Genomic DNA, 60948 nt, shown 5'->3' with positions numbered 1-60948 from the left:
TTTTTTTTTCTCCCCAGCCAGATTTCACAACATCAAGACTGTGACTTTTTTGTACTGTTAACAGAGTATAGAGGAAAAATAACATTTGGGAGCTATTCAGATAGTATGGTGATAAAGCTCATTGCACAGAGTATAAAAAGCTGAAATGTATTCCAATGAACATGTTAATTCACACATACAACTAATCTTAAACTCTTGTGTAACAAGAGAATTAAAATAGAAGACTTTATGCAAGCGTGTGTGTTTATACATATGTGGAAAACTGAAATACCCTTCTCCAGTATGTCTGTGCCTCTAAATAGAGAGCTAAAAATGAAACAGGAGGAAATAATTACTTTGCAAAATGAAACAAACTGCCTCCATGTGCATAGGGATGAATTTAGCCTGAAGTTCCATGAGGACCACGGAGGCTGCCTCCTTCCCTGCCATGGGCTTAGTATGAACCTATCCTCATGGTTTCTCCTCACAGCCATAATCACATACTCAGCACGAGTGGAGGAAATGATGGGCTGTGAAGCAGTTGTGGATGACATCTCAAAGAATTCCAGTTTCAAACAGGAACAGTGATCAAAACAGGCTGATGCACCATCTCTTTTCTACAAAGAGGTATAACAAGGGTGGTTTTTTTTGTGCAGAGAGAAGAGGACAGGAAGGAACAGAGCTGCAAAGGGACTTTTTTTTTTTTTTTTTTCCCCAAATGCGTATTTTCAGTTTCTCATTTCAATCACTTATCGAGTCAGTCACTCGGGTTCAATTTTTCCTTAAGCACTTCTGTGTTCCACCTCTGGTGACTCATAACAAAGTGTATAGCACAAGAAGAAGGGGGCCCTGTGAATCTAATCAAAGAACAAGAGCCTACAGACCAGACATCCAACCTCAAGGCCTGAACAAAGGAAGCATATTCATTAAAAGTGTGTGTCCCATTCCAGGTAGTCAGCACTTAAGTATTCCTCCCTCACAGGAAGCCACAAAGGCTGTCTGCACCTCTAGCATAATGCGATCTGATGTATCAACTTTTCAATTGGCTATTTCAACCCCCAAATTAATGCAACTTTCTGTCCACCATAAATGCCCTGACACTGAAATCTATTAACACAGGTTAACTGACAGAGGAGACCCAGAGAAGGCCACATGAAACCTATCAGTTACTTCAGCCTGTTTATCAAGGTGAATATAAACACAACAGATACCATTTTTAAAATGAACAGAAAGAGGTGACCATCTCTTCCTTTGAGGGACACATGGGAGATGGGAAGGGGAGGACAGATTGAGAGAGAACTGTTGTCATACATCTCCTTGAAGAAGTGTGTTTAACACTCCCAGCAGTAACGCGTGGTGGCAAAAGAGGGAGGATGGCATTCTCACTAAAACAGCAAAATAAAGGGCTGCTGTCAGCCACCTAACTGGAACCACTTAAGAACTCGTGGAATCTTCTGCCCTTCAGTGCCACTGGCCTACATTAGATTTCCAGGGGAATTTTCAAGTTGACTGTTTGGGCACTTCTCATTGTGTCTCTAGTCTACCAAACGAAAAACTGGGACACTTCTCAATTTCACATAAGACATTCACCTATGACTCAGAATCAGGCAGAATATGAAGGAGGAAAGGAGGAAAGTACTTGCAAAAGCTAACCGTGGTATAATGAAGCTATTCCCTCTGGGCTCTATACCCAAGAGAGGCTTTTTCAGTTCCTTGTATGCTGCAGAGGTTTCCTTCACTTATGACCCATAAAGCAGCCACGGTAGGTTAGACTTACAGGGTTCAAGCCAGCCATTGTGAAAACCTGCGGTGCACGTGAACAGCTGACCAGAGCTACTGTTCACCTTGCTTGAAACATTACTGGGGCAATCATCACCAGAATGGACATCAACATAATCACACCCAGCTCTGAACTTGTGTGCTGAGGGACAACAGGGAGGGGACAGTAAGATGCATCTCTCTCCAAATAGCCTTGCCCAGGCATAGGTGATGGATAAACTGGCTGAGCAGTGCACACCTCCCCCCATGACCCTCTGCATGAGCCTTTGTGGCCGAAAGACTCCGGCTGATTACATAGTCTTTCAGTAAGAAGATAGCAACTCTTAGTATTCCCTACAGGCACACAGAGGCCTATGGGATCCAATGTTGACTCCCCTTCACTTTTTCTGCTGTTACTAGTATTCCTGCAGCTCCTCTGAGGGCATGTTGGCGTACATAAGACACTGCAACCACCTCTTCACCTAAATTCAGAAACCTGTAAAACTCCACCAATGGTTCTTCCTAGCAAAGGTGGTGCAAAATAAATGCAATCAGAAATAAATGTTTACAAATGTAAGACTGATCAAAACTAACCAAACTTGCAACTGTCCTCACTATTCTGAAGTAAGGAGAAAACAAGAAGCATGCTGCACGCTTGTTCTTTATGGTAGGTATGTGCATACACTGTTCCTTCAGCCAAGCTATCCTTTAAAGTTCATTTTTTGATGCATTACGCAAGTGAGATACAGTAAGTTTTTGATGTGTATTTTTGGCATTATACTTTCTTAAATGGCTAATACTGCATGTGATAACGAACAAAGTTCAGGAGGGCTACGAAAATAAAAAAGGAGAAACTGTAACTAGAGCAGGAGAAAACGAGGAAAAGCCTAATGAGAGTAAGAATACTGAGCAACACAAATACAGGCGATGCAGGAGCAACATCTGTAACTGACTAGATGAAAGATCTTACTCCTCTCCTTTTCAAAAACCAATGGCCATCTCTCCAATTAGCCTAAGTGTCACTCCAGGGCAAAAAAAGGATGCTGAAAAAGGATGTCTCTATGGAATGGAGAGGGCTTATCCATGGGGACTTAAAAATACAAGGAATCTTCTTCAATTTACACAAATTTTAGGGAAGGTATTAACAACGGAATTTTTACACAGATTATATAATAAGCTTATAATCTGAAATTTCACAAGAGATCTCTCAACTGTGACTTAGGCATAAAGTACCTCTGAAAGCAGTAGGTAAGCAACTGAAACAAAGCCAAGGGACCAGCAATTTTAAAGGGAGAACACGTATTTTAATTAAGTAATTAAGGAGCAGTACCAGTCACCCAGCTAAAACCAATTAGCATTGCACCTACACACCTGTGTCAGTGGCTCCCCACTGTGAGAACAGCTTTGAGCTCATCTCCTTACCTGCCATGAGCACCCCGACATGGAAGACAAATTCTCCTGTTTCTTGGAACTTTACATCTTCTTCCACACCCTTGCTCTTTCCCCCATCACCCTCTTTTAAGAAATGTTGCAGCTTATTTTCTCCCTCAAGAAAAAATTTAGTCCACACTTCATTTTACAAAATAATGGAAAAAGATAACTCAGAACAGATATAGCTTAACCAGAGACAAAATGTGACAATTTTCTTAATGCGCTTGTCTGTTTTATGGGTTAACAAACCATTTTCCCAACACTAAGGTTTCAAATTGCACACACCGCCTTTTTTGAAGTTAGAAGAAAATGCTTGATGATAGTTATGAGTAGACAAGAAAAGAAAATCCTTAGTCTCAGCCAAATTATAGACTTGCTTAAGGAAAACATAAAAAGCAAAACATCTCTGAAGTGACCTCAAGTTTTTCTAGCATATAAAGTAACATTTTCCTCATGCCACTTTTAACCTACTAACACCTTTAGTGCAGAGTTATAATTAAACTACTCCTATACTCTACATTTTTGGCTTCGCCATTTCTTAAAAAAAAAAAAAACACAACCAAAAAAATCTTTAAAACAATATACTAACTTAACCTAATTGAAAATAGATTGAAAGATAAGCTTCCCTACTCCCTGACTGTTATTAGAGTCACTGGTCAATTGTCTCTGCTTTTTCAGATTCTCCAAGAAAATTAGCTTTATGCTTTCCTCAAGAGTGAAAGATAATTCAAAGTAGTTTAAGAACGGTGAATGAAGATGAGCTAGTGTCTTCTTTTATATTCATAAACCTACAAATTTAATGACAGGAAGGCACTTAAATTGCTACTGGAGCTTGGAGTGTCCACCCTAGCTCATCCATTCTTTCGGTGGCTGACATGTGCCAAGCTATTTTAGAGTACACTCAGCATTCAAAAGTTAAGAATTACGGTACTGGAGCCTTAAGTAAATTAGAGAACACCATGCTCCTGGGTCAAAGTAATACACCACCTAAACCTAATTAGTACTACTAATAATTTTCAGAATTGAATTTGATTTTCAATATGTACATGACCCATCTGCAAAATTCATTTTACATGAACAATGCAGACAAAGAGGTTTTTGTAGCCATATTTCCATTCCCATGCAGAACTGTGGAGATGAACTATCTACAATTTGAAGACTGCAATATTGCTTAAACAGTAATTAAAACTGCTTTAGAAAGCATGATGTGAATGAAAATTTTAAAGTATTTTTAACTAAAAGGAGTTATAGTTTTATCCCAAAATTTATCTATGTGCTTTCATACTATGATGTCATATTTTGATAATTTATGTAACAAGATGACCTCAACAGTGGTAGTCATTGCCCCAAAAAAACATTCTTCAGACTTGAGTAGATGAATAGTCAAGCTTCACAGTCCTTGCTCCAAATAAAATTACAGTTACAGAACAGAATTACAGTTCTTACAAATACCACAAACACATCGGTCAAGACTTAATCGTTCATGAACAGTGAATTCACTGGGCAAGTCAGCAGCTCCTCTCTGCAACACCCAACGCCACCACCGTGAGGAAACTCAGAAACTCAGCCAGGGCGCCCTCGCACAAGGGATAGTCTTACTGTACCTATGGACTTGGATATTAGAACCACTTTTGAAAGATTAATTAATTCCTTCCCAAAGAGCACAGCAGCTCTGGACCCTGCCAAGCCGAGCCTGGAAGTCTCCTCTAGCAGCTGTCCCCTTTGACAGGCGACGGCGGTTCATACATCCAGCCCCCGCAACAGTTACTCGTACCTGAACAGCGACCAGCACAAGGAACTGTGTGAAACAACCCAAGAAGCTGATGACAGTTCTATGTTCAAACACACCACAAAGACCAAGGCCCAGATGCCCAACACCGCATCACTACAAAGACCCCCATGCATAACACTTTGAAGGCCAACAGTATAGGTTGCTAGCTATAGGGGGAATAAACAGCACGTTTCTCTGACGTAACATTTACATTCTTCCAAGTCAAGAGCGCTTGTGACTGAAACCTGCAGTTCAGCAAGACCAAAGCAGCTTAGTAATTCATCTTGAGAGGCAGCCAAGCCACGACCTGAACACAGCCCAGAGGTACCTTCACTAGGAGACAGCTGACAGCAGAGGCCTACTCAACAATGTCATCACCAGCCCCAGCTGCAGAAGGCTGAGGCTGGGCTGTTTCAGTCATGTTTTTACATAACAAGGATTAACCGACTAAAATAGCCCACATGCCATAGAACCTCCACATGGTGCAGTCTTTCAGTCAGAACCACTATTTGAAACACAGCCTAGAGCTCCGGTATGAACTACAGACTAGATGCACAAGTCACTTTGTTAGTGTGCACGGTCCACAATGAGCTATTACCGCTGAGGACAGAAAGCCCAGGATCGCTGTGGATCGCTCAGCTCGACAGCAACTGAGAGGATGGGCAGCAAACAAACCAGCCCCCAAAGCTCATGTCGCTGTGCAACTCCAGGAACACCCTCATTTTGAATACCACATGCTGCTTTGATGTCCTTTCCCTTACAAATAGTACAGTCAAATAAATAAAGGGCAGGAGGACTGATCAGGGCTACGGAGCAGTCCTGCACAAGGAGAGATGACTGGTGAATTTTAGCTTCTGCAAAAGAAAGAGTAAAAGAATATACGGGTTAGGTTATAAAAATCCCACACAAGACAGCAAGCAGGAACTGCACACTGTTATTCAGAGAACACACTGGAAAATAGTAAAAGTGATCAGGCAGAAGCTATAAAGGAAACACTTTTACATGTACCGTACAGTAAAATATTGGAACTGCTGGCACAGGATGCTGCAAAATCCCCCCCAAATGAGTTAAAAAATTAGGCCACCCAATGGGCAAGGCCTTATTCAGATGCACAGTGCCTCTGGCTCAGGAACCTCTTAAGCAATAGTCTGCTAAGAACTGGGAAGAACACGCGACCACTGCCTCTCTCATTGTCTTACTCCTTTTAGTGAACACTAACCTGCCCACAGTAGTAACGGTAAAAATAACAGCTAGGTATTAAATATCTATTACTTTTTTCTGGAAATAAAGAAACAAATCAAGAAATTGTAAATGCAGCTAAGACCCGACCTCAATGCCTAACCTCACCTTTGTCAAAGACCACCATATTTTTATTAGCCCATATGAAATAACACAAAGAATTGGAGATGTTTAAGTTGGCATTTCCTGATTCATTTTCAAGGATCAAATGCTTTATTTTTTAATAAATGTTTTAATGTTTTCACATTTATTATTTTAATGTAGTCCCATTTATTATAGATGTAATTAACATGCTTGTTAACTTGAACAGAATATCTCAAAAGTTATGGGTTAATAAAATTTATGCTATTAAACCCATAACATAGTAAATGAAGTATTACTCTAGATAAATTAAGTTTGTACAAATAAACCATTATGAGTACAAATAATTTTCAATAATGTTCATAGAGAGCTATCAAAGCAGCTCTACATTATCAGCAGAATTCTTTTTAGAAAGCATTCTTTCAAATTGTTTTCCTGGAATTAACACATACTGCCAAAATGCACAAATCATTTTGAAAATGAGAAGTGCGTTGGACAAAAAACCACCACAGTTTAAACAACATATACCTTGTGATACCGCTACAGCATTTTTAGCTGTGTGGTATATAAGATAGAAAACTTTTTTTTTCTCCGAATTTATTTTCCATGCAAATATTTTTGACTCAAAATGTTTTATTACATGAAAGCTTACAGAACTAAGTTCTGATAAATACAGGAAAAAAATTCTGAATATGACATTTTTCTTAGAAAAATGTTGACAAGATTTAGGCAAAACTGATCTATTTCCTTAGGAATTGTTCTATTTTCTGTTATAAAACAGCTCAAATATTTTCTATGCTTTATACAAGATGAAATATGATGTACACATGAAATATGTTTCACAAAGTAAAAAAAAAAGTAGTGACAGCCTCAACAATTACATAATATACAACCATTACCTCTGTCCTTCCTACTGTCCACACTATTTCCTACTTATGCCAAAAGACTTAAAAAATTCTCCTTTGTTATTAGTGAGATTTTAAGTCTTAACCAGATGATTTTGATTCATTACTCATACAAAGAATTCTGAGCTAGTTGCTTCAAATGACTCCAGGTAGAACCATTATATATTATAAACTGCTGCAGCAACTGAATTCTACCACCAGCCCCCAAAACTTTACTTCCAATAAACTTGAGCACTTCACGATGTGTAGTTCAAAAAGTGTAAAAAAGTTTTTTGGGAAAAATAAAAAAAAAGTGTATTTAAATTTTATTACTATTATTATACACTGTGAAAGATGTTCCTTAAACACTTCCTTTGCAGGGCTAGTTGAAATGTATGACTTTAAGAATCAAATTTTTATTTAGAAAGGAAAAAAAAACCCCTCAAAAAAAAAAGCACCACCCCACGACATTTCTTCCCCTATCTCTAAAATCACAAGTGTGACTAGCTCAGGATGTTACAGTATTAAAAAACATTGTGAAAAGTAACAGAAAAAGTTGACACACATTCAAATGTGAAATTTAAAACAGTAATATTGCTTTTCCAATTTTTAACTCTTGAAGAAGAGGAAAAAAAGTCACCTGAAGTATTTCCTGAAAATATTGGTCAAACTTGCTTTTATGTCTGTGCAGCTGAAAAAATATACAGCTACAGAATGCCTGAAACACTTGCGATGTTTGAAAATTTTCATAAACCCTTCTCATGTAGCATTTGCATCATAATCTGCAACACTTAGATTTATCACCCTACCTTCAGTATCTTTCAATTAACAAAGTTAAAAACCAATGCTTTTCAGACCATAAAGGTACAAACCCCTGAAACTGACAAAAACACCCGTTTTGCTAAGATCTTAACAGTTTTATTCACAAAATAAACAGCTTTGCCTTTCCAAAGTAAGAATTTAAAAGAAAGCCTCATAACAATACTTAGAAAAAAAGTGGTACTGAAAATTTGAAAAAGTCTGAGAAAACTTACAAATGCAAACTATCACTTTGTACAAAATCTTTTTTTTAAGGAAAGTTCAGTAATAGATTTTAAAATACAGTTTTAATAGCTCAGAAATGCACATTGATTTCAAACTCTGGTTAGGTATTATTTTCGTCTGTGTGGAGAACTATCCCTTCGTCTGTCCTCATTCTTTCTGGGTTCTCTGTACTGGTCAGAGTAACGGCTGTGCTTCTCACGGTATTTCTCGGAACCATTTCCGTATCTGTCTTCTTGTTCCTCCTCTCTTGGACTTGAATTGTTATGGCCTCTCTCTCTAGATTTTGATCTTTCTCTTTTTCTGCTGCGATGTCCATTATCTTTGCTCCAGTGTCTGTAATTCTCATCATCAGACAAAGAAGCTCTTCTCTCTGCTTTCTTCAGTTTTGAATTACTGTGTTTATTTTCTAGATCCTTACTTCTTTCATGGTTCCTATCCTTTCCACTATGGTAACCATCTCTGCCATTGGACTCATCTCTGTGATGGTATTTTGATACGTCATCTCTCCTGTGTGATTCTCTCAAGTTCCGGTGATTTCTTTCTGATTTGCTCTCAGTATCACTTCTTTCCTCTTGCTGACGCCTCCTCATTTTCTTTTCAAGTGATTTCCTTTTCTGTTCTTGTTTTTTCCTGGAAACTTTTTCAGATTCTCTATTCTTCTTTTGCATTCTCTTTCTTTTGGCCTTAGGAACATCTGAAATTATAACGAATTATGGGAATAAGGTTGTATTTTAATTTACTATGCTTAACTTATTAAACTATGTAGAAAGTTCTAGAGAGTTTTGCCAGAGAACATTTTTGTGTACATATCTGAACAAAGGTTCCAAAATAATGAGCTTAGATGCTATTGCCCCCTCTCCAGCCCCCAACTGAGCGTCTCATGCAACGGGGGAAAATTCAGCCATTCTTTAATTGAGCAGGGACTGATTATTTTTAAGTGTCTGCCCGCATTACAGTCCTTTTATTTTACATAAGGAGAAATTCTCCATAAAAGTGTGAACTGACTATCAAGCCCAGGACTACGATCCATTTTTCCTCTAAGCTTCAACAATTCTCAGTAACTCCACTGTTCGCAACACAAGAACCTCATGTCATCAAAGATGTTCTGGGGTGATGTGTTGTGACCTTAAGAGCATACAAGTAAATTAGGGAATAGCCTTCTGCATTTATCCCATTTACTACGCCTACACAGGTACCAAGATGTGATGCAGCTCAAACAAAAAAGAAATTTCTTCCTCAGTTTATAAAAAACACCCAACAAACCTGCACTTGAACGCAAAACACTACTAAGCAGTCAGTGTTAAAATAGAGTAACTCACTAAATGGGAATCTGACAAGATCTGCAAACCTGTTAACCAAAAAATTCTTGAATTATGTGAGATGTTTTCATATTTGAAAAGATTTGAAATTCTATGTACTGATGAAATTCCAACAATCTTGCTTCCACCCCTCCCCGCCCAGTTAACTGCTTAAGAGGGAACCGCTCAAATTTGTACAGATACGGCTGCCACTCACAAGTACCCATCAGCAGGGCTTTTATCTCTTGGCTATCTGCAAGTGATGCCTGACTTTTGAGAACCTCTACCCATCATCATCTCCTTGTAGACTTGATGGAAAAGGACCAGGCATAGGCTGTAAAGTCATACATCAAAGCACTCCCACAAATAATTTTTTTTTTAGAAAGATCACCTTTCCCAGACCATCCAGTCTCTAGAAAATTTACTTTTCCAATTACTTCCTGGAAAAGCTTATCAGTCAGCGGAGATTAAAAACAGCAGATGGGGAAAAAAAATCTCCAACATTATCCTATGAGGAAACAGTGGCATGATGAAACTGCTTCAGATAGTGGTACCACAGCAACATAACAATGGCCCTCTGGCTCATTTTCAGGAGAAACAGTGACAGCTTTGTCAACAATTAATTAAAACTATTTCTAAATACACAGTTGTCCTCATCTCAGTGGAAGAGGCCCTACTCTTCCTATTTGTTCTTTATAAGGAATCTCTAGATTTCACTTGACGGTACTTATCAGTAACAGCCACTTAAAACAGTCATCAATTCACCTTATCGTATGAAGTACAGTACTATTAGCTAGCTGTTATATAATCACCTTTTGAAAATACCAGAGCCATAAACGGATTTAATAGTACGTCACCTGCATTCTACAGCAGCTGGCTAGCCTCACATCTGAACTAAAGCTTCCAGGCATTCTGAGAAAATGTGATGATGGATCAGTTCAGATAGATTAAATACATAAAAGTTTTTTTGAAGTGTTTTCCCAGAATCAGAAAAAGACCTGAGCAAGTAAGTACAAAGGAACAAGATGCTTGATTACAGGCAAATTTTGTGTTCTCCTGGACCTGTTTTGGTTGGACTAACTTCTTCAGAGCAATGCTGAGCTATGTGGTAACATTCCACAGATTAACTGTCAGTAAAACAGTAATCTCCAATTTAGCGGTATGCTCAATTTCTAACCTGTAGGTTTTCTACTTTCACTTATACACAGCACTGTTAAAACACCGTAATAAAACGCCTTTCAACTCTACCAAGTTGTTAGTTATAACCAGTAACAGACCTCAACCAAGTTTAACATTAAAGAATAGTTATCTCTAATTAGCATTCTGACCACTGTATCTAAGTACACAAGAACCAGGGCAAAAAAGTGAAACCAGGCTGCAAAGATATAAAAATGGAAGTTTTAATGAATGTGTTCCTGAATGAAAAAAGGCCAAAGAGTAAAAATGAAGGTCCTAAATTTACAAAAATAAAGTGTTTGTACTAGCAGACTGCAGACTCAGTTGGTTTGTCACTGAGGACTTACCCCTCTGGTTCTTATCAAACAGCTCAGCAGAGCCGCAGCTGTCTATGCAGGAGCCATCTGGCTCTGCTGAACCAACGCCTTCTCTGACCCTGTTTAACTGTGCCCTCCTCTAATGCTTTGCCGTCATTAATGCGGTTAATGCGATGACACACAAATCAGACTCTGTACAGTAAGACTGCAATGGAGAACAGGGCATTTCCAAAGCACGAGCAGTTTACATTGCTTTTATATTATTAATCAACATTTTCATTTCAAAGGCACGTAATAAATCAAATTAACTTTGAATCAGCAAGGTTCTGTACTATAGAAAGTCATGCTGTGTTATCATCTGCTCACGTTACATACAGTGGGGGACACTGCACACCTTAACCCACACTAGCATGTACTTTGTAGATTGAACAGTATTTATGACACTTCATGTCAAATAGAAGGTTCTATTTGCAGGATAGTATAAGGTGCTGAACACTAAGTATAATGCATAAAACTACAAAATACTCAGTTGTCAGCAAAAACATTCTTCCTTGGAGATCTCTCTACAGACAAGAGCCTTCACTGTATCACCACATAAACTCTTCCTGAGGAAGAGGAATTAGAAATGGAGATCTGGAAGGCAAATAAAATTTAAACACACAACTAGAACTGAACAATGTCATTTCTGACCCATGAATTAGTACGTATTTATAGGGAAGGACACAAGTAGTATTTCAGCTCACTCAATCAAGCCATGCAAACAGAAAAAAAAAAAAAAAAGAAAAAAAAAAAAAGAGTTGTAGACAGGAGTCTCTACAGCTCAGCAATAAACATCCCACAGAGATACTGATAGGGAATGACTCTAATCCCTCCATCCTCCACTACACTGAAGTGATAGTACTGTGCAAAAGGTATCAACTGTGTAATCTACGGAACAATGCTCCTCACATATTTAAGTCTCTAAAAATGGAATTCAGTTTTTCTGAATCTAAAATACGTTTCCATGAGCAAATTTAGTATTATAAAACTTTCAAGTTGTTTTTTTTTAATTATTAGTTCTTAAAGCAGAGAAACTAATACTCTAGCTAGTTTTTCCTCAAAACAAGCACACATATAGAAACAAATAGGTACACAGAAGTAACTAGAAGTAAATGGTTGTAAAACTACTGTTTAAGTACCTGAGTCACTACTGTTGTCGCTGCTCGATGAGGAGTCACTGCTGCTGGATGACTCTGAGCTACTACTGCTGCTGTCAGAATCAGAATCTGAGGAAGAGTCTGTCTCTGAAGATGAAGATGAATCTGATGACTCAACATCTTGTTTCTGTGTCATTATCAGTTTTGGTGCATTTTTAAGATGCTCCCGTAATTCATCCCTAATTAACAAAATTTTTTTATTATTATTATTTTTCTTTAGCAGAGGGAAAGGAGAGAAGGAAAGTAAATATCAAATCAAAAAGTGTTCCTCACGTTAGTCCTCCAAGGCCAATAGAAGTGAAGAAATTGATTGCAAAGCGAGTGTTCCTTGGGTTATCCCGAGGCAATAATCCCTCAAAGAAAGGCTGCAATGTTCTGATGGAAAAAAAACATCTAAATTAAACACCATGCAAGCTTATCACTAATTCTCATTTACACTGATAAACTGAAAAAGAAACTGCATGTATCTCCATAGAACAAAAGTTTTATCTTCATGCATTTTTCAATACCTTCATTGTTTCTATCTGATGTATCTAATCAAAACGCTATTTAAAAACTTGCCATTTTATGAAAACAAATTTCTTCACACATACAAGAATTACGTACATACTGTCAGATTATGATAACAGAAAGCCTGATTTTACGAAGCCCTGAAGAGACCTGTGAAATCACAGTAGCCTGTGATAGCAAAGGGTAATACTTGGTGACCGAGAAGTTCAAAGATCTAAGTACCTATCCTGAAATCCCACCAAACAGGGCCCTAAGTACAGTTTCAAGTTTAATTTTACATAAACTAAAGCATCTACTAAATTCTCCATCATACAGAGAAGAAATCCCAGTTTACAGGAAATAGCTCAAGCAACTGAAAGGAATACTGCCAGAATGCAACGCATTAAATCACATACAGGCCTAAAAGGATATATTACTTACACTACACTTAAGGATAAGCAACCAATCCTAAAAAAAAAAGTTTTGTTAGAAAAAAAGTCACAGTAACAGTGCCAGGTCCTGCACTTGGGTCACAATAACCTCATGCAGTGCTACAGGCTTGGGGATGAGCAGCTGGAAAGCTGCCTGGTGGAAAAGGGCCTGGCGGTGCTGGCTGACGGCTGGCTAAATGTGAGCCAGCAGTGTGCCCAGGTGGCCAGGAAGGTCAACAGCATCCTGGCTTGTATCCACAGTAAGTGTGGCCAGCAGGACCAGGGAAGTGACTGTCCCCCTGTACTCAGCACTGGTGAGGCTGCACCTCGAATCCTGTGTTCAGTTTTGGGCCCCTGATGGCAAGAGGGACATGGAGGTGTTGGAGCGTGTCCAGAGACGGGCAACGGAGCTGGTGAAGGGTCTGGAGCACCAGTGTTATCAGGAGTGGTTGAGGGAACTGGGGTGGTTTAGTCTGGAGAAGAGGAGGCTCAGGGGGGATCTTATTTCTCTCTACAACTGCCTGACAGGGGGTTGTAGGCAGGTGGGGTCAGTCTGCAACAGGACAAGAGGAAATGGCCTCAAAGTTATGCCACAGGAGGTTCAGACTGGATATTAGGAAAAATTTCTTCACTGAAGGGGTGGTCAAGCATTGGAACAGGCTGTTCAAGGAAGTGGTTGTGTCACCATCCCTGGAGGTATTTAAAAGGTGTGCAAATGTGTCACTTAGGGACATGGTTTAGTGGTGGACTTGGCACCGCTAGGTTAATGGTTGCACTCTACAATCTCAAAGGTCTTTTCCAATCTAAACAATTCTTATGATTTATTTTACAGCTGTATAGCTGACAATACATAGAAAGACTTGCACTTCAAAAATTCTTACACAAGCTGAGTATCATTGGGAAAACAATAAATAAAAGATACATCTCCTAAATAGCCATGCACATACATAAACCCAAATTGATGGTAGCACACTCAGCTAATGGGACTCTTTGCAATGACTAAATCTGTACATTAATATTCTTGAAGTGCTGTAGCTACAGAACTGCAGTCTTAGTTAAACTTGAAAACAGAGTTCTTATCTGCTCTTTTTCAGATAAAGAAACTAATCAAATTTACAGTTTTGAAAATAAATTTTCAACTTACTCATCTTTTAATCTTGCATTTAGATTAGGTAGTCCCATATATTCACTGAGCTCCTGAAAGAATATTTTTACAAAAATTCTACTGGAGGATGTGGTAGTTTCTTCACTCAGTATTATACATTCAAGGACCTGAAAGTATTTAGAAAAATATTTAGAATCCCCCCCTTAAGTATAAACACATGTTCTTTTATTTACCTAAAACCTTTGTTCTTACGGAATAACCAATTTAGACTGATTTTGAATACACACAAACACACTCCCAATAACATAAGCCCTGTAAATTCCTAGTCAAGACTTTCTTCCTCAAAAATTCTTTTATACCACCTGGGAGCAGCTTCTGATCAATTTATGCTAGTAATTCTTTAAGGTTTTATTTTATTCAGGAAAGCTCCACAAGAGAAAGTCAGATGTGTGAACGTCTCACAATTAAAGATTAGGGACTGCAGTTCTAAAGGGGTGAAATATCTGGACTGACTTGTGCATGCCTGAAGAATGACAATTAGGCTAGGCTACGAACCAAGAATAAAACAGTATGAAAAGAGAAGTTACCTTGACACTTATTTCTTCATTTTTAATGTCACATCATTATATCTCAGTATGAAAGACTATTTTTAGTTATTTGGCACTTAAATGATAAAATGGCAGTATTTTTTAATTTCTTATAGTTCTGCTATTTACATTGCTGATTAAAAGTTCAAAATTCTAAAAAAAAAAGTACATTTTAATCAACCAATTCCAGCTGAGCTCCATAAAATAACAGCTTAAATCAACTCCTTAAGAAGTGGGGGGAGGGAGGATCATGATGCACTGGAGGCAGAAAGAGGAGATGGAGCAAAAGAATTGTTCAACAGTGTCTGAGAAGATACTTAAAATAATCCAGTTTGCTAAAAATACAAGTAGTTTCAAATTGTAGAATAAATACTAAAACTAATGTATTATGCATTATTTCTGAATACTGGAGATTAATTATTGAAAAAGAAATCTAGGACAATAGCCTTTTTCACTTACACTCCAGGGAATTGAATCGGTGTACAGGAGATGAGCAAACATCTTGGCAACGTTCCTCAGTTTGTTCGTTTCCAAACGATGAATAGTATCATATTGTTCTTTGAAAATAGCTTCAAAGGATTCCATATATTCTTTTTTTAACATGCAGAAACGCTGCGACAACATTGCACAATTCAAACAACCAGATTAAACAAAATATTAAACATGCAAATAACCTACATCTAAGTGACCTAATGGTGCAAATATTTACTGAACTATTTTCCTTTTAAATAACCATTTGAGGAGAAGAACACACCTTCAAATGAATACATTTTATTGTTTTAGCAGTTTGTCAAAACAAAAAGCTTATCTGCATTGCAAAGTAGTAATTATCAGTTTTGAACTACAGCAAATTATCCAGCAATTTCCTTTACTTCTGTACATCCACTATTTTCACCTGATGTAACCCCATTAAATGTAACTTTTTTCATTACATCATTGAATGACTATTTAAAATTAGAGAGAGGCAGCAGGGAACACAGAGGCAAGATACTCTGGATGTAAACATTCCAAAGAACATGGAAATTAACGTTCATATTCTACCAAATGTGTAGATTTGTATGGTTAGTGCTTTGTAACCAACTGTCAGCAGAAGTACCACCTCAAATACTGGATAAAATAAAATACAAATGGAAAAAAACCTTCCTTTCAGCATAATTACTCCCTTGAGAAGTAGTTTATCTTAACTAGTCAGATCTGATAATATCATAGATAAGGAAAATTTAACTAAGCGATAACTGCAACTAAATTAGCAATTAGTTACAGAAAAAGAAAGAGCTAGCTGTTTACTGAAAAACAAACAAAACCCACACACACCCACAACCTCAGGACAGTAAATATTCAGTCTTGTACTCTAAATAAAACCTACTAAGAAGAGTCTCCAAACTTCATCCTCAGCACTGTAAAAAGGGTATTTTATGGTACCTCATAATACTTTTACCCCTCTTTAGTACCATTGCTTTGCCACTGATTTATCGCTCTATCGCAATGAGAAAAGAGGGAGGCAAAAAAGCAACAATATGAAATGAGTTCTCTCATTCTGAACTCACTATGTTTACCATAATCAAAATGTTAATTCAATCCACTAAACACAACCAATCAACTAATATAACCATTTTCAGAATGATAAAAAACCTGTTAGTTTCATTTATCCATTAAAGCTTGTTTGACACACAAAAATTAGAGTAAACTAATGAAAAATGAAATTAACTACTATGAAGTGTAAAATCTAAAACCACAACTCACCCCTGCCAGTAACCCGAAGAATTTCTCATACGTTCTTTGCTGGGCACAGCAATCAAGTATCATATTGCAGAGTTCTTTCTGGTTTAAGAAAAAAAACAGTAAAATATTTCTCTAGGTAAATTCACTCTAGCAGCAGAAAAACCCCATCATTACTAAGCACCAAAATACCAGAGAAAGCCTTACCATGGTTGTGAGCTCTGAAATAAGAGCATTTACATAAAACTTCATTGGTAACTTAATTTCTAGAAATTGAGAAATTCAGAAAGCTACTTATCTGGGACATGCATATGAACTTTTGCCATTCAAACTCCCTGTTCTGCTTAAGCTAAAATCTATGAGTTAACACACTGTACATCTAACCAAAAAAGATCAAAACTAATTCACAAACTGACTATACCACAGTACAAAAAGGAGTTATAAAATAGAAAGGTAAGGCTTTGAGGGCTTTTTTTGGTGGTTTTGGTTTTGTGTGTTTTTTGGGTTTTTGTTTGTTTTTAAATAGTACCAATCCCTGCATTTATAGAAAATGAAGATTCTTTGCAACTTCCAAACATCACAATGGCTTCAAGACAAGCCATTTGGAAACTCAGATACAATGTGATGCTTAGCAGCCTATTTCTAAAATCAGACATTATCTGTAGATTTTGTATGTACTAGTATCTTTATTTAGCCATAATTTGCACAACAAGCTCTGCTTACCATAAGCAAGCAGAAGGCAGTGTTTCACTGCAATTGCTTCACCAGAGAGGCCTGAGGGTGATGTTCAGAAAGACTAAACTCAACCTTGCAAGGCCAATATGCCTAGACTTCCTCTATAACCAAGAGAGCAACAGAAACTTTTCTAAAGAAACTGGTTTAGGCTCATGTTCTGAATCAGCCCCTACAAGAGCAACTCTCCTTCTTGGCCAGGAAGGAGCAGAGGAAGCCTAGCTAGATTAGCCTCCCAAGGCTTTTGTGCATCCCCCCCACTGAGAGCCTGCCTTCCATTTTTTCCCGGTCTCTGTGGTGGACACAGATGTAAAGCACCAGCTGTGGCAGTCCTGCAGAAGATGTTCCTCTTCCATCGATACCAACTATCCAGAACAGTCTTTTTGGAGTACATGTTGTCTGGCTCCCTTTCTCCTTGTTCTCCAGTACCATCACCCCAAGATCATTATCAAATCAACCTCTGGCAGCTACCTCCTCCTATTCTTCATGCACACCAAAGCAGAACCAGAGGGAAGCACACACAGGTGGATTCTGATTTGCATCTTGCCTCTAGGAACAGAGCCCTTCAGTGGCTAAGAGCAGGGATCTGGGCAAGTAAGCATACACGAGGTTAAAACAAAGTTACAGACTGTAATATACCTACCAACCGGTTAGGGCACATTTTGAAACATTAAGACAAGTGAAGCAGACATTTTAGTATCAATTAAGAGCCATGAAATACACGGTACTTAAACAAGACTGGAGTTTTTCACCATCATTTTTTTTAATTACTTTTTTCTCGTAAAACAAACTCCATAGCATAAACCAATTCATGACATTCCCAAATAGGTCCTTGGCCGTCAGTCATATACTTTTATGATTAGCTTAACTTCTTCAAACTAATAATAATGCTCACCTAGAAAAATACCTGATAATTTAAAGCATTTTGTCCTCTTTATATCTTACGCCAGTTTATGGTAACATACACCAGATTTCATATTCTCCCACTTGTGCCGTTTTTCCAAGCATGTATTCTGAAAAGAAACATTTTGCCCATCCCAAATTCTCAAAACAAATAAAAAGCCAACCATGCTGAACAAGAAAAAAATACCCCCTCCAACTAACAAGGCAGCAATGTATCAGACTTACAGATGTGTTTAAAGGCATTCCTTTCAACACTCTCACACTGCATTAGTGTGATGTATTAAAATGCATATTAACTTTTTATATTATCGTGGTTTACAGTAATGCTGAAGTTAATCAGTTTTTAAACAATAAAAAGGGTAAAGTGCTGATGCCACTGCTAATAATGTCAGCAAGACTTGAAAAACAAATTACTTTTTCTTCCTCATCTTAAATGCAATTACAACATTGGTATCCCCTGTGGTTTACAGTAATTAAGTATTTTAACATTTTAATTAAATATTACAATGATTTCTAGGAGGGTATTTTGAATAACCACAAGCATGAAAACAGTTTTGCCCACAGACATTCTTGCCAGCATTATCTAAACAACTCGAGGTTAGGACTAGAGTAACAGTCTTCCAGATTAAAAATTAACAAACTTTAAAATGATTTAATTATTTTTTGAGAGATGGGACAAGTTCACATGACAATCCTAGCTTCCTTTATAGCTTTTAAAGGTTAACTCATCTCTGTACTCCCAATGATAATACTTCTAGTGATGTTTATGGAAGGAAGAGCCCAAGTTTTTTGGTCCATCACTTGCTTTGAAGATTGCAATGAATTTGTTTCTCAATTTTACAATTTATATACTATGTTATTCAACAGTTTTCATACAATGCTCAATAAGTAACTATGCAGCTTCATTAAGAAAATATGTATAACTATCTGATCTGTAAGTAGAACACTTGGAAAATATCTGACATCCCATACAGATGGTGAATGATCTTTTGCAAAGACCCTTAATTCATTATTGTGTCATGGAAAAAAAGGCACTTCCCCAAACTGCTAAGACAGAAGATAAGGAGAAAGCTCCCTCTAATACACTGTATTTCTTACAGATCTCCCTAAATATTTCTTACCAACTCTTACCCAAACAGAATAATGGTTCAACCTAACATGGGAAGTAACATCGTACATTTAAAGGGTAAACTAGCAAGAGAGAAAGAAAAAAAAAACCAAAACCCAAACAAACAAAAAACCTGGATTCACTTTTTCCCCCCAGCTTTACCATTTTAAAAAGCAAACACACCCTGCCCACTCTATATTGTCCCAGCTTCACACAAAGGCTATGTTCACTGCAGATAGAACAGCTAAAGCAACTCAGCTTTCTCACTCCCTTCTCATCATGCGTTTCTTCTTACACTTAGTACTTCCCCCCCGCCCCCATTCGCTTGTTTTTTGACATGTATTTTAAGATTTGCACATTCAGCCAGCCAAGACTGCAATCTTGGAGCTGCCCCACAGGCTGCCTCCAAAAGGTCTCCTTCTCCACTCCCTAGTTGGAAACTAGTTGTTATTTCCACCCCCCGCTCCCTTGCCAGCCACACAGCTCTGTTCCATGCATTGCATACGTAAGCTGAAGCAATCATGAGACATCCCCACCCTGTAAGCTAATGTAGCTTCTTAAAATATAAAACTATCAATGCCAGCACTTGGTTTCTACAAGTTTCTTCACGGAACTAAAGGAACTGATTTGCTGGAAGCAAGCCTAGTAAAGGACACAGGCTGGTTTAAATCAATATGAAATTGGAATTACATGAAATTACTGCCTTGCATTTCATACATTTGCACTGCTTTTACAGATGCTACATTTTTCCTTTTTCCTCTTATTTCAGTTGAAGTGTATTTTAGTTTCACTTACTACCTTAAAAGCTTTCCCTACTGCTGCATATTTTAATGTAACTGTCACATGTGCCTATTTTTTTCCAGCATCTCTCCTCTTTTTCTTCTTTATTCATTGAGTTGCCACTTAAAGACAAGGCTGGCAAAGCCACAGAAGATGCTTCAGCAGCAAGTGGTCTCTTGGCAAACTACAGGCAGTGCTTTTGGCAGCTTACTATACTGTCTTCAGGTTTGTCCTATGTTTGGTCAGCTAATGGTCTTTCACAATTTTTATTGTCCCTTTCTTTATTACTTTTAACCTCAGCTTGTTTTATATTTAGAGCAAAGTATGCTTAAAGCTGAATATGGTTATCAAAAATCTTGCAAAAATAAGACTTAAAACATTTGACACAGGAATCATTAACTGGACATAAGGACAGACATATTTTTAATCATGCTGCTACAGGCCTGCAACACACACACACACACCCACCACACACAAGTCTGGCAACATCAAACATTAAAAGCTACTCTGCTACTGTTCCACCTGAAGGCTACACATGCAAAACTTAAAATTAAGTGATGCCGTTGAGGTAATCTGAGCAATTCCATCTCTTTAGGTGAAATGAATACATATGTCTTAGGAAGGTCAAAGTCTAGGCAGAATTCTAGCTAACGCCTGCTATCAGTAACACACAAATATAGCATAATTCTGTAATGTCTTCTGTACCCTCATTTTTGCAGACATCAACATATACCACAACATACACAGAAAAGGCAATGAGGTTCCCAACTATATAATGAAACTGGCTATTTTTGCCTCATTAGTATCTTTAATGTCAAAGATATGCAATTTTAGAAAACTTTTTTTTATGCTTATTAGAAATATTTTAACATAAGTATCACCTGCCACATTTATAAAGCACAGGCAGCCTACTTTCCAAAAAATACAATTAAGCTTTAAGAACTCATGTTGGTTAAAAATTAGTTTTAGCTTTTTTTAGAAAAAGTATTTTCTGGTAAAGAAATCAGTAAGAGCTGAAAAATGTAAACTCATTAAAAGTTATGCGCATATGCTCAAATTAATCTTATCTAATGGATATCATGTATTTAAGGAAGTTGCATCCCATATCAGTATGGTTTAAAAGACCTCATTTAATCCATTACTAATTATTTGAAGTGATATTTTGACTAATCCCTCTACATGCTTAAATGATTCCTCCCGTCAAATTTCTCCTATTCTTGTGTGATCCACAAGCCTATGAAAAATAACCCCTATTCCATCCTTCTGGTCATTCAAGATATCTCAGGTCAGCCAAAGCAACTAATTCATTCCCACCTACTGAACTATTTAGAAACTGTTTTCAATATTAAGTATGTAACCTACATTATTAACTGATGAGAATAAAAGAGGGTAAACTGGTTCCACCAATGGGTCTTTCCAAATTTTAACCTAATACCCAGATTCTGTACCTGTATGTGCATTTCCTGATGTTCTAACTCTTCAGGGATTACACTGATGCCAATGGCACTGCATGTTACGCAAATTAAAGCCACTGAAGAAGCAGTATCTTGCCTATCAAAATTTCATATCCCAACTATAGAGTGTTCAGAAGCAGGGATTATTTTTTTTTTTGATGTTGTAGTCTTTTGAGGCTCCTACAAGTGTGAAAACCAGGTCCAAATTACTATGTAATTTGTAAAAACCTTGATCAGTGTAAAATGGCCAAACAGTAACATAATATAAACAAGTATACAAATCAACATTTTTACCTGAAAAATGTAAAATTTCTAGTGGGAGTGTGGACCCACCTCAAACTCAAGGCTACTAATAGCACTAACAATTCCTTTCATTCTTCAACACCTTTTGAAGACTCCTGAGGAATAGACCTCAGATTGCTTTTCAACTTGTGATCTAAACATCTCTAGCATCAAGTAAATTATCTCAATTTTAAAATATAATTCAGAAGCCATATAAGCTAACCTATGTATCTTATGTACTGAATAAACACTGTAAACTGATGGACTGTCTAAAATATTCTTAGGATCAAACAGATCATAAAGAGATAGCCAAAAAGTTTAGGGAACTATGTCCCGTAAGTAGGGATTAGTTACTGCACCCCGAACTAAGAAACTGCTGCAAACGCACACAAGTCCTTTCCAACATAAAGGAGACTGGGCTGAGGGCCAGCTTCTTTCAGAAGTTTTGAAATATACTACAAACATTCAGCTATCAGGAATTAAGAACCTAAAAAATATATTCATTACATATTATATTTCATATAATATAATGATTATTTTACTGTTATTTATCATACTAAACCATCTGGAAACAAAGAAAACTAATGCTTCAAGCCAGGCTGATGTTCAGATAAGCTGTTAAAGAGTAAGATCACTTTGATTTTGATAGAAGTGGCAGAGTTAAGGCAATCTATTTTAAAAGAAGTACAGCTATATTTAATGATAAATCTGAACTAAATGCTATGATAGTCCAAGTTAAAATAGTAGATTGTTCAGGACACCAGGTGTATCCATGCCATTAGACTTACAGTTCCAGACAGTAACACCAAAAGAAGCAGGGAAATAAAGGAAGTTTATGCATTAACAGAACTCCAATTAAACATATTTTTAACCACAATGTCAGAGTTAGTGCTATGTACTACTTTTTAATTGATAAATTATGAAAATTCAGATTGATTCAGCATCTTAGGCCCACAAAAAGGCCTGCTTCAAAAGATGGGAAATCTACTGGAGTATGATCATCACCATTTACAGGCAGCAGCAAACCTGTGAACTAATCACGGTGCAGCTGCCAAACCTACCAGTTACAATGCCCTGTAACAAAGGAAACTGATCAATCGAAGAAATCATCAGCTTGATCAGAACATAATTACCAGCTTTAGACAATCCCACTCTATACCAGTTTCCTGGACTACATTCTCACTGAATGTCAGGTCAAAACAAGTACTTCTGCTATATTCAAGACTCAATGCATAAATAGCACAAGAGAGACACTGACACCCCCACCTCTTCAACTATGACTGTTTTGAGCAAGTGTGACACCATCCTGTAAAAATGAAAATGTGTCAAACATGCATAATTTCTTTCAAGAAGGCTATGCCTACAATAACTTTTTTCTCTTCTATTAAATAAATAAACAAAAAATCCTATGACCACTACTTTTGTCTGGGCTAACTGCATTGAAGGGCAGATATTCCTACAGAAGAGCCTCTAATTTAATTTAGCAAAGTTCCAAGCATTGCTGTATACAAGTTTAGTTCACATTACAACCAAAAAAACCCACCAACCAACCAAAAGTCTAAAAGCCAATCTGTTTTACACACATTTTCAAAGATCAAGAACATATGTTAGGTTGTCCCCAGCTCCACCCCTTGAGGGAGACTGGGCAACAAGGCAAGACATTTATTTCCCTTTCTGCTCTCAGCTTGAATGACGCTAAGCAAATTTTAAAATTAAATATTCTGCAGACAGTCAATTTAAAAAAAGGAAAAAAAGAAAAAATATCTATATTCCTCATATGTTTTCCTAAAGATGGATCAATTCTCTAGCTAAGTAGTTGTCACTTCAGTCTAGATTCGTATTACTGTGAGGATCCTTAATTCCTTTCAATAAAAATATCAGAAACTGGAATGTACTCCTCCAAGAAGAGAGGCAACAAAAATCTCTTAAGGGAAAGCATTAAGTAAAAAGCCTATTTCTGACATTTTAGTCAGGCTTGCTTGTTTGCTTTCCTCATAGTTCAGAAGCCAGAACAACTGGTAATACCATACTCCTCTAACTACAGTTTTAATTTATTTAAATTTTCGTCTCTGGTAACGCATGTGATTAATGCAGCTTTAACACAGATGATAAGAGTACTTTTTAAAAAAAGAGAAGTAGTGTTCTCTGTGAGACTGAACATATGGCTAAAAAGCAACCATAAAGTTTGTTTAGAACAGCAGGGAGTACAACAAAGTGTTTCAACTTCTGATCTGCAGGCTTCAGTTGGATCTAATAACACCAAGAAAAGCAAGCCTCCTCCTGTTAAACCTACTGTGAAAAGGAAGAAATTCAACTACTTGAATTTGTTTTTTTCCTTAAAAAAAAAAATCAGCAATCAACACATGAGAATTAATGCAGAAGAGCAGAACTAAGATACTACAGTGTGTCGATCAACAACAACAATAACAAAGCAATAAACTCCTTTGTTAAAGCCTAAGAATCTGTATGGAAGAGTATGAGGGAACAAGAGAGTCCCAATGCACAGGAGACGCATACAGTTGTCTTCATACCTGAGTTACAGTAACAGCATTCACAGATCTGAAATAAAGGAAGCAGAGGCATGCTAGGTTAGTAAGAGTCCACTTGGAACCTAATCCTCAAGTGGGGATGGATGTCAGCACAAGAGATAAAGTAGTAAAATGTAGAGGGTTCTTACACCTGGGCAACAATTCAGGAAAGAGGTCAGAAACAAAGAGGTGGGGGTGAAAATAAAACAATCAGAAGCAGGAAGACTGTGATACCATTTAATCTGCTGAAGTTGTAAGTAAGAGTAACAGGAAAAACAAAATTAATTTGAACATGCTTTTAGTAATCTATTTAGGAAAAATTCTCAGAACTGAGAAAACCTACAAATTTTTTATTTTTTTTTTAAGAAACAGTGGTAGAATAAGAGAGGATCTACAAAGCAGCACACACATGGGGATCCTGAAAAAACCTGTAATATGAAAGAGACAGTGTGAAAAAGTATCAGGAAGAAGACATGTGACAAAAAAAATTAATATAAATGTCCAGAAGCCATTTTGAAACAGGCAATGTAAAACCACAGAGAAGCAACACTTTTGCTCACGTAAGGTAACTACAACATGCCAAAATAGAATACAGACTGAGGAAACCTGAAAGGTTACAAAAAGACAGAGAACCAGGAAAGCACATTGCTTTTATCTATCAAAGACTAATAAAATACAGAAGAAACTAATACATTTTTGGAGATTTAATTTTAATAACGAAAGAAGGGCCCCTTTGACACAGAAGACAACACCGAACATGCTGGAGTCATCTGAAAAAGGATTAAAAAGGGCGAGAAACTCATCAAGCATAATCAGGAGGGCAGTTTAAAGACAGATCCAGATACAAGAAGCAGATATTATATTTCCAGAATCCTGGAGCAAAAATAAATGAAGGGGGAGGGGAAGTGTCAAGGAAAAAAGAAAAACTGGAAAGCTGGAAATGAAAACTGAGCTTGTGAACCTGGAAAAGAAAACGTGGTTTCTTGAGAAAGAAAAATAGGACACTGCAGTAGGCAAACTTTTCACCCAAAAAAGGGGTACAGGAAAAAATAAAAGGACAAGGAGAAGGAAATGAATAGGTATTTTGAAGGAGAATATACAGTTAAGACTAAAAATTAAATGCATGCAAATCAGATGGGAAGCAGAAGATGAATGTTTCTGTTTAACAGCATCATTCACTTCAGAAAAAGCAGCATTTCAGTTCATGGCAAAATGAAAAATGTGTTCATCTCAAGTCAGAATACAATAGTTTTAGGCTAACAAATAAAAAAGACTGCCGACATTCCCCTGAGCACTCAGTACTGAACTGCAATGCCAAAAAGCAGTATTTTGTACTATTCCCAAGATTATCCATTTGAACCTTAACCCTCTTTCTGTCAGTCAGATCTGCGCGACAGATCCATTACTGATATTAAGCATAAAACCCATTTGTGTTGAACAGCAGTTAATGTGACACAATAATCTGATAATTCAACCACTGATAAAAACAGCTAAATATTCTGAATTCAGCCCTGCTACATCATGCCAAAAATCTCTGTACATAAATATTTCTGGAACGATTAACATGCAAGAAAATCATTACGACTGTATTAGTCTCAAATGTCTGTCTTCAGGTTTTGAATATTCTTATCAGTTTTCAGATTGTATTTAATTGACAATTAACTACTCAAAACCTGTGGAAACCAATCTTGATAATGAAATAAAAGATGACTTTATTAAGTAAAGCTTTCCAGAAGAAAAACACAAAGTTACTGTAAAATCAGACAACGTGAACAAAAATTTTGCAACAGGAATTTTAAGTTTCACCTGCTTCTTAAGCGACATAAAGTGCTTTAAACAATACTTCAGTCCCTGCTTCTCATCATAACTGCCATCCATAGCAGGAGTTGGCACAGAGAACGAGCTCTAAGCTACAGGGTCTTCACTGTAAGAAACAGCCAACCATGACATTATCACAGCTCCTACACTCAATCTAAATTGCAGTTTTCTTACACCAGCTTTGAAGATTCACCGAAGAATTCGGTAAACATTTCAGGAATTTCTCAAGACAGGTTAAAGCTCTGACTTGTAAAGTGCAAAGAAATCACAAAGACACAACCATACTGCAATACAGGTTGCTGAAGGTTTCAGTAAAACAGAACAACCCCCCCCTGCTTTACAGCTGAAAATATAATCCTGTGGTTTGTTTTGATAACGAAGGCAGTGGGAATCAATTCAATAAAGGCTTAAATCAGAAATTTTTCTTGTTTAGAAATTTGCAGTTAATTCTACCAGAAGCTTCCTGCTGAGTGCATTCAAGTTTTTTATGCACATGGACAGACTCAAGCCCCATAAATCCTTGAATAATTTTATTGTCTGTATCTGGTTGTTCTTTCTGCTCTCACATTGATCAGAAAACCTCAGGCTTTTTTCTCTTTACCCCATAAACATTCCTTAGGACCTCTAAGTCTATACAACGAGCAAGTCAAAGCTCTCACATCTTTGATTATGGTGAGGTGAAAAGTAATGATTTTTAAGGGGAAAAAAAGAAGAAGAGGCCCTGTGATAAGAAGATGCAGCTTTACAGCCTTTTTGAACCTTGAACTGTAGTAATTCCTACAACTAGTATGAAATCATAGGTTAATACTGATTTATTTTGCTCTCTTTAGATACATATACTTGCACACATACAAAATGCCAAAAATACACTTCTGCATTTATTTTAAAAGCATTTCATTCATAGCAATTACAGCTGAATCATAACTACATCACTTCAGATTCCTCTTTTTTTAATAGGGTGGTGTGCTAACCAAAATAAATTATCTAAGCATCACAAACTAATATTCAAATATATAAATTCTTACTTATCCAAATGTAATAGTTTTCAAAGAATGCTATAGATTTTAATATTAAAACTGTGATGTTCAGTGAGTTTCATACATCTTCCAAAGCACAAAGTCATAGGAAAGTATCTGTTGGAATGAGATGTTAAGAGAACAACATAATATTGTCTAGAGACTTGACTAGACAGCTAGTGGGATATGTTTTGCCTCCTCCAATCATCTGTCTCTAAAGAGACCTGAAAGTAAGTGAAAACATTTCAGAGATTATAGTGCTGCTGGTCACAAAGCTACTGCGCTCTAAATTAGTTAGCATTGTATTTAATTGATTCCCAACAGTTCCACATATATTCAGTTTACTCATAATTCCTTGAGTCTCAAAACTAGACCCTGGAGTTGCTGAGAGCTTTCCTACAAAATCAGGAGTAACAATTTTTGTGTTTGCAGTGCAGCAGGAAAAAAGAAACCCACACGTTTGCACATTTAAATTTTGCATACAGAAACATTCATGTATTTTTAATTTGTGATTGATAGGGGAAATATAAAGTTTCTCAAAGCTGAGACAGAAATAAATCCCTTCACAGGATTATGTAATATAAAAAGATTCATAGTCACTAAATTAGCACCCCATAAAATATATGAAAATTAACCCCTTAAATTCATCTGTGTTTGTCTAGTTATTTTTATTTGCAGCATGCAAAGGCTTCACAGAAAGCAAAAGGAAATAAACTGGCAGCAAATATTAAGTCAAATCTCAAAAATACAGAATAAACTGGTGAGAGAAAGTCTACTTGTTTTTACGCACCTAAGATTCTGACTAATAGGTTAGGGTTTTTTTCTTCCCCCAGTAAATTTATTTTTTCTGAATAGATCTTGTCCATGGAATAGTTAGTAGTTGACAGAGACTGCAATGATATTGAATACCAAGAATTAAGCAGTTCTCCAAGCAGTTACCTAACGAGCACAGTTACACAAGTTGTTATCTCCATTGTATGATACAGCACATATGTTCTAGATTGTTCTATGCTTTATAGCTGAATCATCTGCTGGAAAACAGGATCTTTTTTCCTCCTAAGAGTTCTTCAGGTTATGCTGCACTGAGAATTATAATCCTGTGCATGTTTAGTATCGCATTTCATGCACAGAATTATAGAATTAGGTAAGAAAATGCAGAACAATCATCTGAATTCTTAGTTTACTTCCATGTAAACTGCTTAATAACAAAATAGTACAAGAACTGGAAAAAAATAGGCAAACCAATTTCTGATTACTAGATTAAACCAAATTTCCAAAGAACACCTAACCACAGCTCAGATCTCCACTTACTAGTTATTATTATACTAATAAAATTACTTCTACACACATTGTTTCAAGTAAAACGGAATAGTGATAATTAAAGTCACAAGAAAATTAAAAGCTCTCTCAAGCGCAACTCTCATGCTGATGGCTTACAGATGACTGAAAAGCTGTTTATAGAATTAGATGGGTATTTACATTCTACCAGGATCTAATATAAGTACTAGCTGAAGGACAGTTTCCTTTACTCGAAAACATACCAGTTGTATTGATCTTGCAGTGTTTGAAGACAAAACACATTTCGCCTGATTGTCTCCAAGATCACAACAAAGCAATCGTACTTACAACTGCTTTAATTCAATACACTATTATTCAAAGAGGACTGTAAAAGAAAAAAAACCCACATTCTTTTACCACTATGCTACATTTCAAGTCCCACAGAGAAAAGTCTACAGCAGCCTGCAAGTATGACCTTCAACTCAGTTGCTTCAGAGACACAGCTCTGAGAATCACTGCCATGTTACAGTACTTTTGTCATAGGATAAATGTTTCAACAGTCCAGCCAACAAACATCTTCAAAACAGACTATGAGCAAACATTTGAACTGCTTGGCAGAAAGGAGCAATTGCCCAAGACAAATGTCTTACGAAATACACGTTAGCCTATTTGCTCTTAAGATTGTAAGACCCATTTTGAGGAACAACAGCTGTAAGGAGTCATTCTCATTCACCTGCTTACTATACAAACTAGGTCCCAGGACAAGAGCAAGGATTCTAGACACTCCCATAATACTATTTCTTAATAATGTTAACAAAAAACAAATAAGCAGCAAGGCTTACGGTCTGACTTTCAGGAAAGTCCATCTTCAGTAATTTGTGAGCACATTCTTCAAAGTCTAAGCTGCAATAACAGAAAAAATACTTCTCAGTATCTGTGCAATATACAGTACACTAGACACTTTTCAGAATTCTATTAAGATTGATTGTTGGTGCTGAAACTTCAACTGTTTTGAAGTATCTCATTAACATTTTAAAATCTGTTTGTTTTGTTAGGGTTTTCTGTTGTTTTTTTAAAATAAATATTTTGTATTTCATAGTTTATGCATGAAAATTAATCCAAGTCATTACATTTGCAGACAATTTGAAAACAAGATGATTTGAGCCCTTATTACTATTATATCATCTTACAAAACTTAGCAAAACACAAACATGAGCTCATTTTACACATCCTGAAAAACAGTGAAATGCAAGCACTGTACATAAGCTCCGAAGTAAGTATATACCACACACACCACTCTCCCATTCTTGCATATTGCAAGCCTTTAGCTACCAGTAAGCACCTTCCCCCACCCAAGTAAAAGACAAACAAACTTGGGTATGGCAAGAAAGTATTGAACAGTAACTTTCAGAAACATAAGAGCCTTTCATACATCTCAGTATGGTATTAATTGATATGTGTAATGATCAATACCACAACTACATTATCTCATGTATCATGCAGGTTCAGACCTGCAGAATATTGAGGGTCATACCTACTTTTGGAATTGAGTGGTATCCAACAGATTCATCTCTCCTTTTACCCAGGTAACACCAGAGTTATACCACCCCGTTTTGTTTATTTGGACTTTGTACTGCAAGGGGATTTCATTTTCAAGTTGCGTACAAATAGAGTATACTTCAGGGTTGGTATATGTATACTTAGTTTCCAAACAATGCAGATGGAAACAGGCCTAAATAGTACCACACTACAGAACTACTTAGTCTCTGAAGTGGAGGAAATCTACAGCATCTCTATTTTAAGTGTGTTGCAGGTTTTTTTCAGAAATTCTTCAGATGCTGCATGATCTGAAGATCACCAACTTGTTCACTCAGAACATTCTGATTATGGCAATCCTCAAAGAAAAGTCCCACTCAAACATTTTGAAACATACGATTTATCTTAGAATGAGAATTCGGGTATTTAATTTGTCAGAACAGTCTGCTTTATACAATCAGGTCCGGCTCCCTAAAGAACACCTCCCTGTTCATTTTTGTTTGGTTGGGTTTTTTTAAATTGCACATTAAAAAAGAATTTTAAAAGAAAGAGAATTCCAGTTCACCCATTTCAAATTAACTACACTCATACATGTACAAATTATATTAGATTTACCTTGACTGAATAGCAAGATAAATTGTACGACGGAAGGAGACCAGGTTAATTTCTGTTTTGTCATGGACAGTAACTTTCTGACCTGGGAAAGAAAAACATGGGTTTTAAAGAGCAAAACATTAAGGCAGATAGTAAATAGTAAATAGAGCTGTTCTAAGAGATTACACCTAAGTCTGTAGCGCACTGTGCAACACTTTTTCTAGAAATATTTAGGACTATTTGGCATGTTTATGTTTTTATTTTTACAGAGAAGGAGAGAAAAAAAAAAACCATTTGCCTCATTTATAACTATCAAGTGAATATTCAGAGGTTATTTTGTATCTCTATATATCTGTAGAGATTTTAAGAGGATAACTCTCCTTTTAAAGACCTTTCAAATGACTTAACCACTGCATCCTCTCAGTTTAACATTTCTTGTCCACATTATTAGCAAGGTATTTTCTGCATAATTTAACTATACAATGTTCTATGTAGTCTCCCTGATTTTAACAGGAAATTATTTGTTTCAGTTATGCGTAGGATCTAGTTACAGCATTCTGAAGTTCTGTTTTGTCCTGGAGCAAGTATAGAAACATCCATTCCGAACCAAAATCATTCGGGTAACACCTTCATTCATAAGGTATTCCCTATTCCTTCATTATTTTAAAGTTTGGTAACAGTATAAATCATGAAGGAAGCTCTGCTCGCTCATTTGTGAAATATGCCAGCAAACTGGTGAGGAAATCCATTCTTGGTATTCAAAAACAGGACTTAGCTGGCTTTTCAATAACTCAGTCCGCACAAACACTTCAGTTATATTCATCCATCAACCTTTTTCCTAGGAATCAAATACATCCTTTGAAAATGTGTAAACACTGACTGCTTCCACTTAAGATCAAGAAAAGGGGCTGAACTGAACTAAGAGCTTACAGAATGTAAATACAGTTGTAAGAAAACTCATTCTGATTTTGAAAGTGAGCTAAAAATATGATAGAGCACTAGCAGGCATCCAGGAAGGTTGTCTTTGCTAGTTTTTAAGACAGTGTTTTCATGTTAATTGTTTTTAATATCTTATATTTGCAAGGCTTTTCTCACATGAAACTGATATGGTCAAGAACAATCAGGCAAAGTTGCTTTTCATTTTCTGCCTGTGCTGAATGCTTCCTTTTAGACTTTTACACTTTTTGCTAGTAAACACTAGCAAATCTGAGAATAATTTAGGATGAAAACATCCCTTAACTTTTGAACATTCTTAGTGTCACAAAATGTGTAACAAGTTAAGCTTTTCTTTCCCGTTTCATCTACAACCAATCATGAGTAAGGTGTCAGTCATATGCTTACCATCTTCATCCTCCTCCTCCTCCTCCTCTTCATCTTCCTCACTACTTCCACCCTCTTGATCTGCTTCAGATTCACTGTCACCTTCATCAAGAATTTCTGGAAGAGATGTATCCCAGATTAAAGGAATATAGTCCACAGTAGTTTCATTACCAAAAAAATCTTGATCCAACATCTAAGAGTGAAAGAGTGTCTCAGGTGGAGAATGTGGGAGAGCCAATAACATAGGTCATAACAGAATGAAGATGTAGCTGGAGGAACGACGCTGAAGAAAATAGCAGGATTACATTGGAAAGTCTATGATGAGCTGAAAGACAGTTACCTGGGACACAAATACCACCCACTGTTAAATAATAAACATTAGTAATAATAGTCAGATAAGTAAATGCCAAATTAAGTGTGCAAATATATCAATATTACATATAAAACTCATATACACACACAACCCCCCTACCTTTCTTCAGCGTTTTGTATTTCTCTTCATTTTCCATAAAGTTTGGATCCATCTTGAAAACATCTTTAAAATAAAAGAAAATCTTCATTTAAAATACAAAATGAAGAAACCCATAAATATTTATTTATAATTTTGTTTTCACAGAGAATGCAGTCATGGAATTATCTTCCATTCTAACTTACTAAGAACATCCTCTGGGTTGTAGTCATCTTCTAATGGCAACATATGAGTAAACTGATCCTCCTCCTCCACTAGATCTAATCCCTCTGGAATGATTGGATGATCCTTGAAGCCATCCTTCCGTACAGCAAACATGACTTCTATCATATACTGAACACGCATATCAATTTTAGATTCATGCAGAATGTGTCGAAGACGGTCAAAGATTGCTTGGGAAAGACAGAAACGTAAATATGAAAAGAAATTACCAATACAAACACCAAAATACAAACGTTGGCTAATTATACTTACCATTAATACCTCTAGGAGAAACTTCTGTTAATTTGAGCCCACTCTCTTTAATAAATCCAATTGCTACTTCAATACTGTCATCAGTAGGCCTTTCAAGAAGCAAAGTGAGCATTTCCAAACATAAAACCTCATGAGCCTATGGAAAGTATATCAGTAAAGAATTAGAATATACAACGTTACACAATTGTTACAGAGCAGGTTTACTTAACAGAACAGCCCAGCTTTTGAGGATGCTTCTTTACTTGTTTACTCACACACACAAGGCAACAGTAGTGGGACAAAGCTAATCCAGAGGAAGTCAAAACTCCAAATAAAATTTTACCACTTGTATTTACACCAACTTTGTGGTGAACGTGACTATGTTATTGAAATGAACAAGCAAACAACGGTAAACCTTTTGCCACTAAGAAAAAATTAGAATGCATTTCCAAGAAGCAGAGAAACCAGCTGTAAGTGTGTTGTGTCTATTATTAAATCAGGTCTTCCACGATCAGGCACACAAGCAAATGGCACATCTCAGATTAGTTTACTCTATACCAAAATGCTGCACATGGCCAATGCATTCCTGAAACACTGTTTCTTGCCATTTAAATTTGAGTATCTGGATTTCTAACACAAAGAAAGTGGCATAGGGCTGGATGCAAATCCATTTTAGATGCAACTGACTCTAGCTCTGCCTACACAGATGTTTAAGTCAGATGACAGTGCTGCAAGAAAACTCTGTTCTAGATTTGTGGGACAGAGCCTCGGATGACACTTGCTTTGCATCAAGATTTGTCTCAATACCAGCCCAAACATATTTATGAAGTCTGGGGAAGCTCTGGAGCCTAAGTACAATAGTAAGTGATGATAACTCCATAGACAATTACCAATGTCTTTTCTAGACAGGTCATACCAATCTAAAATTGGCATTAAAAGGAAATTTCAACTCAGATTTTCAGTAACCTTTAGAAAAGGGAGAGCATCCTCACCTAGGCTACTGCTGCCTTGAAACTAAATAAACAGCATATAGGGGGGTTTGCATTGAGTAGAAACATAAATTAACATACCACATTCTGATTCATCAAATGTGCCACAAACTTTGAAGATGTTAGACAGAGTTGCTGCAAAACAAATAAACCGGGAAATTTTAACACATAGTGTATGGAAGGAAAAATTTGTAAATCAGACTTACTACAAATTTGTGCATCTCACGATCAGATTAAATTATCCCAAAGTAACTATTTTGGGATACTGGTAATTGTTCACAATTAAGACAGTACACTTTAAAATAAGAACCAAACCAAACAAAACCCTTCCTGCCCACCTCAAAACTTGTTCACAATTAGGACAGTACACTTTAAAAACAGAAACCAACCCAAGCCCTCCCTGCCCCCCTCAAAACTATCACAGAACCAACCCAGAATAAGTTGTCAAGCTTTCATGATACTCTAAAACTACTAAAATGTACTAGCAACAGGCCCCAACCCATTCACCTTGACTGTGTTCCTTTGAAGTACCTAATTTTAACACACTCAATATAAGGTTAACACAGCAGAATTACAAGTTTCAGCATTTTGCTGAATGCAAAAATGTGAACATTTTACATACCTTATCATTTCTGCGATATCCTTTGCGAAAATTTAGTATCAACCTCTTGAGAATCAATTCACCAATATTTGGAAACTTTGAATTGATAATGGCCACAAGAGCAGCATAAACATGGGTAAAAATTGGAGAGGCACTCTGAGCTTGCAGAATGGATCTAGATAGCAATCCCCTGTAAAAATATGTAAGTTTAAGATTTTTCTGGGTAATAAAACATTTAATGTTTTATGTGATATGTACCGAAGAAAAATAGTATTGTACAGCTGGAATAGTTAGTAGATACCAAATAGTCATTTTCAAACAGTTATCATGCCACAAATGGAGTTTTACAAAATGTGTTGCCCAAATGTACCTGAGCTGAGAAATTCTTAAAACTGACACTTTATCTTTCATTAAGTATTGTTCCTATTAGAACTACATTTGGAAATGATAAGAAAGTAAAGTCTTCATCTTGTATCCTGCAATCATCCTATTTTAACCCCAACACAGGCTCTTCCTAGCTTTGAAATTTGCATGATTGATCTGTTTCTTTTCCCCAGCTGAAAAAACAAACCCCTGTTTATGACAGAAGAGATACCTGCACTGCAACTATTTATGAAAAATACAGAAGTGCGTTCTAGTACAATGATAACTTAAACACACAAACAAACTTCTAAGAAATAAAAATCATATTTCCATAAAAGGTCCCTAAGAAAAAACATCTACCTAGAAGTAAAAAAAACAACGTTCAGTAAAACCAGAATGAGCAAAGTATAATGCTTTTCACTGTTTTTTCTCAAAAGAAACTACATATTTTCAACATAATTTTAATGTTTGGAACTAAGAACTGATTATAAAAGACTACTAATTAAAGTCTACATGAATGTAAACACAGGACTCATGAGATAATAGCCCTTTTATTATACTATGGGTGTCTAACAGTTTTATCAAGACTGAAGTCTGAAAATAATCAAAGACTTTTTTCCCCTCCTCCCAGTTTTGCTATTTTAATATGCTTTAGCACATAGAATTTGACTTTTGCTGTAATCCTAACATGAATCTTCAAAATGCACACTGGTACCCAATTATCATCTTTGTGGTCTATTGAAATTAAAAAAAAAAAAAAAATCTCCTACATGGTACTAATTACTGCATAAGGACCTCATTCCTACTTATTTTGGAGTTGGCAAATGGAACAGAACTTATGTCCTACCAGTGCACAGAAACAGGATATTTCATTTTGAAACTATTTATTAGTTACTTCTCACTTACAAACTGAAACTGGTGTCGTCCAGATCCTATTTACCCTCTACTTACAAAACTCAGAAAAGGACTTTACAACTAGATAAAACTTCTTATCACTATTTTGCTAGTTAGATAAAACTTCTTATCACAATATTTGCAACTCAAATTTGGAAGTCAAAATTAACTGTAAGGAGGAAGGAAATTATGCCATTTTCCACCTAGATTATTGTGAAATGTATACTTATAAGCCACATACAAACTTCTATGGGCAAGTGTATTCTAAAAACATTCCCTCTCTAGAATTTACTTAGTTCTCTTCTGTTATTCTTATGCTATTTGCAGGATTCTGATCATCCCATCACATACGATATACATGAAAGCAGTATATTAGCAGAACGCAAAAGAATTGTTTTAAAATACTAAGACTTACCTTCCCCGAACAATATTTTCCTGAAGGAGCTCATGAATGATATTTTCAATATTAGAAACATTCACTTTGTTGACAAGACCATTGATCGACTTCTTCAAGGCTTCCCAACTCATCCTCTGATACGCCAAGCTATTCCAAAGGTAACACAATTAATGCCTGAATTTGAGGAAGCACTGAGTGAATATATATATATATATAGATAGATATGAAAACGTGGATGTAAGCTGTGATTAGTAAAACAGGTAAGAAAATACTACTGCATAAATGTGAAGACTAGTTCACAATTTTACATTTAACTATCAGGAAATCACTGAACCAACATGATAAACCAAAATGTAATGCTCTACAGATATGGTATAGCCCAATACATTCAGTTTTCTAAGATATTCCAAGAAATCCCTGGTTATACTCTGTATCCCACTTTCCCGTTTACAGTTTGCAGCAGAAGCAGGTAGTCATAATCTGATTCTCTTACCTTTCTTCTGGTAAAAATATACCTTCAAAACGATGATCACAGCCCTCAAAAGGTATCCCATTTTCACCAACACTCACTAAACCCCTTTATTGTTCTCCTTTTCAGTAAAAATTCTAATGTTACTTTCACCTCACCTATTTTTATCAGTGATTTGTTCCTGCATCATCCTGAGCTTGGCAGGTGGAATATATGCACCACCCGTGCGAGTAAGGATTGGATCCACTTCTTCTTTCTTCTTCTTTGAAGTGGTCTCATCATGAGCAAGTGAGCTCTGGACTGTCGACCTCTCTGGACTCCTATGGTCAGGTGATGAGTATCTTCTCTGTCTCCTTCGATCAGATTCTTTCTCCTCCCATTTATCATGGTATCTCTCTCTTCCCCTTTCCATCCTTCTAAGAAACAAAACCAAAACCACCACTACACACGCATGGATTCGTGAGAAACTTTCACATTTTATACTTTAAAATCAGTATTTTATTACTGATTAAGAAAGGGCTTGATACCTTCCTTCTGAAGTTCTGTCATCATAGTATTCCCTTCTTGAATATTCCTGATCATATCTGCTGTCATCAGAGTACCTTCTCTTTCTGGGAGATGGAGGCCTGTCATGCTCTATATCCCTGTTTGCAACCCAAGACACAAAATTTTTAGTAACAGGCTTAGAAAAGCAATGCTATTAATATCTACTTGCAATACAACACAGAACTGTTCTGCTTCTGCAACCTGCATTTCAATATCCATATCATTCAAACAGAAGATGCTCCATTTCTAATAATTTCTTGTCAGCAAAAAATAATCAAAAGTCAAAGAAGCACTGTAAAAGGAAGCTCCTCCTAGAACTTAAAATTAAATGCTAAATGGCAATAACATCAAATACCAAAAGTAAATTCAGCACCATGCCTTCCCTGGAACATATGCATTCATTCACCTACTTTTGCCTGTATAGTATAAAACAGAATAAACACTATTAGAAAAAAAAAATTGCATTGTGTTTAGTTCAAGAGGTTTCATTCTAATTAACATGTGAAATTAAAAGCAGACTGGTAACCGTGCACCTCATTTGTAGACTGCTCTTCAAATACTGTTTCTCCAGCTCCTGCTGGCACCAATAATTTTGCTCTAAAGTGAAAATTGTGACACCAGCAACACACGAGTCAAAGAGAAAGCTGGCATCTAGTTTCTATTTTCAAGTTCCATGACAATTTAACTGAACACTAAGGACTTTGTTAACAAGTCTAATTACTGCTATATTAACATGCAAGTAGTCTATTAAACCTACACTTACTTTTCACTGCTCAGTTATGGTAACATATAAAAAGAAATGGAACCTGATGTTCAGTTGTGGGTTTTTTTAAAAACTTATCTAACCCACTATGTGAGGTCTAGATACAAAATTGTAGGGTATAAAAATAATCATTCTACCTGTCCTCTGGAGACAAACTTTTTTGGCGCGAACTGTAGTTTTCCTTCCTTTCGTAACTGGAACCATGCTTTAAGAAAAGAGAAAGAAAAAATCAAGCCCCAACATTATATATTAATTACTGTGAGCACATGTCTTGAGATCAAAGCGTGCCATGTCTTCAGTTCCCTACTCCTTTAGGGCCATCAAATAAAGCTAATGGCAGTCAGTTATGACAAGGACAGCTGATTCCAAGTAGGTAGTTAAGCAGCTGGACTCCCTGCTACAGGATGCTGCAGACACCAAATGCTTCCATACATTCAAGAGACTCGACAATCACTGAAGAAAAATTCACACAGGTTACCAGGACAAATTTATCTGTCTCAGGAAGCTGCAAATAGGCAAACAGAGTATGTGGACGGGTGCTTTTAGAGCTGCCCTGTTCCTGAACTTTGCAAGGGATCTGCTGTCAATTACTGCTGGAGATGGACCTTCCGTCTGCCTTTCCTGCTTCCTTCTTCCATACGCCATTTTACACTTTGTTGTATCAAATGCAATACAATGCAATTAACAGAATTCTACCACTTCTTGTTTGGAGAGTGTCTTCCTCCTAAGAATTCCCCTTACTACATAATTTCTCCTTACCTTCCTCCTTCTTACTACGATTTATTTTCTCATGAGTCACTCCTTGCTTCATACATTATACACATCCAAGTTACACTGTTCCACTTGACAGTTCCTCAAAGCAAATATAATTCTAGATTTTTTTGAAATGTAAGTTTGCAGGACTGTTTAAGTGATATACGTTTAATTAGTTCACAGCAAATTCTTTGGGCTGAACCATGACATACAGAAGTATGCAGTCATACACAAAAATCAGAGCATGACAGCATCTACACCACACATAGGAAGACATTCACCTTATCAAGATGTTTCAAAACTACTTTGGTACAGCTAAGAGGCAGCTTCTATAACCTCTATACTTCCATTGTAGGCATCCTCTCTTCCCTTATAATATTATTTGTGATTTTTCAGAACCACAACCTCAGGTTATATGCCAGTGATCAGCCTGTGAAATAGGTAACATTCACCTTGATGCATAAACTCAACACAAGGACCTACTGTGCACCTTTACTGAACTTTTTCCAGAAATACTCATTTGTTGAAATGGCATGCTACCCACTAACACACCAGCACACTGGGTTTTGCCCCACCAAAGAACCAGCTAAAACTACCAGTTAGTACAATACAATGAAAATCTCATTCCTAAGCAGACCCTGATGGACAGGTATAATCGATGATCTCCAAAAACTTAATTAGAAAGAAAAGTATCTTTACTAAATGGCAAGTGTGGTGTCTATAACGAGCTGTGCCAGTAAAACAAACATTAACTGAGGCTTTCTAAAGAAATAACAGCAACACAAAGATTATGAACATCATCCTATCAATAGACTGATGAGGCTAACTTGCTATCACCCAGCCTGGGGCGTGTGTCTAAGTGCGTATATATATATATATAAATATAAATATAAATTTATATTTTTGAGGCCACGATAACATACCCTAGAGTATCACCTTTCCTAGGGTCCATTTCTAACACTTCAAAATTATTCCCAGTATTATCTTGCCTGAATCAACACAACAGTACAGAACAAATGTATTGCATCATTTTACTGGGAGCATGCATACAGACAAGTGTAACGCCCATCTGACAATTTAACTACAAAGTAACAGTATGTTTGATGGCAAAGCTAGTACAAGAAATTAATTAATTTTCACCAAGGTTTTCTTCCCCTTTCAATATTCCTTTGTGGGACTATACATAACAGCAGATCACTGAAATCATTCAAAGATTAAAGAAGTTCGTAAGTTGTGTTTTTCCCAAAATAATATAATGCAAGATCGTATCCTTAGCTTCCAAGACAGTGGTAATAAAAATCTTTGAAAAACACAGAACAGTTATTGTATTTAAATAATATTTAGCAGATGGGAAGCAGGAGGTCTTTTTAGGATGATCCATTCTCTTGAGTTCTACATCATCTGCCTCTGTCCAAGCAGACCCAAAGAACACGTGCTCACAGAAATAAAACAACGGTATGTATTTGGCAGTTGTTATGTGTCGTCGCAGAAGCAGCTATGTTTGCTGAAGAACCTGTCACCCTCAGCTCTTTGTGACTAGGCTTTCTGTCACAGTCTTCTTCCTTGTCCATTTTGATCAAAATGATTAACTGATAGTGTCCAAACAGCGTGCTTTTTTTAACTGGCTGATTTCAACAGATAATGGAGTACCTTATGTGGTACCTATAAGGGAGTACTACCAGGTTGGGAAAATAAGAGAAACTATCAAGCTATCCCTCAAGCACCTCTATTAAAAACCGCTTCAGTCAGAAAAGCTGGAATCAAAAGAGTGAAGCCGCCTACACAGGGTTGAACTCCAGAATAGGCAGAGAAATAGCATAGATTTGAGACCATGTATCAAGAGTATCACTCTGCTAACCTGTCCCAAATTTAGTGGGCTTTACAAACATGGCATTTCTAAACCATCATTAGAAGAGTAATTTTAAAGCAAATTTTTTCTTCTTGCATTCCTAAAAATCACTCTCATCCATTCAGAAATGCACCATGCAGCTTTTAAAAAGGAAAGCTTAACTTGCACATTAAGAAATACAGTTACCACATTAACTGCTACTTCCTGTCTCTTTATCTTTTCAACATCATAGTCAATTTTTCAACATCTCTTTTCTCCATTCCTCCACATGCTTATGTTCTCTGTTGAGCTATCATTCAGTCACTTTTCAACAATTATTTCTATATCACACGGTAACAGCATTCAGAACTTCCATTGTTAGGACAAGCGCTAGAAACAGCTGTAATTCACTGACTTCATAGTCGTATTTGTCTTGTAAACAGGCAGTTGTCAATTATGGATCTTGTTTGCTTTACATTCAGGAAGTTTTTACTTAATGTAGTATCAACTACAAACCTAATCGCTAGTAACATGGGAATAATCAAACTCTACAATTTAAGAACACTTACATTTACTTGTGTCACCCTGCTCTTCATCTTGACTTCCTACTTTTTATGAAGTTCCGAACGTGCAGCAATGAGACAACCCGACGTGGAGTTCAACATACGAAAAACATTTCATCTGTAACACACAGAAGACAATCAAAAACCTTTTACTGCTCACGGTACAGGAACCTACGCTTTTCATTTGTTCTTTACATCTACGTTTGCATAACTCCTTAAAACAAAACCGGTACAAAACAGCACAGCTGCCCCCACCCCCAACCCCCCCAAACCTGGTCAGATCTCTTACGGCTACACAGCACTAGTCCTAGGAGGTAAGGGCGCCACCGCCGCCAGCCCCGACTCCACGGGCCCCGACCCGGGCCCGGACCCGGCCGCCCACCGCGCTCCCCGCGGGGCTCCGTTACCAGCCGGCCCGCGCCCTCCCACCCGCCGCAGAATCGCGACCACCCGGCCCGGCGGAAGGCGGGAAGGGGAGAAGGGTGCCCCGCCCGCGGGAGCGCGGCCGCCCACCGACCCGCGGCCCACCGACCCGCGGCCCACCGAGCCCCGCACCTACCGCCCACCGCCACCGCGCACGGCCGCCAGCGGCGTCACTTCCGGCGGAACGCGGCGCACACTGACGCGCGGCGCTCAGCCCTGCAGCTGCGCGCGCGCCCGAGCTTCCGGCCGCCCGCGCGGCGCTGCATGGCGGGAAACTGAGTGCGGCGGGGCCGGGCGGGCGGCTGCCATCTTGCGGGCCGCGGCCGCCGCGTTCCCTGTTGGTCTGTTACTCGGAATATGAATGTTGGTAGCGGTTGTTGCAGGGGGAAAAAAAAAAAAAGCGGGAAACAAGGCGGTAGAGTGACTTCAAAGCGAGCAGTACTATGGCACACCACTCCCTTCACTTCAGCCTGCGCTTCACTACTGCCAACTTCTCAGGTGAAGGCTTCTCTGAATAAACAACCCTATTTCTACCAAATGTGCAAGGTTCCTGTCAGAAATACAAGTAATTGCAAACAAGCAGTCAACTCACTTCCCTTAAAGATAAGAAGCTGTCCAAAGCCTTCCAGCATCTCTGTAAATTTTAGCAAATTTACTGAGTGAATTTAGTAAACATGCCCCTTCAATAACACCTGTAGCACACACTTCTGTTACTTACGCATGCGCTACTGGTTCAACATTAATTGAAATACATCCAGTATATGCATAATACATTATACCATAGTGAGTTTAGGATACCTGTTTATTAGAGGGAGGGGTTTTGCCTCTGAAAGTTTCAAGTAATTGAGCACCACTGATTCACGCTAACAGAGGGCCTGTGGCTTATTATACACGCAAATTTGTTTGGATTGGGGAAAGTAAATACATAGGAAACAGAAAGGAAAATGCTATATAAGGTCTTAAAATGCTTACAGTTCATTTTCAGCTCTTGTGAGGTAATGAAAATAAACTCTTAGATGACATGGGAGATCAGGGTCAGAAAGGCATTAATTCAGCCAAGAGCCAGATGGTTCCTGCAGGGACATCTGTAACCAAACCGTGTGGCAGTACTGCTGTGCTGCGCCTGCCAGCATCCGCGTGCAAGTCCCTGTGCATGCATGTGTAGTGGGACATAGTATTTGTTGAGGGGAAGAAGGTGGCAATGAGCTGGGACCAATGCCGGAAAAATGCTACTCATAATTTCTCCTATCAAACAGAAGGGAGAAACATATCAACGACAGAGTAATTCTGATGAGCTGGAGTGTATATTGGCCTTATGCTGACTCACAGCCAAAAATACAGAGTTATCAGCTAATACACTCCCTGTGTTCCTCCCACAGCTGAAATGTGCTCAACTATGCTATTCATAGGCTAATCCACAAGATTGTTTCCCAGGAGTGGCAGGTATTTGTTTGCATCATCCCTGCATGGACAGGGCATGAGAGTGTGTCATTTTTCATCATTTATTCCTGGTCGTCCTTCCCCTCTTGTAAGAACTGCACCCTCAGTCATGCGCTCTGGTCTTTACTTTCTCACAACCAGGTAGCTGTCAAGAGGGAGGTCTCTTCCTCGGTACTGTAGAGTCTCAAGCTCCTGGGGCAGCCCAGGTGGCCAAGACTAGGGCCCAGAAGCAGGGGAACTCTTGATTGTGCCTAGGATTGTGTAGCCACCTTCTGCCCTGTTTTGCAGCCATGATGCACTGCCCTGGCCCTCCACGTTGGTGAGCCAATTTGAATAAGTTTTTAGTGACTGTGGTCCTAAAATCTGCAAAAGCCAAGTCCTCCCTAGCATTTTGTAAAGCAAGAAAGGACCGCACAGCTCAGCCACTCACTTCAGGTGCAGAGATAAGGGCTTAATCTCCTCTTTGTGTTGTGATGCTGGCCAGTCTCACATGCCAGAAAACAATATGGGAAACAGTATGCACGGGGAAAAAATGTAGAGATGCATTATTTCCTGAAACAATACACAAATATTCCTGAAATGGTGCAGAAAATCAGCTAATTCAATATACCACATAGTATGGAATAAACAGTGAAATCAAAATGGGGAACTAAAGAAAAAAAAATGAAGATGTTTAATTTATAAAAAAACCCTGAAATTTATGACACAAACTTCTGTAAGAAAACTCATGTAAAGTAGAAGTCCTATTCAGTGCTTATTTTTGAGAAGAATCCCTTTAACAGAGTTATTGGAAATCTTCTATTGACTTTTTCAGTAGTATTTATTGCTTAGACTACAAATTTTAAGCTCCACACTTTTTTTGAAAATATAATTCTCAGTATTTTCTTGCTACTTTCCAAAAAATATTTACTGTCAGGAATCCCAGAAATTTTTTTCTTGTTCACAACAGCTCACACTTACATGCAATTGCTGGAATAGCTACCATTTTAAAAATGACCTTTCAGGATGCTGATTTCCTTCCTTTATTATTCAGCAGTCACATTCTTAAGTTAGCACTTGATGTATACACATGAGTAACTTCTCACTGTGAAAATGATACAAGGTTTCTGCTTTTGAAGGATTAAGATGTTGATGAAAAGATGATACTTCCTGAAAGGATGGGCATATTTGTAACTCCAACAAGGAAACTTTAATTTTTACATGCTCTGAAGGATTTGTAATTGCTTAAATACATGCATATACAGCACTAGATGAGAGTATTAAAAATGTAGTTGTGCCTAGATCTTTAAAGACTTCACATTTTATTTGAGATACATATATATATATATATATATATAAACTTATTTTGTGAGAATTCTGTTATGACAAGGCTATTTGAACTGAAACAAGATGTTTTTAAATCCCAGTGATGCAAACCACCTCCTCATTGCACCCTGTGGATTACTGTGCAAAGTCAGGACTACAACATCCTCTGTGTCCAATTCTTGCTTGAAGTGGGGCTGGTGAATTTGCAGAGATGGGGCCTAACAGGTGTGATCTTGTAAACAGCATGAGCTTAGTGTGATGACTTTGACTGGGGCCTTATTAGTTGCTTATGGATTTTTTTTTTTGTTTGACTTGCATATTTTCTAAGGGTAAAGGATAGGTTTAGTTATATAGCTTGCAAATGTTACTGTAAATATGCTTCATTTTAAATAGGGCTTGATTCTACTGCCAGGTTCTGGCATGCAGATGATTACAGTGACATTAGGACATTATATCATATAAACCAGATGTTCTGAAAGCTATAACTTAAAAAGAACCACCCCTCCCCAGCATTTATGCTCACATTGAGCGTACATTAGTAAATATGAGGCCAGGATTTTTTTTAATGCAAATACAGGAAAACATTTTAATCATGATAATTTTATGCAGTCATTCCATTTAGTTAAAATTTAGAACCAGCATTTCATTCTGCAAAGGTACATTGATGCCATTAAGAGTCCATGCCACTGATGCTTTATGAAGAAATACTGATTTTCATGAACATGCCTGCTTGGCTTGATTGGCTTACAAAAAATATAAAGGAGAGACTAGATGAAGAACATAATGAAATGATGGTTTCTACATATTATTATGAAAACCCACTATTTGTTTTGATTCTGCTGTCATCTGCTCTTAGCATTCCTCAAACAGTGCTGCCTTGTACATTTCTTTCGGGACATAGAATCATAGAATAATTTAGGTTGGAAAAGACCCTTGAGATCATAAGTCCAATCATTAACCCAGGACTGCCAAGTCCATCACTAAACCATGTCACTAAGCACAGCATCTATGTGTTTTTAAAATACCTCCAGGGATGGTGATTCCACCACCTCCCTGGGCAGCCTGTTCCAGTGTTTCAACACCCTTTCAGTGAAGAATTTTTTCCTAACATCCAATCTAAACCTCCCCTGGTGCAACTTGAGGCTGTTTCCTCTCGTCCTGTTGCTTGTTAACTGGGAGAAGAGACCGACCCCACCTGCCTACAACCTCTTTGCAGGTAGTTGTAGAGAAGCAAAAAGTCCCACTTGAGTCTCCTCCAGACTAAACAACCCCAGTTCCCTCAGCTGCTCCTCATAAGACTCATTCTCTAGACCCTTCACCAGCTTCATTGCCCTTTTCTGGACATGCTCCAGCACCTCTACGACCCTCTTGTAGTGAGGGGCCCAAAACTGAGCACAATATTTGAGGTGCGGCCTCACCAGTGCTGAGTACAGAGAGACAATAATTTCCCTGGTCTTCCTGGCCACACTGTTTTGGATACAAGCCAGGGTGCTGTTGGCCTTTCTGGCCACCTGGGCACACTGCTGGCTCATGTTCAGCTGGCCATCAACCGGTACACCCAGGTTTTAGTAGTGTCATTAGTAGTAATGAGGGCCATATTCAAAACATGGGTACATCTCCTTTTAGTATAAAAAGAAGGAAGTTTGGCTCAAACTCCTGTCTAAGAGGTTATTTACTACAGTTTTAGAGCCTACAATCCAAATTTTTGATCACTTCTAGAGATTCTTTTTCCTGATTTGCAAAGCACATACTTTCCTGCAACATCAGTGCGGTTCTACTCCTCCTTCCTTCTTACCTGTCACTTACTTTCCAACTGCAGCACTTTTGTCATACTGCATGCTTGATTTTTGCTTTTTCTCTTGTAAACTTTCAGTTAAGAACAGCTTCTGAAGAGCAGCTCTGGTTTCTGCTCTCCAAAGGTGTGACTCCTGGAGACAGAGGGTGTTTGGTACCACTTGTACTACTTTCTGAGGAATGCTGCTTACTGCCTGCTGTAAGAGATTGCAGGTCTTACAGAGGGAACCCCTAGATCCTAAACCTGCTCTTAGAACAAGGAATGAAATGTGTCGCACAACTATACAAAGATTTCCAGTTTACCACCTGTGAAAGAGCTTTAATTTCATATTGTACTTACCAGGTTACCTGGAGCTCATTTTGTGGTGGTGGCGGTGGGTTTTTTATTAGATAAAATAATAGGTTGGTAAAAGACTAATTTTATTCTCTTAAACTATATAATTTCAATAATGGAAACTGTTGATGAAGCAATAAATATATTTCTAAGATTAAACTTGAGTTGGGGTCCTTTGTGACCACTTCAGCGTCTCTGCTAATTTGAAAGGGCAATCACTTGGCTTTGTACCCTGCACCAGGAGCTCTCAAAGCATTTGCAGCCCTGTTTTTTCTTTCAGTGCTGAAACAATCAAATACTCTTAGTAGTCCTTTCTCTTTAGGTCACATGACTTGTAGTTTTTGTAGCTAATCTTCTGCTTGACTGCTTCATGCAGGTTAAGGAAGCCACAAGACAAAGATCTCTGTATAATTCCCTGGTTTTGTTCAAACGGGAATCCATCTTTCTGATTGATAAAGGCTTGTTTCTCATACCCTGCTCAGGGAAATGACTTGCCTTTTCCCAGCCTTCTTCCCTAAATGTTCTTAAGTTACCTATTACTCTGTTCCTTAATGATACCACATTCCTGGCCATAGGAATGGAATAGCTTGTTTTCTCCTTGACCATGTAATTTCTGCTTAGGACTCCTGAGTTGTTTTTCCAGTTTTACTGGTGACTTGCTGATACACTGGACTAATTCCTAATCTTCCTTGCTATTCAGATAACCCTTTTGTAGAACAATGCAGAAAACACATTTTCCTCGGAGTACTGGGGGGCTTTGAGATCTATCTTATACTTGATCACAGTTTTTGTGGTGTTTTTCTTTTGTGGTTGAAACTATGTGAATGCAATGCCATTAATATTTTTAGGGTTTTAAAAAAATACTTTCTGGTAATGTTTATTTTTAAAACTATCAACTGAATTTAGTAAAACTTTCTCAAGGTTGGAAAATGCTAGAAGTTTTTTTCTTTCTTTTTGTGGGTTCTTGAATCAACTTACTTATTCTTTACTGAACATTATACTACTGTTTTGTCACATCACGTAACATATCTGTAACGCTACTTTCATTCCAAGTATTACAGGCTTAAATCCTCAGTGTTCGAAAAAAAATAAATCACAACATAGTGAGGAGGGCACATTCATGATTTGACAAATTAAGTCTAGTTAATCTGGTGCAGCAGTTGAAGATTTAGCCACCAAGATTTAAGCTGTTTGCCCTGCTCTGCTGTCCAAGACTATGATCCCACAGAAGAGTCAGAGAAAGGGAGCATCAGCCCATGACTGAGATCACTGAGTATGCTATACAGCACTTTAACTCAAAAGTGCTTTGGTTTAAACTAAGGTACCACTCTTTGCTCTCCAGCACTTGAAGCATTAACAACCTGTTCTCAAACTTTTCCAGAGACCTACGATCATAAAACTATGCATCCTATCAGGTATAAATATTCTGCACTCCAGAGATAATAGCTATTTTTATATACAAAGTTATGAAAGTCAGCTCTTACTTACTTTGCAATACTAAGAATAATCAATAAAGGAAGAAATCCTTAATCAAAACAGAGGGATGGCATATGTTAGGTAATAATAATCAGAAAAAAATACATTTCTCCTTATAACTAAGTTTTAGCTACAGAATTTGATTTCTTTGGCTTTCAAAATGATTTGCAACTGTGGCATTTACACCAGAGACTGAAACCAGCATGTATCTGGATGGTTCTACAGATTCTGACAATATGAATTGTTAAATGCTTTCACTAGATGTTCCATGAACCCACTGCAAATACAATATTGCCTGCCTGTGAACGCTGTATGGTGTCCCAGTCTGCTGTGAAAGTAATCTTTTTCCTGACTCACACTGTGTAAACAGGTGTCATGAAATAAAAAGGCATATGGCATCAATGTGGCAGCAGCATCTCACGAGAAGGACATCCTGTGGCTGATGGCACATGTACCATCGCTCAGGCTGTCCCTCCAAATGCCCTGGGAGAGAGCAAATACGGACAGCTGAGCATTCCCCTCAGAGGGAGCCTGAGGACAGGGATGGGAAGTAAACAGTCTGCTTCGAAGTGCCTTCACTAGGAGACAACCGATTACCTCTGAGAAACAAGTTTATGGTTTTAAAGCAGCTGGTGACATAAATTACACTCTTCAGTTTTCTACTTAAATGTAGAAAGCAGAGGAGGGGCTGGGAAGGTTGGATTCATTGAACAAGAAAGGGAAAGGGCAGTTTAATACTGAATAGAAGCAGTGAAGTGTGGTTTTCTGTTCCTCCTTTCCTAACTTAATGCTTTTACTATTGGATTGAGTGAAGCTCCCTTCTGCTCATTTCTTCTCTGGTCAGCTTGTCTTGCAGTCCCTTTTCTGCAGTTTGCCACCCTACATTTTATTGCTCATAAGGGTGATTGGAGAATACTTTCAGTTTTATAGTGGGTTTAGTCTTGTGGTTTGGCAACGTGCTTTAAGAGATGTAAGTTTTAATTTTGTGAGGGTGAAAAGACATGCATACCTAGAGCTTGCATACCCCAAGAGAATGCTTTAAGGAGTAGGCACTAATACAGGCTGAACACCCCAAACCAACCTTTTTGAATCTACAACGCTCAAGATCCTAAATGTATGGAGTCTGAAGTAGAATCATGACCATGGTTTCTGGCTTTGAGAGGGTAAGGGGAATTCAGGCACATCCTTTTGCTTGGTGTGTCTTGCACAGCTCCTTGCTCAGCATGTGGGCTGCCTTAATTGCCTGGGAAGCACTCTGGTCTCTGTGGTTGTGGTGAATGAAGCATCTAACTGCAGCAATCCTAATCACCCTGCAGGAGCCAGGCAGCTAGTCTCTAAGTGTGAGAGATGGCTAGGATCTCATCTCAGCCTGAAGTAAATTCCTGCAAATGGAACATGAATATGGGGTTCGGAAAAAAACCAAAAACCCAAAGATGAAACCACACAAGAAACAAACAAGAAAAAAAAAAAAAAAAAAAAAAGAAAAAACAACCCCCTGAAGAAATGTATAGTCAATCATTAGTCCTACATGTATGCACCAGTATCCCCAGTGACCTCACAGAGCTGCCCCCCCCATGCAAAAAGCAGGTCCCCAAGTCACAGCACTTTCGCCCAGTGGAACCAGAGTGTGGCAGGACTCTGTTCAACCCTGTGCTAAAACTTGACCCCTCCAGTTCCAGTAAAATGCATAAAAGCAAGAGTAACTCATGAGCATTCTTAAACAAACACATACTGGAAGAAACTGTATGAGAGTGCTCTAATGACAGCTCTTTGGAGATTGCTTTCATATGGGTTTATTTGTATTTCTGAGTTATCTCAGGGCATGTTTACTGCATAGCGCAAGTGGAACGGAGATAAATGAGCCAAGTTAACTCTAAACGACCTAGTTCTACTGCCAAAAACCATATAGCCACACTAAGTAGAAATCTGCTCTGTCTGATACACCTTGTTTCATTAGGTTAGCACAGTGCTGTGGATGGGCTAGCAGGATCACATTGCTTCTGGTATCTGAATTAACTCATGTCAAGTGGCTTTATGTATATTTAGGACAGTGGTAATCAACACAGAATGCTTCTTCTTCTTAAGTGAGCACAATGATAGATCAGACCTTAAAATACAACAACACCTAATTCATATAAAATTAAATCAACATGAGATGTTGTGCCTTCAGATAAGGTAAATTTAAAATATAAATTTCTACACACTGAAAATGCTGAAAGCAGTGACAATTCAACTGAGACCAATAGCAATTAAACCAAACATAATTATAGTATTTGAAAACTGCACAAAGGGAGAAAGGATAATGTGTCCCACAAATTCATATTCATCAGCTTAATGTTGTGCATGAATACTCCATTAGTAAGCCACAGGAAACGTAGTTTTAGTCATGTTGTTTTCCCATGGCAGTTTTTGTCATTGTGCTTGAAATACAAATCAGAAATCATCCACATGCTGCACTCCCTGGACTGGTGCCTCCCCTGGCATAAGCAGCTGTAGCTCCATCAACTCCCAGTCTTCTACAAATAAACAATAAAAGTTTGTATCTAGAAGCTCACTGAAAGTACCTAATACTACTGGAAAAGCAACCATAGCTGCCTCAATACCTTACTCTGGTAGCTGATTCTTTGCAGTTAATATTGCTTTATTAATTAGCCACAGAATGATGGATTGGAGACTGGTTTCCCTGCCTGCTTTATTAGGAGTAAGGCATTTACATACAACTAATTCCCATTAAAGTTAACCATGGTGACCTTTTAGCATGCTGCGGAATTAAAATTCTGTCCAAGGCTCAAACTGTACTTCCAGATAGCTGTTACAACACACCAGCCATAGGATATTGCTGCAGACCTCAGCTGAGACAAGAAATTGCATCCTCTGCAGTTTCAGTACAAGGTCAGATAAGTGAGCGGAGCTGAGCCTAGCCAGCAAAGCAGGTCAGAGACAACAAAGCTGAACTTGTTCAGCAGTGGAGTGGGACGTGGCCATGCAATCCCTTCTGCCACCTTTTCTGTGGCAGCAGTAATCTCTGCTACAGGGTGTTAAGAAGCAACATGTTGGGGAGAAAGAGAATGCAAGCAAGCTATTATATTACATATATACCACTGTTTCAGAGGGATCTCATAGCTATGTTATGAAGTCCCATCACCGTTACATTTTAATAAATGTTAGAAGATCATGGACATACAATGCTAACTGAGAAATATCTCATTTTGGTACCTCAAATGGGTGACATTGGTGACGCTCCATAAAAAAAAATATTTTTTTCCAAGAAAGTACCAGCGTACTCCTAGCTTGTTTTGAAACCTCATCAAAGCAAAGCTATCCCCAGGAGCTCAGTGGGTAGGGTAGATCATATGTGGAACTTCCACACAACTTCCACTGTGTGAAAACACATCACATATGTTTTCTATTATTTTTAATGACAGTCTCTCAGCTGCTTCTCATAGCAGTCAAAAATCTGCTCAGCTCCTGTTTAGAACAGGTTCCTAGTCTTTATGCTAAGATTTCCTTTCTTGTAATTTTGTGGCAACAGTGTTCTCCAGTAAGCCTCTGGGACTGGAAACAATTCCTATCCCTTCAGGCTCCTTCTACCCTTAAAGTAATATACAGACTAAGCACATTATTCAGAAAAGGAGGGCACAGCAAATGCGGATTGGCATAAAAACCTTTTTTTTACTCTCATGTTTTGCTCATTAATGTTGCTAATGCTTTTTTGTTTGTTTGAAGTCATTCCTGTTGTGTAGTGTGGACTGAAGCCAGAGGTAATGCTGTAGGTACAGGTCACCCCCATCTGTGCAAACTGGTGTTTCCATGTCCTTACACACTGCAGGAGAATGCTGGTTCTCTTCCATGGTGATGAGTTCATCAGACCAAGGTGTTACTCTACAGCCAGGCCCCTGAAGTTAGAGTACATCTGTCATGAATTGAGCTGTGTCATTATGTGGCAGCTTTAGCTTATTTAGCAACTAAAATCCTTTCAATTATGATTTTGTTCCTTTGTGCTGATTTTTTTTTTTTAGCCTCTATGAAGTGTTTGTGTATCCCCTGGCCTTTAAAGAACAAGGTGTCTCTGCTGTTCTGCAGAGCTGGGACAGTAAAGGCCCCTCATGGGCAAACAACGTTCAGTGCCAGAAGATGGGTTTGTGCCCAGAAACCATAGGACAGGGTATGATGAATGCACTTTTCTTTGGGCCTACCTGCATTCAACTGGTGATTGTATAGCATTAATGCGCTGGTTAGCGATTTGGGGTTTAAACGCACCCACATTCTTTGCTAAGCCTGCAAAGTTTACGTAATTTAATCCTTCTTTTGATATGTAATTTAACTCAATTTGTACTCTTCAACTAGAAAGGGAACATGACTGTAAAGTTATCAGAAACAAGAGTATTCCATACATATTGGAAATTCCACCTAAATTTTGTCCTGCATTAAAGGCTAATGCGTTGATTGTTACATGCTTCAAAAAATGTGCCTAGATAGTTAGACTATTCTTCAACTTTGCTTTTCCAAGCTAGAAGTGGAAAACACATGTTCTTTCCATAGTTTATCTTTCACAACAGGTAAAGATAAAAGGAACAGTCCTCTGTTCCTTCTGTCGCTTTTCTGCTGTATTTTTATGATTATTTCATCGCACAGAAGCAGCCACTCAAACCTTTAACTAAAGGACAAGTTATCGTAACTATTTCTTAGCTACTGAACTGGCATTCAGATGTTGTGTTTGTCTTTCATGTCTTTGGCAATGCAGAGGGAAAGGTAATATCTGACTGGAGCTAGTGACTGCTTGCAATGAATCTCATGTGAGATTAAATGAAAAATGCATCAGGGTAGATGGTATATTATAATATACTGGAAAGGACCTGCTATATGTAGTTTGCCTTATGTTTAGTGAACCTGAATTAAAAACCTGTGTATTAATTACTTCTGAATTTCTTCAGTTTCTTGATAAACCTTATGATCCTGATGTCATGATAGAACAACTATATACTGGCAGAACATTGAGCACCCCTTGGAGCTCCTGGATCTTGCAGCATATCCAGCTATGTAAGTTCATCTCAAGAGGGATTTAAAAACATTGAAGGTTGTTTGAAAACATTTTCTTCAGAGTCTAAACAAGTAACAACGTAGGGAAGACCCCCTAAAGTAATTCACAAAGAACTTTATCATATACAGAACAGTAACATAATGGAAAAAATAAAGGCAGGGCAGTATAGTAACAAGAAAAGTATCAATTAAATTCTAAACTCAAGCATATTTGTATTGAAATATTTAATTCCTCTGTAACAGCCAACTAGTGCTGCATAAGTATTAAGTTTTGTACAAAATGCAATGCTAATAGTCTTTTCTTGGAAGAGATACATTTTACTTATATTAAAGAGCAGCTCTTCAGTATGTGAGATCAACATTTGTGTTCAAGGTAAAAGTGACCCAAGGTTCTTCCTTGACTTGTGATTGTAGCTAGTCTAAATCCTTACAGAGCTTTAACACTGCCTCCTGTCTCTCGTTTTAATTTTTAAAATCATAGTTCATATCACAGCAATTTTTCCTTAGTTCTACCCAGAAGACTGCTTTTTTTTTTCTAGATTGAAGCATCTTCTGGTGGTAATGGAAGAGTTAGCACTTCAGTCTAGAAAAGAAAATATTTCAGTCAATAAATAGTCGTGTACTAAATAGATAAAAGTGATGACTTTGGAATGACAGTGACAGCATGTATGTAATTCAATATGATTTTAAAATATAGAGTTACTGTCATGTTTAAAAATGTATATATTTAGAAAACAATTTCACAGAAACTGGCAAAATGACATGTTCAAAATAACAAAAACAAATGCCAAAATGTTGATGCTCCTTTGACAGTTTTACCAGTTGTAGTGTAGGCTTGCACACTGTATATTCAACAGTAATATCTATTTGGCCTTTATCTACTTTACCTAGGGACAGATGTATGATCTGTTAACATTTTTTCCCTCATTAAATTACTATGGTATATTGCCTAAGATTTTACTGAGAGCAGCGTTATCCAGAAGAAGTCACTGTAATGAACCCCTTCAGAAATGTGTTCGTCATGTCACAAAATGGTACATTTGTTAATTATCTTTTCTTAACACTATAGCAGACCTTCAAATTAATAGCTGTTGCAAACTATAGGCAAACAGTAGGTGCCTGACTTAATTAACTCTGACTCTGTGTGATGTGATTTGTATCTTGGTGTTGCTTGTGCTATAAGTGGGCACTGGTTTTCCTATGGCATATGGCTGTATTTCTCCAAAGGGCTGTGATATAGCAACTTTAGATTTAGAATACTTTATTGTTATTTGATGATTTAGCTATTATGGACTGCAGATCAGAAGGTCTGCAGCACCAGGGCACAGCTAATGGAGTAATGCCAAACTAATTGCATGACTGTTTTGAAGAAGACCTCCTATAAATAACAAATAAAAAACTATTAGTAGGAATACCAGAACAGATTTGCTGTATGGTCTAATTAGAAACAGACTGTGTGATGACATGGGTGGGATCGTCTGAAGGGCAGAATCCCACTGCGCTCAAGGAAGAGCTTTCCTAATTTCCCCTGAAAGGTTAAATTCTAATCCCAAGTACTGCCTCCTTGCTGCACCACTGTGGCCATGCACAGTTCCTCTCAGTAATCCAGAGTAGGAAACTCAGCTGCTCAGCTGCTAGTATGGTTATACTTCTTTGCTGTTCTATTAATAGTAAAGTATCTACTTCATTAAACTTCTGGGGACACCATGACTACAATTGAACACTGACGAAAAACCGTCTGCTTCCCAGAAATCCTTCTGGACAGACAGATTTCATCCTTGCTGTGGGGAGGACCATGTAAAGTAATGATGCTGTTCTCTTTTGAAAGCACAAAGTGATCATGATAAGTGCTCAAAAAACCCCTGTCTGGATACAGGTGGCACTCTCTATCAGTCACCTCTGCGTGCTGCTTAACAGCAGGCATTCCAGCATACCAGCACATGCTTTCATTTTTTACAGATTTGTAAAAATGTATTTTTTTTTTTTTCAAAATATGCAGTTGTGAATGTCCCATCCTTTTTGATCATGGTGAAAAGACTTCTACATTTTTGGGCATAAAATGCAGCATGTAAGTATACACAAAAATAGTAATATTCTTTAGCATTTTGCTACAGAATGTGTGGTAAAGTCCATATCAGAAAATATCATACATATCATGCAATTAACCAATAATTGTATCAATACTTAGAGTCACAACATGCTTTAATCCCTATTTAATATTAATATTTTGGGGGGTTTAGTGGGCTTTCTCTCAGATACTAAATTTGAAGGGAGGCAGTATACTCATTTTGGTGGGTAACCGTATTTTCTATTTTCAGTTGAGTCTTTACAGTCTTTGCAAAGTACCAAATGTTCCTATTCCCTGTGAGAAGGGTTTCCAAATAAGCCTTTGGCAACATTTCTGAACAAAGTGGGACCACTGTAGAAATAAACTGGCTTTGCATATCAAATCTCCATGGGGCTTATGAGGCAAAATGACTTCAGCAGAGAAAGTAGGTTAAAGCAAGGACAGAAAGCCTCCTCAATTAACAGAGCTGAAAATAATCACAAGTACTCACCCCATTCAGTACTCTTAAGACTCAGTAGTTCAAAAAAGAGTGCAGGTCAAAAAGAGTAAAATTACTAAGATTTACGAAAACATGTTCCTTAACTCTTACTCGAGTGAGGTGTCCTGCAGAACTACTATGACTCAGCTTTAAACTGGTTTTACTTTACAGATGTAATTTAAAAAATCTCATTTGATATAATCTTAAAATTTGAAGGTAGTCTGCTTTTGGACATGCATGTTTCCTGAAAACCTGATTTGATTTTCTTTTTGGTGTGTGTTGCTGTCAGTATGCATCATTATTAAGTGTTGGAGGGTTTGGGGTTTTGTTGTGGGCATTTTTAAGCATTGGATCATAGGTAATTTGCTTGTATATGAATTAATAGGAGAAAGAGTATCTTGCGGATCAATTATTTTTAGAATTTCTTCTTTCAGGCATGGATTCTCTAGGAATAAAAATGTATTCCTATTTTTCCCTACCTAATCAAATAGCTGTTGTTACTTCCTACCATACCAAGTATTAGCAACAATACGGATTTTTTTCCCCACCTCCTCCCTATAGCTATAATGAGCTGTTACCTCTGGAAAAGGTTACTTTTCTGTAAACTGAAAAAAAAGTAAGTTTCCTAATATATTGTTCCACTGCTGCTCAGCTCTAGTTATGAATTACCTTGAATGTAGTTATTTGTTTTTGACACTGAGGAGTTTTCATAGCTCCAAAATCTACTGATAATGCTTCCATCACTTATGTGTCATTCTCTACAGTATCACTGTGTATCATTGTGGGAAATTAAATTCTGAGAACAGAAGCATCTTGTTTTTCTCAGGTTTTCTCCTATCTTTTCCTAATGAAACAGTGCCCCCAAGAGCTTCTGTTTTGGAAGGGGCAGTTTAAGAAAATTAAGTCAATTAACTATTCACCAGTGTATTAATCCCTAAACATAAAATTTCTGCCAAGCATTGCAATCAGTGATGTTGGTTTGAAAGACAGTTGAAAGACGGTTCATTTTGGTTTTCTTATTTTATGCCCAATAATAAAAAGTTAACTAAATGACTGAATTCTTCTAATATTTCCAGTATGGAGACCTCTGCCTGCAGAGGACATCTTTGCTGGCATTCTGAAGAAAGGGAGGACCTGCTGTCTGCCGAGGCTGCAGAGCATTGCTTCTTGGCGAGTTTCTTTATGGCTGGGCTGGTTTTGTCCTTTGCCGGTTGACATCAGGACAGCTGGCAGTGGTCCAGGAGGCAGCGGGAAGCACTGTTTGTTTGTGTGTGTGTGTATAAACAGAGAAGAAAGATGGCATGAAGTGAAGAAAAACAAAGGGAGAGTAAACAAGGAACAGCTTTAGCTACAGCGCAGTCATAAAAATGCAAACAAGCCTGGAAGGCATTTTCCCTAAAATACATGAAATGCGCATGAAAATAATAATGAATAGCCTGTAAATCTTATAGAGGCAGATTTTATAATAATATGAAGCAATATATTTTTTTAGCATTTTGAAAAACGTTGAGTCATTACTACTTTTTCCGAGTAATACACAACAATTGATTGACAGCATCATGACTGTTGAAAAACTGAGGAATCATCATCACAGCATCTAGTAAATTCATCATCTTCAAAGGAGGCATTTTTAAAGCAAAATTTGGAAATGAAAAAATGACAGTTTATCTGTCAATGAGCTTTTACATTCAGAGACAGTATGAGGGAGAGGGGAAGGGTGAGAGAAAAAGAGGGCTTGACAACAGGAAAGGATGCCACTTGGGAAAAAAATCCCTTCATTAATCTTTGCATTCAGTGTAGAATTGAATTTATTGTATTACTAGCACCACAGAGCACAAGAAGAGTCATAAGCAAAAAGGAAAGAAAACAAAAGGGTGAGGTTTGTGGAAAACTAATCACTGGCTTCAGTCTGCAAACCAGTTTTGTAAGTGTATTTAATTATAATCCAAAACTGTCTGCCGATTACCTACCATATACAGACAGGACAATTTGGACTGTGGATCTTCCCAGAAAAGATGATACCTAGTCTAATCTGACTGCTTGATAGTATATTAACGTATTTGTCTATGGAAAAGTGGCAATTTTTATAGTTAAGTAAAAGGGTGTATGTCAAGAGTGATGCCATAAGCTTGTGCATGGGCACTAAACATTTAGCTCTGATTAGCTCATTGCTGGGAGAAGCAAAGGGAGAGAAAGGGATAGGGATTGTGGCTGACAGGCTGAGGTTGTGTTTGTGAGAGGAACAGCCAGGAGAAGCAGGCATGGCCCTTGATTTCTCCATAGCTGTTAGTCTTCTCCTGGGGTAATGGACCTTACTGGAAAGGAAAGCAAGAAAATGATTTCTACCAATGAGCTCCACACCAATGAAAACTAATTCAAAATAATTTAGAATGAAAGGTAAGAGCTTCCATCTTACATAGCAGTTACCCTATACAGCAGTGACAACTTAAAGATCATGAAACAGAGAGGAAGAACTACCTTTCCTAGCAGACAGTCTCCCTGTCCGTCCCATATACCACGGTCACTAACAGATGAGCTTTGAAGCATCCTGTAATGTTTAGCAATACAGGTTATTTCACACCAAAACTGAGAAGCTGGGAGCATGTACGTGCAAGGCTATCAAAGTTACACATTCATGTACTTCAGCTGCTTTTCCACTGCCCAGCTGAGGCACCTTCTGGCTTCAGCAGGGTCCTGTGCCACCTGCTGAGCTGGTGACCCCCCTGGCTTTGCTCACTTTCTCTTACTCACTGCTGGTTCAAGACAGCTGCCTCCTCCACAAACAACATTTGTTTCCTTCTAATATTTCTTCCACCACCCTGGTGCCCTAATAATATTTAACCCTGAAAAACGTCTACCACAAACATAATTTGGGGTAGTTCTATGTCTTTCTCTCCATCCCGTTGCATGGGTTGGCCATAAATTGAAATCTATAAATTAAAAAACATACATATGCAAATAATGGCTTTAAATAATTTTTAATAACCTGTCACAGGAACAGCTCAGGACCTCATCTACTACAGGAGTAGGAAGTTTAAATAGTAGGCATGGTCTCCCCAAATAGTCGGATATTAGCTCTCTTTAGCAGTGATCTAATTTTCCCAGTTATATCTCAATTTGAAGAACCAATGATTTCCAGCCAGGTCCTAGGCCACTGAGAGCTTTAGAGGAGGAAGCCAGCACTTTGAACTCTACCTGGATACTACACAGAGCATTTCAGACTGATAAATAAGTGGACAAGGCTTGTGGTGCGGTAAGATCTGTGCCAGAGCCGTAATGCAGTAAACTAGATGATGTTGCTCAGATCAACTGTGCAGCTGGCAAAATGTGGTTATTTCTGAGTTGTACAGATCTGTGTGAATGAAGATGAGGAAGAGAAAGTACTATAAAACACATAAAAGAAATAAGTACCACCATTCCTAGGTACTGCTAAATTCCAAAGAATAAAACTATGCTCTCAGTAGTGGGAGGAGCACCAGAATTAAGCTTAACTCTTTGTGACACATAGCTTTGTTCCCTGCATAGGAGATGTCTAGATTCTGCAGCTTCCCTCAGCTTTATTACACATGCACTGATTTTTTTTACTTGGAAATTATAAGATAATTTTTGGTCACAGAATGTGTCTGTTCTTTATCTCGCTGAATTTAAAAACTTATTCCTGGTTGTATCAGAATTACAACTAATTAGATTCCTTAATAATAATAAAAGGAATGTGCTATAATTTATCAGTCAAATGTATATATGTAAACAACCTTTTAAAAGCTATATTGGCATCTCAAATAAATGTAAATTTAGATCTAGTCTCTTAATGACTATTTTATGGATCTTCATAGCTCTGACACCACACTTCTAGTTTTTCCAGTCTGTTTGCATCACAGCACATACCTTAGGGGTGGGAGGATAAACTCTACTCTGAGAAAATTAAACAAGTACTCTGAATTGTTATGTGCCTTGTAACAGTTACACTTTGTGGTGAGTCATTTGTGTTTTGTTCTTTTGCTCGTTCATGATATAAGCACAGGAAAGTTGTGGTACAGCTAATCAGTATGCCTTTTCACTAGGCATTCAGTGAATTTATTTTGTTCTCATTAATAATCTGACAAATTTTGGAGCTTTAGGATATATTTAATTATCTAACATTCATAAATGTAAAAATAACTTGATGCATTTATTTTCTAGCATTCAAAATTCAGCATTTGCCTTTATCTGGAGGTTTGTTCTTTTCAGCATTAACCCAGTCAAATATGAAACTTGAACAGGTATATTAATAAGTATGACATTTTGTTTCCCAGTACAGCAAATAGTTCTGCTGCTCTTGAAATTTCTTGCCCTTGACAATTGTAGTCAACATTTGCCAACTTGACTTGGTAATACCAAAATGTGACTCCACACAGCAAGTCACTTGCTGGTAGAGCAACGATCTGCAAGCATGTATATAGTGTTTGTTACTCCTGCTTGAAACTATAGTGTTGCAGCTTTGCATTTGTTATTTAGTTGGAGTGTGTGTGTGGAAAGGGAGGTCTGCCTTTTTTTTCTTAAAGAATATTTGTAGCTAATTTGCCCATCTATAGAACTGATTTCTACTTCAAATTAGAAGTAATGTAAATTGCAAAAGGAGGCACTAATTTTTCCCTTTCTTGATTTGATTTCTATGTGACAGTCAACTTGCCAAAGACAAAATGCCATGGAAGAAAGGGAGATAATGGATGGTTTTATAACTGGGGTGGAATGAATTTTATAAAATCTGGGAGAAAGGTGACCTCTGTTCAGAAGCCTCCCTACTCATTAGCAGATGGCTGTGGTTTAATGATTCCACTGTGGTGCAAAGAAGGAATCAAATTAGATGTTGTGTGAAGCTGTCATTATTCTGTGTGTTTCTCTGTATAGTTCCAGCTTAAAGCATGTCATTCCTTTCATAGCAGCCCCTCAGATTACAGTTCTCATCCTTTCCACATCAAAGTGCTGTCAGCACTTTTATAGTATAAAAAGGATGCAGAGATAATTTTACAATACATTCTCTTCAAACAGAATTGACTTCTACACTTTCAACATTTCTTTTTATTCTCGGATTTGCAAACGAAGATGCACTAAAATGAGTATCATATTAAAACTGAACAAAACCAGGAACAGAAATATTTGTTTAAAATTGGACCAAAGCACCTCTGCAGGGATGGTGGGGATTTCAGAAAAGTCAATTGTTCTCTAGTGCTGTCTGAATTATACTTCAGTCTGATAGTAAGAACCATTGTGAGTGTGGAAAACATGTCCATTCTTTGAAAAGCAAGGATCATCTCTTTTTATTTACTAGCTGAAAAAATATGGTACCTTAAAAAGTCTTCAGTGAAATATATGGTAAGTCAGATCCCACTTCCAACATCAAAGGCGTAGCCTCAGCTAGTAACCAGTGCCTAAAGAGCTGGGCTTGCTGTGCTGACCTTACTGCAGTAGGGGGGTTGGGGTGGAAATTAATACAGGAAGGAAAAGAGTGAAAGGCAGCAGAAAAACAGAACTTTATATGATTGGCTTTAAGTTCGTAGTACTTTCTTTAAATCCACTCTGCCAAAAAATGTGCTTTTTTTCTTAGATATTCATTATGCATCTATGCCTATATAATCTGTAAATGTATCACACTGTATTTCCTAGCCATG

The 60948-nt window shown here is 37.6% G+C and overlaps 1 protein-coding gene across 2 annotated transcripts; it reads right to left on the bottom strand.

Moving 5' to 3' along the window:
- Positions 1-6348: 6348 nt before the first annotated feature.
- CWC22 (CWC22 spliceosome associated protein homolog) lies at positions 6349-41552 on the bottom strand. 2 transcript variants are annotated; one of them, XM_056349002.1, is made up of 20 exons: positions 41502-41552; positions 40949-41060; positions 37936-38003; positions 37017-37133; positions 36648-36905; positions 36039-36167; positions 34388-34556; positions 33847-33900; positions 32798-32933; positions 32509-32715; positions 32327-32389; positions 31876-31971; positions 30556-30637; positions 29247-29307; positions 16530-16607; positions 15246-15398; positions 14239-14366; positions 12448-12549; positions 12157-12353; positions 6349-8881 (listed from the first exon to the last, which is right to left on the bottom strand). In XM_056349002.1, the coding sequence occupies exons 2-20, from the start codon at positions 40973-40975 to the stop codon at positions 8295-8297; spliced, it is 2712 nt and encodes a 903-aa protein (XP_056204977.1). In that variant the 5' UTR covers positions 40976-41060; positions 41502-41552; the 3' UTR covers positions 6349-8294. The 2 variants fall into 2 exon arrangements, with proteins under 2 accessions (XP_056204977.1, XP_056204978.1); XM_056349003.1 differs by having other exon boundaries at positions 36648-36902.
- Positions 41553-60948: the final 19396 nt, after the last annotated feature.

The sequence above is a fragment of the Falco biarmicus genome, chromosome 8, assembly GCF_023638135.1.
Source record: "Falco biarmicus isolate bFalBia1 chromosome 8, bFalBia1.pri, whole genome shotgun sequence".
Taxonomy (NCBI): domain Eukaryota; kingdom Metazoa; phylum Chordata; class Aves; order Falconiformes; family Falconidae; genus Falco; species Falco biarmicus.
Note: the sequence above shows the minus strand (reverse complement) of the source record. Positions and strands in the feature narration are given on the sequence as shown.

Bases quoted from the DNA above. Each gene is read 5' to 3' on its own strand.
- CWC22 (XM_056349002.1), bottom strand. From the start codon at position 40,975: ATGAAGAGCAGGGTGACACAAGTAAAT. The intron at 32,716-32,797 runs GTAAGTATAATT...GTCTTTCCCAAG, and splicing joins TTCTCCTAGAGGTATTAATG to CAATCTTTGACCGTCTTCGA. The intron at 8,882-12,156 runs GTACTTAAACAG...TTATAATTTCAG, and splicing joins CGACAACAGTAGTGACTCAG to ATGTTCCTAAGGCCAAAAGA.